Source organism: Erythranthe guttata, chromosome 11, assembly GCF_056151865.1.
Source record: "Erythranthe guttata isolate IM_541 chromosome 11, IM_541, whole genome shotgun sequence".
Taxonomy (NCBI): domain Eukaryota; kingdom Viridiplantae; phylum Streptophyta; class Magnoliopsida; order Lamiales; family Phrymaceae; genus Erythranthe; species Erythranthe guttata.
Window position 1 is genome coordinate 19200590 of NC_142543.1, and position 60948 is coordinate 19261537.

Genomic DNA, 60948 nt, shown 5'->3' on the forward strand with positions numbered 1-60948 from the left:
TATTATCAAAATTTTATTATGGTATTAGGATATATATATATATATATATATATATATATATATATATATATATATATATATATATATATATATATATGATGGACATATAATTATGTTTTAAATATATTTTTATATATGCTTTGAGTATTTATAAATAATATCTAGAAATATATTATATTAAGTTTTAAAAACTGATTTATTACCGCTTTATTGTCGATTAATCCCTGTCTCACCGATTAATCGTGAGTCGGTGCCTGACCGCCTCCGATCCGATTACCGTTTTTTACAACCTTGCCTTTAGATATGATATAAGCATGTTCACATATATATATATATATATATATATATATATATATATATATATATATATATATATATATATATATATATATTTATTTATTTCTGTGCATACTTTTATAAAGTTTAAAAATATTTATTTATTTATTTAATTATTCCAAGATGTCTAGAATCTCTAGTTGATCCACTGATGTTTTTTCACATTTATATATTTACTTATTTCTGTGCATACTTTTATAAAGTTTCAAAATATTTATTTCTTCCAAGATGTCTAGAATCTCTTGTTGTCACGTTGATTTTATTTATTATATGGTTATTTTGATCCACTTGATTTTATTTATTATATGGTTATGCCAGTAGCTCATTTATGAAAATAAGCATTATGATTTAGTCACTTGTTATGAGAAGCGAAATGCGACATTAAACACGGTCGATGAATTTCATTATGAATCCAACACGGCTCTGTTGTGGCGTTGTTGTAGGGAGATTGTACAATTCTATATACCAAAAGTAAACATCTCACATAAACTAGCAATAAGTGCAAAGTCACTATAGAAAAACCGAATCTTAAAAAATAACATTAAGGGCAATTCAAACTAAAGAAGTCCATCAACTATATACTGACTGATAAAGCAACAGCTTCATAGTTTCAACGAGAAACGCTCCCTTCTCCTCCAAATCCTTGATACACTCCCAGCACTCCTTTACACGAGGGAGTCACCTCTGCTTTTATTGCATCCCAATCCCGTTCACTTTCACTTGTATCTCCATCATCACTATCATTTATATCTCCATGAGAAAGAAGTTTTCTCACTATCATTTGTATCTTCATCAGTCTCATGTTTTTCCTGCATTGCAAAAAAAAAAAAAAAATATATCAACAAATGTTATTTTCTGTTAAAATAGAACAATACAAAGGCAAAATAATCGTACAATATGCTCCTCATGCCTTGAAGTGCTCCATCCAACTCTTTGTGGTAATTAGCATTTTCAGTATGACTAGAATCTCTGCCAAAGGGAAAGTGTTCATGCTCAAGTCTGATGCTAGGAGCTAACCCCACTTCATAGTTGCATTTTCCTTCGCCCACTAAGTGGATTTTAGGAAAAATCCACATTTGCATTATCAGTAAAAATCCACATTTATACTAATTCTACATTTGGTTCTCCGTGTTTAAAAAAATACATTTGTTCCCTCATCTTTCAAGAATTTAATAATTTTTAGTCATTTTCGTCAATTTACCGTTAGTACTACCGGAATCAAGCATGTTCATGTCACCGTCTTAACTGAAGGACTAACAGTAATTTGTCGAGGAAATGACCAAAAATGTTGAAGGGACCAAATACGTATTTTATAAATGTGGGGACCAAATATGAAATTGGCAAAAACTTGAAGGATGAAGACCGTGATATTCCCTTTTAAATCTCTTGCCAAAAAAACCTGAAAGTACTATTCATATTGCTCTTCAATGAGTAAACTGAAGTTAAAACACTGATTATTATTCAATAATGAACTTATTAGTGACCCAATCATTAGGTATTACAACAACACACAAACAAATCAGATCAAAATAAGACAATAAAATACTATTACAAGTTCATCAAAATCCATCGAACTTGTTTATTAATTAATTAGAAGGACTTTTGTGGTGTGGATTTTGAAATTTCTAAAGTGGTATTATTTATTTATCGAGTTTTTAATTAATTTATTATTTATATATATGTATCGGGGTGCTGAGTGATAAAGATGAGGTGAACGAGGAAGTTGACTGGGAGGAGTTGCTTAGCTCGGATGGTGAACTCGGTCTGCCACTGAGTTGATCTGGTGGGAGAACTGAGTCCAGTTCGTGATGAGAACTGAATTGATGGATTTGTTCATCATGAACGACTTCTCTCTCTGTTTAACTCTATGCAGATCAACTGTTTGACAAAATGTCTCTTAAGCGTTTTACAATAGCGATTGCACCATCTTTATCGCCCCGGAAGCTGGTTCGGTGACGGGGCCCACACATCGGCCCCAGCTGCCGATGCAACACAAATTGCAATGTGCAATGTACGTATATATCTCCCTTCAAATCTCTTTTGGTTATGTCAAAATGTGCTATGCATTATTTCGATGATCGTTTCTTTGGATATTTCGATTAGTTATTGCGCATTAGATAACGAAATTCAGGTGATCACAATTCACAAAGAAGATAAAACTATGAAGAATATAAATAAGATGAACACAATCTAGGAATTTCTACTCATAATTAATGATCTTATTAGTTGTCTTTTATTTCCACTAGTACATTAAGAAAAAAAACAATTGATTTATGAGAAAATGAATTAATTGACAGAAAAAAATTAAAGGGCATTTGGGCTTGCCGCCGGTGGTGGTCATGCCGGTGTAGCATTTGATTTATTTTAATTGTAAAATATGTCAGAGCTTCTAATTTTTTTATTTTAATTTAATTTCGTTCTTTTTTTTTTTTAATTTAGTTTCGTTCTTATTGTGAATTTCTTGTAATTCGAATACAGATACCATAAATCAATTCATTTTCCCTTGCATTTATTTGATACAATAATGATTGTCTTGTGTTTTTCTAAGTGAAATGTGGTTCTTGTTTGATACAGTCTCACTTCACTTCATACTTTCAAGTGGGCTACCCTTAACGTGTGGTTATTACTACAACTGTGGCTCATTTCTGAAAATACAAGCCTTTAAAAGAAGTCCATCCACCAAAACTAAAGAAGTCCATCCACCAATGACTCGTTAACTGTAGCTCATTTCTGAAAATACAAGCTTTTAAAAGAAGTCCATCCACCAAAACTAAAGAAGTCCATCCACCAAAGACTCGTTAAGCAACACGTTCATAGTATCAACGAGCACCGCTCCCTCCTCCTCCAAAAGTTTGATATGCTCGCGGCACTCCTTGATACGAGGATGCCTTCTCTGCGGCACCAGCTTCAAAGCACTCATTCCAGCTGCTAGCTTCTTCTTTTTCGTTTCCATATCTTTCTTATTGTTTTCAATGGCTACATAAACTCTTTCTTTAGCATCCGAAAAGGTCAAACCAGCCTTAATTAACTCATTTACCTTGATTATGGCATCGATCCTTTTTTTGAACCACCCGATTTTCACGTCCATGCAGTCGAAATGACACATAGTCGATCTGTAGCTTTTGAGTTTTTTAAGCGCTATTTTTATTGAATATTCTTTTAGACTCTCGTAAATTACACAAATATACTCCCAATCTTCCAAGTCTTCTTCTAGTGTAGAATTGCATCGTGCGAAAATGTCCCCGTATTTTTCAAAGATGGATTTAACAAGTGGGACTCTCTCTTTCTTCACTTTGTCGTATAACTCCTGCATGGCAAAGAAGAAATATCAGCATATTTTGTTCTATTAAAATTTATTTCAATAAGATACTACTCTAATAGTGCTATAAATTCACCTCTGCTTTTATCCCCAAATCAGGACTCTCCAAATCTCGTTCACTTTCACTTGTATCTCCACCATCACTTGTATCTCCATCAGAAGAAGTTTTCTCACATAGCTCCTGCATTGTTAAAAAAGAATATCTAACAAATGTTTTTTTCTATTAAAATCTAGTTCAATATAATACTACAACAAAAGGCTAAATATTTGTACACTAAATCTACCTCTATTTGGGAATCTTCCACTTGTTCTGTCGGGTTTCCACAAATTCCAACATCTGTCTTAAATTCCCATAATTTTTCAACTGGGAGATAAAATTCCATCTCATCTTTTCCCTGTTTCACAATCACATTGTGCTCGAGGGCATATGTGAGGGCCTCGTTGAAATTTATGTGAGGGTGTTTGTAGAGGAAATAGTCCAACAAATTCTGCTCGGTAGGTGCGATGAGATCTGACTTGAAAAATGATAATGCTTCTAACATGGAAGATGTTAACAAGTCAATATCATTTCCTCGAGAAATAAGCCGAATCAAAGTACTGGAATTAGCTTCTTTGTCTTGAAAAACCAATTTTCTTGTCGAAAAAGCTGATACGGATGGAACAGAATTGACCCGTCCATAATTTCTCAGGGATGACGATCCACCTTCAATGAGATCTCTAAACGACCAAATGCATATAGCTGAAGATAAGAGAGTCTGGAATTGTACTCGTTGATCTTGATTTTGGTGCGCCACCATAATATTGTACATTTTCGAGCTCAATCGATTAAGGGTAGTAGCAAAATCAATATCCTCAGATATCAATAAAATATTGGCAGGCGGATCATGTTCTAAAGCCCACAAGAGCATCTCAAGCATAATTGTTTTGTCCGCTAAGTCACAAAATGATAATTTATTATTGAGAAAAAACGAACAGTCGAAAACACATGAAATTAAATTTAAAAAAAAAAAAAAAAATCACATCAATAAAAACACATGAAATTAAATTAATAAAAAAACAAAATAAAATCACATCAATAAAAACACATGAAATTAAATAAAAAAAAAAACCAAAAAAAAAATCACATCAATGAAAGACATACCCCGAGAAAAAATGTGATTCATCTTTATCCCGCTACGGCCGAGAGTCTCACAAATTTCACTCTTCACTTTTTTCAGGTTTCCAAATCCTGAAATCGATACTTCACCAAAATAATTTGCACGTCTTAGGGCTGTTTTTATGTTTCCAAAAATACTTGCATAGTCGTCGAAACCCTTTGGAACGGGACAATTTTCGATATCCCACCACACGGACGTTAGAACTTGTGCAAACTCATCCTGAACACAATTATCTATAGACATGGCCGAAGAAGATTTAACTGCACCGAAAGTATGTAGGAAGAAAAGTTTTAACTGCACCGAAAGTATGTAGGAAGAAAAGTAGATGAAGGAACGAGGGCATAAGTTTAAGTCCAAATTTACTCCTAATCAACAAAATTTGCAAGCATTCATCTTTGTAAAATTCCAGATTTCCCACAAGAAAAACGACTCATACATAATAAACAAATAAACGGTTTTGACAGTTATTATACCTATGCTTGAGCCGTCGAACTCGTATTCCTATTCCGCTCGCCGTTGAACGTTATTGACCGTCGTGATTTGTGGTCGAGCCAACTCCTTTTATGAATAGCGACAATTGGACCCTAGCGAGAAACTTGTGTTAATAATTTTTAGGTTTAATTATTAAGAAAACAAATTGTAATATTTACCATGTTTATTGGGCAAGTGGGCTTGGTCCTTTGCACCCCTGCACTATGGTTATTGTTGCAAAGCCACCCCCAAATTATCAAATGAGACAAATTAGCCCTGCACTTCACTATCAACCCTTGTAATTTTAACTAGGTTAAACATGAATACACAATTACATATTTGCCCTTACTAGTATAAACCACTAAAAAAATAGTTTTATAATTTTCTAACTCAAGAATTTATATTTGAACATTTAAATAAATGACATTTAATTTTTTTTAAATAATTTTCCAACTCAAGAATTTAAATTGGAATCTAATTTTTTTTTAATTATTCAGATTTTACAGAATTCCCGTATTGTTTCCCATATTTATGAAGAAGTATTCAATTATTTTTAATTATTCGTATTTTTGGCAATAAAGAGGAAGCGAAGAAAATAAGAGTAAACTGCAAAAAGTACCCCTGTGTACTCTCTAAATAGCGAAAACTCCCTTATGAAAAATAAACTAGCAAAAATCCCCCTGTAAAATTATTTAAATAGCACACTCGGCCCATTTATCATTTGAGTATTGACTTCATATAAAAAGACACAAATACCCCGGGATTTTGCAATTAATAAATTCTTATATTTTTTAAATATTTTAATTATTTTATTTTTGTTATATCTTAATTATAGAGGTACAATGGGGTCTTTATTTATTTTTATTTTTATTATCACATAGTTTTTGTATATATTTTAAATTATCGCTACATCAAAAGAAAATTTAAATTCCGTTATTATATATTTAAAAATATCTATACTTAATTTGATTAACAAATTTTTAATAATTTTTAAATTTAATTATTTACTATTTTTTAACAATATTTTAATTTCTAAACAATCAAATTAAAAAGGAACATATATATACATATAATATATATACATATAAATACATTTTTAGGGACAATTTCGTGAGTTCACGTCCAAAAACCTACTACCAGTCGCGCAACCTGCGAGTGGCCACACTTAAGTCAACCGGGGGTTTTGCCTTTGACTAAATTTCACAGGGGAGTTTTTGCTAGTTTATTTATCATAGAAGGGTTTCTGCTATTTGGGGATTACACATGGGTACTTTTTGCAGTTTACTCAAGAAAATAATGGAGGTGATGAGTGATAAAGATGAGGAGAAGGATGAAGTTGACTGGGCGGAGTTGCTTAACTCGGATGGTGAACTAGCTAGGTCGGACACTGAGTTGATCTGGTGGGATAACTGAGTCCAACTCGTTTGCAGATCAACCGTTTGAGAAAATGTCTCTTAGAAGAAATGAACAAGACAAGTGTTTTACAATAGCAATTGCACCTTCCTTATCGCCCGGAAGCTGGCTCGCTGACGGGGCCCACACATCGGCCCCAGCTGCCGATGCAACACAAATTGCAATGTATAATGTATGTACATATATATCTCCCTTCAAATTAATCTCTTTTGGTTATGTCAAAATGTGCTATGTACCCTCAGCTATACACACACTTTTAGAAGGATTATTATTCCGATGCTCGTTTCTTTGGATTTTTCGATTAGTCATTGTGCGTTAGATAACGAAATTCAGGAAGCTAATGCTACCAAGAATATAAATCAGATTAATTAGCAGAATATAGGAATTTCTAGTACTCATAATTATATTAATGATCTTATTTGTTGTCTTTCATTTTCCCTCTAGTACATTAAAAAAAAAACAATTGATTTATGAGAAAATGAATTAATAGATTCAGAAAAATTCAAGGGCACTTGGGCCTGCCGCCGGTGGTGGTCATGCCGGTGTAGCATTTGCCGCATTTTTCCTTATTACCGTATTGCCCCGGAGGAACACATTTGCATCTGTCGCAGCATGTTAGGCAAACTCTCATGCACACATTCTTCCTCGAGTGGTTTTTGCACCTCACCACACATAGCGGTATGCACTCTGTTCATATTAAAAATAAATAAATAAATATTATTTAAATAAAAAGATTTGCAAGTTACTGTACGAGAGTGTAGATTTACCTAGTCTGTTTCTTGGTGGTCGTACTGCTGGTGGTGGTGGTGGAGGTGGTGTCTTGATCGCCGGAGGCGGTGTTGGTGTTGGTGGTATCTTGATAGCAGGAGGTGGTGTTGGTGGTGGTGCTTTGACTATCGGAGGCGGTGTTGGTGTTGGTGGTATCTTGATAGCAGGAGGCGGTGTTGGTGGTGGTGCTTTGACTATCGGAGGCGGTGTTGGTGGTTGCACTATCGGAGGCGGCGGCGGTGGAAAAACTGGCTTTCCGGGGTAGAATTCACTAAGGATCTCTTCTTCCCTTTGTGATGAAACCTACAAAAAACCAAAGGGATTAAAGATAAAGATTAAGACAAACTTAGTAATCTTGTTAAAGAAATTAAGAATATATAATAAATACTAGAAATTAGTAAAAATAAATAAAAATAGGGGCACTTATGTATACATTGGTGTTGATTAGGAGAAAACATGCTAGAACAATGAGCAAAGCTTTTGAAGCCATTTTTTTTTTCTAAGACAGAAAATTTGCAAGTGAAGTTACTTAGAGAGAGATAGATACAAGTGTAATATATATAAAGAGAGAGTTTGCAGTTTCCAAAGTCTTGAAATATCAAATAATTTGCCAGCTTCAAGTGGACCAATGGGGAGTGATTGTGTCTTAGTATGGGTCTTCTCTGTGATCTACTAATAACTTATAAGTATATATAAATATATTTATCAATGCACCCTATATATCTACCAATCTAGTTTGGCAAGCTATTTTGACAGCTTGCAAATTATACGAGAGACATAAACTATGTAAGGCTAACTATAAGATAAGTTTGGCCCAATAACTGTTGCAAGAAAATTCGAACTCGGATCAATTGATAAAAATTTACTTACTTCAACTGCTAGATGGTCGCTTGAACCCGGATATTATTTATTTGGGTCTATTTTCACCATAAAATGTGTAAGAAAACCACACAATTAAATTATTAAATATTTTGCCGTACACGAGGCTTTAATTTGTTCTTGAAACTTGTAATCACCCTTTACCGACCTATTTTTGCTTTATGAATTATTAACACGCACTTCACCTCTACTGTGTGAGAGAGACAGACTCAGTAGTAGTTCATATTGTAAATAAATATATAATATGAAAGTGTTAACTGAGATACTCTCTCGAGTCGAGCATCTCCCACTTGTAGTATGAAGTTAAATTTTACAATTTCTATTAAATAATTATTATTCCCATTAAATCCAGCTATAATGGGGTTGGCTTTTATCTCATCATTTACCAATTATTTTAATTCAGTAAATAAATAAATATAATAATAATAAATAAATAAATAAATAACGTCAGTATAGTACAAGTATAAAGTATAAACAACCAGTTTACTACTGTTTGCCTTTAAAAACTGAGTCCACGTGGTATCACATGTCACTGCCGGCATTAGTCAAACTAGTCAGTCTCACTATATTTTAAATCACTAAATAAATAAATAAAAACAAATTTAAATAGAGCAAAGTATGAAGGAGAAAATGGTAATTTTATAATAGTGTTATTTTTTATTTTATTTTAGAAATTATAGTGTTATTACTCGATCAGTTTAGATGGTAATTATGCGTGTGTTTCTTTTTATAAATAGACGTCTCCATTGGAGCCATTGAAACCATTGAAACTTGAAAATAGTATTCATATAGTTGTTCAAACTTAATCGGGAATTTAGATTCTACACCTGATTAATTATACTGGGTGAATTTGAACCATCGATTTAATTAAATAACTATTAATTAAGCACACATACACATGAGTGTGTGTAATTATATGTATATCTACTGTTCAAATTCAGTCAATATAAATAATCAGATGTATAAGTAGCATCTAATTTCCGCTATTCAGTGAATAAAAAACACAGATTGATAATTATTATTCCATAAAGAAGTTTATTAGTGACCCAATCACTAGGTCTTACAACAACACACAAACAAACCAGTTCAAAATAAGACAATAAAATACTATTACAAGTTCATCAAAATTAATTTACTTATTCATGGGCACTTGACAATATAGCCATGGATCATAACTTTGTCCCAGTTGCTGCATTTCTTGAATCCAGGCACAGGCACACATTTGCACTTATCGCAACATGCGGTACATGTTTTCATGCAGTGCCTTTTCGGGCTAACGAGCTTGCAGTAAGACGCGCACATTCCCACGCACCCTGCAATAATAACAAATCCATTGAATTTGTTTATATATTAATTAATAGACGGACTTTTGTGGTGGATTTGGAATTTTACAAGTGAATTACTTATAATATATATATATATATATATATATATATATATATACATGTACTTACCGTGTGGAGGAGAGGCCGGTGGATATGCATGACGTGCCTTCGGCGGAGGAGGAATCGGGGCGTGCAATGGTGCCTTCTTTGGAGCCTTTGATGGTGCATGAACCGGTGCTTTCGCGTGATGATGGTGGTGAGAATGATTATAGTGATGGTGCTGTAATAATAGTAATCATTTAATTCAAGAACATATATTGTAATAAACTTGTTAAATTTATTAATTGGAGTGAATAATTCAATATATAGTTATGAAAAAAGAATAAAGAAACTAATCAACTATACCCCAGTTTCGAGATTATCTACCTCTTCGACAGACGACGAACCCTACAACAACAAGAATCATCGATCATTTTTCGCGATGAAAAAAAAATTGAAATAATGTCTAGTTGCATTAAGTAATATAATTAAAAGGGAATTAATTATGTGCTAAGATTTGTACCATTGTTGTTGAAACGAAAAGTACGAGGGCCAACAGAAAGAGGGCCGATTTTGCAGCCATTTTCGGAGACGAAAGCTAAATTAAAACTTGAAATAGATGAGTAGAGAAGTGATGGATATATTATGTAAATGCATGCACATATATATAGAGCTCCAGAAAAAAAAGCATAAAAGGTGGGGGGAAATGTGAGGGTGCAAATCGCCAATAAAGATTAATTATGGGGTGCAAAACGCAATTTACCCGGGGAAATATGCATGAAAAGATGGTACTAGTGGAGTTGGTTTTCGGAATTTTTGCTACTCCAGATAATTAAATTTGAAAAATATAATATAAAGATTATTTATTTAATTTCAATACTATGGAAACTAAACCCTAAAGCTATTTTTATTCATTGGGCTCAATGTAATTGTCCATAACTTAAATTACTAATTTTTTTTTTTTAATTATTCCTCAAAGAATGTGTTTTATGACTTTATCATTAATTTAACAATCTTGTGTGAAAATCACAGTCTCAGCTCCATAAATCACTACAAGATTTCATTATTTGTTTATTTTTTATTATAGAAAATAAATAATTAATTAATTAATTTTTTTTTTTTTGGTTTGGCCGATTGGGTGAAGTATTTCTTGAGCCAATTAATTGGTGGATATTTCACGAAGGAAGTAGCCTTATCATGTAGAGATGATTAGCTGAATTCATTATTTTATCTAACATTTCACATTCTTTTTTAACCTTTGTTTAAAGTTGTGACATTGATTATTCAAAATTAACTAATGTAACGTTGTAGCATTAATTTGGTTGAAGCTACTTCTTCATTTATTTATGATACTTATATTGCTACAAATGAGTAAGTTTGTGTAGTAGCTTCATTCTATCTCGTTTTTTCTTTTCATTTATTTGTTTACTACTTGGACATAGTAATGAAAATAAAAAACATTTTTGCAATTAGGCCAGCTAATAGGTTAATAACATGTTACCTTTTTTTTTCTTTTCTTATTTGGTAAATTACATGTGCACCCTGAGGTATGCTAAAATAACTTTGAGGTCCCTATAGTATCGGTAATTACAATGAGCCCCCTAAAATATTGTTAGAAACCCTTACGAAATAATGCATTAGATAAGTTATTATATTAGATTCTAACAGACTATTAATTTTAGGAAGTGGTGGAGACAAAATAGAGTTAGGGAGTGAGATGGCTCGCCCATTATTTCTTAAATCCTTATTATTTTTATATAATATTTATAATTTTCTGTCTATGGTAGTATTAACGGTCCTGCGGAAAATAAATATAGTCCATTTGGTCCACAGGACATGAAATCTTTGCTCCGGTAATTTTTTCAAAGATATGGTTGTAATCAATATCACATGAACCTTAAAGTTATTCTAGCATACCTCAAGGATCTACTACGCGTAATTAAATCAATCTTATCAATATTTTCAAATGAGGACTTGGTAACTTTAATCAATTGCCACCACTTATTTATTTCGATTTCACCTTATAAATATTGGGTATATCAAATTATATATATGGATGAAGCTATATATATCTCATGAACACAGAAATGTATATAATTCTCTACTAGCATAGGTTTATTTATTCCCTTGGGTTGCAAAAGATACAACAATTACACAATAATTAGAGGGCCATCACGCAAATTACGATATTCCCGAAAAAATACAAAAAAAATTGCTAAAGGAGTGAATAAGGATGAATTTAATTAGCTGAAATCTTCTTCATCCTGAAAGCTCAAATTCAAAGTCTGCAACTTGAATCCAGAACCCTGTATTGTCTCCACCAAATTCGAAGCCACTCCGGTTGCTTGTACCGTTGTTTGCTTCGTTAACTACACAAATAAATAAACAATTAAATAAATAAAATGCCAACTTAAATAGTGTCTATATTAAGTATTAACAGTGTAACCAACAGGAAACAAGATTGATTATCCACACTTATAACTAGATAATATCTCTCGACCGAGTTGATATGTTCTTCGTCGAGTCGGTTAGATGTTGCACACAGTGAAGGTGTAATATCGTATATCAATTTACTTTAATAAGCACCGAATTTTATCTTTACTCCGATCAAATCTAGACTACGATTACATCATTATTTCTCCGAAGCTTTTACTTGCGATTTTTAATTTACTTTGCCCATAGAAACCGACATTGCGGGAAGAAAAAAAATTAAATAAAAAGGGTAAATTACAACTGCCACCCTGAAGTAAGGTCTATTTGCAAAAAAACCCCTCATTTTCCAATAATTACATCCATCCCCTTGAAATTTGTAAATGTCTTCGTTAACACCCTTTTGTAGGGGGATGAATGTAAGAAATTTTACAAATTGCAGGGGGTTGGATGTAATTTCTCAAACAAAAGGGTTTTTTGTAATGACATTTTACCTCAGGGAGGTGGTTGTAATTTACCCAATCAAAAATAACAATTCGACATTTATTCGCATTTTCATAGTCATGTGAATGTATAAACATAATGTAAGAGGCAACGAGTAGTGAAAAAATAACCTCCACGGTTGCTATTCCCTCGATAACCTGTACTTTGAGATCTGTAATTCCTTCGACTTCCTACAAAACATAACGTAAACAACGATCAAAATGCACGTAACAAAAAGTTATATCTACGCTAAAAATCATATTTTCTGATTCCTCAATCTGATAATCACACAAGGAAATCATATTTTAAGGTCAAGAGCCCGTGTATAATTTCACTAATATGAATTCAAGATTCGCTAATTCGAACGACCGCATTTAGGGATCGATTTCTTACCAGACGTACACTTCTATGCATTTTGCAGAGAGCCCATAATCAAATAGCTAGAAAAAAAATATCATAGTACGAAGCTAAAACATCATCGTTGTTTGTCAACAAGCAAAATTCGACCTCAAAATTGTGTCCCAATTGGTAACATTCATAAGCAAAAAACGAAGGAGGTAAAAAATAATATCAAAAAATAAATTCGCCACAGTCTCGATAAATATATAAACCTCACTTAAATAATAACTTCTCCCGGTCCCGGCTCGATGGAAACGTACTAAATTATTAGTTCAATAGTTTAATATATCGCTAAATTAATAGAATTTTGTTCGTCCGGACTGTATCAATTCATAGAGGTTTAAGAGTTTAACAGTACCTGCAAGGCCTTGGTAACTCCAGGAATAGCCAAGTCAGTCATTGTTCCTTCTGCCTGCACATTTTCAAACACAAGATATTCATTCAGACAATTCATCAAACAGTTGACATGCACACACAAAAAGGACAAAAAACAGCAATATAAAAAAAACCCACCTGAAAAAACATAGTGAGGACATCGGAAGGCGACACCGGCACGGAAACAGTCGGGTCCGGCACGGCGGCGGCGGCTGGCGGTGGCAGCGTATCTTCTTCAGAGACAAGGGTGCTTTCTTCCTCCGCCACAGCTTTCACCTTCAAAGACCTTAACAAAGAGTGCTTACTGAACTTCATCACCGATGAAGAACAAGAGACGGCGGAATTCTTGAAAAGGGTGTGGCATTTAATGCCGGAGAAGTGGAATTGAGGAAGGGTAGAAGAAAATGAAGAGTGAGAAGAGGGGAGAGGGTGGTAATTGGGTCGGGAAACAGAGCACAGAGATGAAGACGCCATTGTTGTGTAACAGTGAGCTTTTGGAATTGGAGCAGTGGGTTTTTCCAATTCTATCCACAAATGGAATTTGGAAGGGGATAGGATGATGTTCTGCAGTTCAATTTATTACATTTTATTTTTAATTTTTTTCTTCTTTTTTTTTTCAAGAGAAAAAATTGGAATATATACTAGTTGAGGTACGTCATTAAAAATTATATTTTATATTTATATTCAATTTATTTTGAAAAATATTAAATTTCCAATTTAATTAATTTATATAAAAATACATTTTTTCACTAATTTAATTATAAAATATTTCAAAAATGAAAAGATGTTTTTGTTATTAATTAAAAAAAATATTTCAAGAGAAACAAAAGCAAGATTTTCATTTGCCAACATTATATACCGAATTTCAAACTAAAATACACTATTATTTTATTCAAGTTTGATTTAATTTTTTACCGAAATTAAAATCGTTATTTGTGATTCGGATCAACTCTAATCATTTTTGTCCAGTGAGCAAGTTCGGTCCATGAAAGCCCATTAAAGAAACCAAGGCCCGCAGGATGGCATCGCACACAAGCGATTGAGCTCAAACGGCGAGAGACCAGTCGAGTGCAAGGGCGTTTAAGTCATGTGACAAAATTTAATGCTCGTCTTATCAACTGTCAAGTTAAACTAATTTGAAGAGGGACTTTGAACTCCAACTCTCCCATATCAAGTATTTGACGTCTTTCTATACAAGGTAAGAGCACGCATTATTATTACTTAATTCCTAACCATCATCGGAAAAATACTGACTTTGCCGTCGAAATGCTGACCCCAGCCTAAGTCCGGATTCACCTTTTTCTTGTATTACAGATCAAAGATTTTACTTGAACAATTAGTTGAAACATTCATGACTCTTCTACAATCGGAAATAATCTAACACGTAACGTTCATGACTCTTCTTGAAATAGGTATCTGGCCCGTGAATACGCGTCGCAATCCGGATCTGGATCCATGGATACAATCCGGATCCAAGAAGCGGGTTATACTAGTAGTAATATGTCTGATTAGCTTTAAAAAATCCACTTTCACCAAAGCAGTTTAATTCAGAAACAACACCCCCTCCTCATATAATTTATCTACATTCTAAAACATACATATTTGTACAGACAAAAGTAGTACCAAATCGATTCAACTGCAAAATCTCGTGAACTAATCCATTCTTCTTCGAGCACTTCATTCATTTCAAGTCACATTCAACTTGAATTTCACCACCTGCACCAAGATTGTATTATAATAAGGTTCGTTAAAAAAATGAAAATAAAGAAATACGAGCAGTAAGAATATGTATAGTGGAAAAGATCAAAACGGGGAATACTCTTTAGATGTACTCCTAGGTTCGCTTGGGCATCAGCTTCGGTGTTGAACTCCTGATAAACATTTAACATATGCACAATTACCAATATTTTACTAGAATACAAATACAAAAAAAATCCCGATCGATTTTTTTTTCACGAGCTGCATTAGTTTATTAGAGAGCAGTGAAAGATCGAGTGATAACATTTTCGACTTACTCGACCGATATGACAGATCTGGAATAAGATAAACTGTTCTTTGAGCTCTTTAGCCACTTTACACAACTCAGCCATATTCTGAGTTTTCGTTTTCCATATACCCTGAACCTGTTCGTTATTTAATAAAATGACAAGTTAGTGGAATAAGTTTTTTTATTTTATTTTTTGATTTCGTCCTATTGTATTTTGATGGTAACGAATAAAGTAGATACGAGAGACCAAAAATATATATATATATATATTACCTGCATGCAGACAAGTTTAGAATCGCCTTGAATACGTATATACTTGAACCCTTTTTGAAGAGCATAATTTAAGCCTAAAATTGCACCTCGATATTCCGCTACATTATTAGTTGCAAATCCCACACCTTCACGCAGTCGAAATACCTATCGTAATTTAAGGTGGAATAATACGTTAGGTAGTCTATTTTTTTTTTCCTAAGGATAATAAATCAAATTGGAAAAGAAAAATCGAGATAAATAGATACCACGCTTCCATCTCCAGCTCGTAGAATAGCCCCTGCACCAGATGGTCCAGGGTTTCCCTTTGAAGCACCATCAAATTCAATAATACACGAACTCTGTAAATCAAAGGTGAGAAAATACGAATCGAAATATTGTATGAATATTATTATTATTGGCGTGTGGATGAAACTTACGCGGTAAGAAGAAATTGGTAGGCCTTGTAGGAAATTATCTAATTTGGCATTTTTTAATTGAGGGTTTGCGGAAAACGAAGCTGATCCAACTACATCCTGTGGCCTCTTTTCTAAAGGACTTTTGCCAGATGATTTATTCGAGGAATTTGGTTGCTGCAAGAAAATAATTTTGTCAAATCACATCAAAAATTATGCCTAAAAACTTTTCCGACATGCTTATCATGGTTGCAGTTATAATCAACTTTGGCATAAAATTGAGAATCTAACCCGAAGAGGACAAACAATGAGCTGGCCAAAGAGATCGTCTTGCACGACTCGAGCATCAATTGAATAAATAGCATTTTTTAATCCGCGAGACGAAAGGTATTCCTCTGCTTCTTTACACAAACCGTAACCCTTAAAAACACTTACGGAAGGATCATTCACCTGAAATTTTTTTATATTTTTTTAAATTATATAACTATTACGTGAAAGTAATATTCGAAACAATTTAAAGGCTTATCAACAACCACTCGATATGACCTTATTGGATATTGCGATTCATACTAACTAACTAAACAAAACTTCGTACATGCGAACCGATTTTTTTAATTTTTTGTTCGAAACGGATAATTGGCCCCGACTTGTTGCTAAAGGAAAAACGAACCCAAAAAACGACATAGGAAAAGCTTATGCAATCTGCTAAATACATTTTTTTTAATTACGGACTTCCGAACCTAAAATTGACTATTTGACTATTTCGATAAGCTAAAGCATTTCCAAATTCCAGGTGAAATTAAAACAAAATAAAAAATCGCAGCCGATGAAAAATCGAAATGCATGTATACTGAAACGAAATCGAAGCGAGAAAAATTACGGAATCGCGAAGAAGAGATTGAAGATCATTTATGTTCTTATACACCCCAACATTATCCCCTTTCCGTACAATATAAAAAGCATCTTGTTCATCACCCATTCCTTTTTTTTTTCAATCGCTCCCCTGCAACAAAATTACAGTACCAGCATAAATAACCGCTAAATTCGGAAAAAAAAAAAACTTTAAATAATCTCTTACTTCAAACGTTACATTAACATGTGGGAGCTGATTCGAAACCCTAATTAACCTCAACGAAGAAATTTGGGGTTAATTTTATTTTATTTTATTTTTAATCAGTTCAAATGAGCTAGCTTACCTACCGCCACCGGATTATAATTCTTCATTAAAATAAATAAATTAAATAATTAAATTACCTCTAAATAATTACGAAAAAATAATTAAGGAATCGAAAAAAGAGATGAAATGGAGAGAAATTAAATGACCTTGTGATTCTCGGGATTCAGCGGAGTAATTCAACTTTCGAAGTCAAGAGTGAGCTGTTTTTGCGTGTAACAATAATAAAGAAGATGAGAAGATTTTATTACATTATTCAAAATTGAAATTTTAAAAAAAAAAAAGAAAAAAAGAAAAAGAAAAAGAATTACAGACAGTATTTTATGGTTGGGCCTATTGGCGGGAAAATAGAAACAAGAATGTGGGCTTATCTGAAAGTCCAGCCCATATGCTAGGATACCCCAAATATCTGCTCCAAATAATTAGAGGAAATTACGGTCAACCACCTGAAGTAAGATTAAATTACAAAAAATGTTTTGTTTGGGTAATTATAAATACCCCTTAACTATGAATTTGTTTACACGTTCATCCTTGCGGTGTCAAATATAGTGGAATCTTCTATATTATGTGGAATATTCTCCTGTTTGCACTCGTTTTTTTCCTGTTCGAGCCCCACATTTAGAAATAAGATGATCATAAGATGTGTTTATTGGTTTTTAAATATTAAATTTGTGGTGCCTTAGAGACTGCATTTTTCACAAAACGAGTACAAACTAGAGAGTATTCTACGGAATCTAAAAAATTTTGTTTAATTTGACACCATAAGTGTAGATGTGTAAGAAGATTCATAGTAATTACCCAAACAAGAGGGATTTTTTTTTAAATTCGACCTTATTTCAGGAGGGTGGCCGTAATTTACCCATTATGAATTATGAATTCCAATTTTCTCTTTTATTTTTTTGATATGTATGGAATATATTAGATTCCGATCCGAAAAAAATCCGATTTATTTTTTTTCAAAAAGATCATCATAATGTACACCAATTAAGATATTGAGCCAAAATGTATGCCAATTCATCATAATTTATTTATCATTTTTTTTGAAGAAAAAATCTCATAACTGAGCCAAAATGTAACCAATTTAAATATTGAGAAACCTGCATTTAAATACAAAAGGTACAAACAAATATACCAATATTCTTTACAAACAAAGTATTTAATTAATATTTTTTACATTAAAAAAAAGCTTTCAAAAGCCTCTAGTGGATGGAACTTGCTTAAGCAACTTAGCAAGATCATATGACTTGAATTCTTTTCCATAACACATGCTCAGATCAAGTGCTGTTTTCCCATCCTGTTACAATATACATACATATTATATATATATATATATATATATATATATATATATATATATATATATATATATATATATATATATGCTTTGTTCATTTTACTTTTTTTTTTAAATAAATGAAATAAAACAATCGAATTTCGTTTTATGAAAAAAAATACCTTATTCGCCCTCGTTCTGTCGGCCCCGTTCACTACCAAAATCTTCACTATGTCTCTGTTTCTTGTTTGCATGGCGACATGCAACGGTGTCCATCCTTCCTACACAAAATTAAATAAATCGAATACAAAATTACGATAGTATATGTGCATGAACTTGAAGAAAATTTAATAATACCTATATACATATATTAAAAAATAAATAAAATAGGTGCTCACGTTATCGGCAACGTTCACATCAACCTTGTATTTTATCAACAATTTAACCGATTGCATGGCTCCGACTTGAGCAGCGTAATGAAGTGGGGTAGCACCATCCTGTCATCACAACATAGGATTGATTAACCGGATATGAATTAATTAACCGGGATAATATAATCATGCATACAGTCAATCAATCACACCTGATCCTTTACTTCAGGATTAGCTCCTTTTCTTAAGAGATGACTAATCACAGCCTCTCTTTTACCAATAACCGCTATATGAAGCGCCGTCAACCCATCCTGCAACCAAATTTTACCCATATTTTTTTACCAAATATTGTTTAACGATATACACGAATCGAGCCAGACTATCCCATTTGCGCAAAAAAAATATTTAATAAATAAATAAATAAAAATATCCCACCTTATCGACAAGATTAATGTCATACCCTTTATCGAGCATCGCGTCCATGAATTTTATCTGTCCTGCTAGTGCAAAAGTATGTAGAGGCTTCCATTTTTCCTGAGAGAAATAAGTTAAGACAACTTAATCCCGAGATTGGAAAAAAAAGGGGAATGCCATTATTTACTCCCTTTGTTTCAAATTACGAAAGAACTTTTCTTGTGCCATATTATATGTCACTTTGGAATCCCATTTTTCTCAATTTTGCTTTTATTACTCATAATTAGTTAGAGATAATTAACGGAAACAAAATCAACGAGAAGGGTATTTTAGTCACACTATAAAAAAATTATCCCTAACATCCACGGATATTTACTAGTTTTCATAATACGTGCGCACATATGAGAATTCAAGACAATCATACTCGGATTGAGACATCAAATTCACTGATGTAATAAATACTTAAGCAACACTATACATATACATATACATATACACATATAGCTACATATACATATACATATACATATACATACATAGCTACAAAGCATTGAACTCACAGTAGTTAATTTCTCCAGATTAGGAGCTTCGTTCCGTTCGAGAATCGCCCTTTCTTCCGGTTCCAACATCCGTTCAACCTCTGCAATAAACAGCAGTTTTCCGTAAGTACTACTAAGCACAAGAAGTTAACACAAATCACATAATAACGGAGCCGAAAAACATTAGAAAAATATTAAAAAAACATTAGAGACCTCTAACAAGATCTTCCTCGTACTTTTGTACGGATAACGCATCAACACGACTAGTAGTAGTACTAAGAGCTTTATTTTCCCCTTTGGATTCCCAATCGCTTTCGTAATCCGAGTCACTTTCCTCTTCGTCGTCGTCGTCTTCGTAATCGCTCTCGTCGCTTACATCATCACTGAGGTCATCCAACATTGCTTCATAATTCGCCACAGAGGAAGCCCTTCTACTTGAAAACTCGTTCGAGAAACGAATAGGCGAAAAATGGTCCGTGCTATTCAAGAACCTATTTTTTGTCTTGTAATTGAGACGGCAGCTGAAAATTGGGAGTGGAGATGTGGGTACAACAATTAATTGTTGCTGTGGAGAAAATATTGCGCTGCTCAATGAAACTATCATTGTTGGAATTAATCCTCAAATCTTCACCTGCAGAAACAAAAATGAAAATCAGGGAATTAAAAAAGAAGAAAAATTGCGTTCTATGGTGCATTTCATCGAACAGTTGGTGTGCAAAAAGTTGAATGATATGAACTTTTCTTACCTTGTTATTTGAACTCCACAAAATTGGACTCTCGGAGAAATGAACAAGCAATTTTCTGGAGTGAAGTCTTCTTGCCGAAGATGTAATCCGTGGATTTTGGGCCTAATGATTAAAGGTTGTGTGAGTAGATGGGCCGAAGCCCAAATTTTTTTCTATCCAAACAATTTTAGGTATTAAAAAATTCATTTTCAACTTATCTATTTCTTAATCTAGGGCAAATTATCGACACCTCTAAGGTATGGCCAAATTACGAAAAAACATCTCTTGTTTGGGTAATTACAGTCACCCTTCCTTTTAAATATTTTTACATAAAATTTAGGGTAAATTACAAACACCCCCCTGAGGTATGGTCAATTTACAAAAAAAACTGTCTTGTTTGGATAATTACATCTACCCCCTCAACTATGAGTTTTTCTTACACCTCCACTCTTATGGTGTCAAGTTCAACATAATCATCTAGATTTCGTGGAATGTGCTCTAGATTGTACTCGTTTTGTGTAAAAATACAGTTTTTGATGCACCACAATCTTATATATACAAGTCAAAAAACACATATTATGATCATCAGCTTGCTTTAAAAAGTAGAGTTCGAATGGGATAAAACGGGTACAAAAGTGATAATATTCCATATAATCTCGAAGATTCCACTAAATTTGAGGAGTTGAGGGGTTGGTTGTAATTATCCAAACAAGAGGGGGGTTTCGTAAAATAATGTGTAGTTGAGGGAGGTGGCTGTAATTACCCAAATTAAAGAGGATTTCGTAATTTGACCATAACTCAGGGGTGGCCGTAATTTACCCTAAATTCTACTTCAAAAGAATGTTATACATAAAATAAAATAAAATAAAATAAATTTATAGTAGTTTTTGTATTTATTGAAGTAATTGTTTGTTACTTAATGAATTCATATAAAAAAAAATACATGTCAAAATGCTGTAGCATGAATCCATGTTTGGTTTCGTTTCGATTTCATTTTTACTCTTTCCCAAAACAAATTCGTAATTGTTTCGAAAATAATTCCTTCAACAATTTCAAAAGCTTCTTTCTCCTCCAAAATAATTTGACCGCTACAGTAAAAATTCACTGCGCTTATCACCACGTGTTTACTCTAACTATTAAGAAAAATCTGGGCGCGAAAATATCCCTATGATGCCGTTTATTAGACAATCCTCCTAATTTAGGGGGTCGTGTACTAAAAAAAATCGCATCATATATAAATTTTTGCTAATATTTATAACACAATTTTTTTCGCAATTTGATATTAATAATAGAGTACTACATGCAATAAAATCAAATGCAACAAAGTTTGGTGTACCCAAAAGCAAATGATTGTGACAATACAGAAATAAAACATTGTTGTCCTGTCTGGATAACAATGGAACAAACATGAAAAGTGAAATTACAGACATCAACTTTCATTATTTCATTTATCAAAAATGATAAGCAAATTATTAAAAAATGTCATCGAAATCTTACGGAATAATGTCGAACTTCAAGTTACACGGTGAATCGTTTAATGTCTACATCTCCAATATAAACATTTCGAGCACAAATATTGTTAGTCGTTTTGAAGTTACAATGTCTCGGAAGAAAACTTTATCACATCAAGAATCGCAGCTAAGCTAACTATAATACAAGTTTTAACGATTAATCGACAACTTTTATTTTTTAACTCGTAAATCATAATGTATTAAAGCTTGTAACAATTCCCATAACACCATACTAACAACGCGTAATAAGTACTAATTCGATATTATAACTACCATCCTCGCAATCTACAATCAATTCGTACAAACACATAACCGAAACCAAATTAAATTAATTTAAAAAAAAAAACTTAAACATCACTAATATGATTAAATGCACCCAAAGCAAAAGAAAAGATTTCACGAACCGGCGAATACTCGACCAAAGAAATCTCGACCGCATATCCACTCACGGGCATCTTCAAGTCATTCAACAAACTAAACGCCTCCGCCACGCGGGCGCTCGGCACTTCCTCCGCCACGGGGCAATGTGGGACCCACTTATCGGGGCGGGACCCATCACCAACCTCGACACCTTCTCTCCTCATAGCTTCACACAGTTGAGAGTGGAACTGGAGGAGAGAGAAAGTGGGAGTCGGACCGAGGAAGAGGACGTTGCTTTCGTTCGGGAGGCTCCCGATTGACGACATGGATAGAGATAGAGGCTCTTGCTTTTGGGCGAAGTTTCGTAGGATGTTTTCGATTTTGGGAATGTCGGTGAAATTGCATGGGAATAATAAGGTTAAGTGAGGCCTCGACTCGATTTCGATTAGGTGAGTTGTGATTTGCCTTCGGGCTAACACGTTCCACGCTTTTAGAACCTGGTTTTCGAGCGCCGGATCGAAGTAGAGCTCGATTGCGTAGCCTTGTGACATTATTATTGTCTCTGTCTCTATAATATATATATTTCAACACAAATTGAGTTAACATAATCACACACAAAAAAAAAACAAAAATATATTAAATAAATAAAATAAAGGGGTGTAAATTGATAAATGGAGCTCAATTGATGTGTGCAAATTGAAAAGACTAAGGCAATAATTAAGATCTAGTGCAGATTAATTGAGGAATTTAAAGGGATTTACATGAATTAAAGAGATACACCCAGAAAAATACAAACCCTAGAAAGCATTATTTATACAGAGGATGAATGAAAGCAGTAAAGATTTGAACTTTACACTAAAAGAAGGGAAATTGGCACATACCCAATTGAAATTAGAGACGACTGAGGCGGAAGGAACGAGAGAGAGAGAGAGAGAGAGAGAGAGAGTGGAATTTGAGAAGAGTGAATCGCCGGAAAGGAAGAAATAGTGATGAAAAAGAAATGGCATGTGAAGAAGAAATAAAAATAAATAAATAAATAAATACACTCTGTTTTGGATGTTGATGTTTCAAAATAGCGACAGAGGGAATAAAGAGTTTGAGGGAAAGAGGGAAAGAGATTCTTCTCTATTCAACTTTTAATTACATTTTTTTTTTAAATATAATAGAATCTCGATAAAACTAATAATCTTACTTAAATAAAATTAATTTCTTTGAGTTCTGACTCGATATAAAGTATAAACATATTAAATTATTAGTTCGATTATGTAATATTTTTGCTGAATTAACATCATTTATTGGTCCACATTGTATTAATTTATAAAAGTTGTTTAATTGTAATCAATAATCATGATTCATAGTTGTAATAAAAATTGGGACGAATTTCCCTTAAACATGGACCAATTAAAAGGGAGGCTGCAATTCAAGGCCCAGTGTGAGTGTGTTACCATGACTAGAAAAAAATGTTTTTTTAATATTAAGAATTACATAATGTTCAACAATTATTAAATTAAAAAAAAAAAAATCAATAATTTTGTAATAAGTTATGTACAAAGGAAGAAGTAAATATGAAAATGTAATAATCATATACCATATGATAAATTTATATTATGAAAAAATAAATCCTAATTTAGAAAGTATACACAATTTGTAGTTGCAAAAGAATTGTAAAAACTAAATGGATCAGCCGGCGCACGTTAGTCCAGCGCACTTCTCATACCTCTCACGTGAACGACGGCGGCGGCGGCGGGTCCTTCAACTGGCCGTTCTGGACCGGAATCGCGGCGTACCGCGACGAGAATGCCCGGAATATTCTGTCGTCCTCGATTTGACCGTTCTGCCCCGGGCCGTCGTCGAAGTTCAACGCGTAACTCATGGGGTCGTACTGGAATTTCCCCTGTTTGGGCCGGGCGGCGGTTTTGTTGAACCGGCGGATGAACGTCTTCCACTTCGGACCGGCCACGATCTCCGACCACTCCCTCACCTTCTTCAACGTCTTCACTCCCTCCCCCCACCAACCCCCTCCGCCGCTGCCGTCCTGCTGCTCCGATTCCGATGTCGAAATCCGCTCCCAGCTGTCCGAATTTCTCGAAGGATTGCACGGGAAATTCCAAAACGAACAGCATCCGTGGTCGGAGAACGCCGATTCCTGGAAATCGTCGGTCGAATCGTCGTCTTTCCGGGTGGATTCCGATGTGGCCGCTTCCATTTGCATCGCCATCTCCGGTAGAATCAATTACCGGAACTCCTTCTGCTCTCCTCTGAAAACCCTAGCTTTCTCTCTCTAGGGTCTCTCTCTCTCTCTTCTTCGCTGTGTTTCGAATCTAATATATATAACGGGAATATTGAGGAAGGGATGGGTACCGGGTACCGGGAGATGCCGGTAAAGTAGGCGGTGTTTATTAGTGTTAATTGTGTTTAACAACTGGGGAGTGTTAATTGCTGGATACCTAAGCAGTCGGTGGGCCAGGTGGAAACAATGCTTAACGGCCTTATTAGGTGTTGCTTACGTGGCAATGATTAATGGTTTTGCTCTATTATATATTAATCTTTATCCGGTAGTATTTAATATTTTTCGAGCAACGGTAGTATTTCTTTAATAAGTAATTACGCATATATTTAATTAATTATTTAATATTTATCCAATTTTTACACACACAACTACATATTTTGTACCTGATTAGGTAGGCTGAGATTAAATTATTTCAAAAAATAAAAACAATTCTAAAAAAGCTTAAAATTAAAGGAATATACTTTTCTAGAATCGGTGTAAGCAAATAGACACATTGCGGATGCCACGTTCGACATTCGAAATTTGGGAAAAAATTAAACCAAAAATTTTAAATTAATGACAACTCATAAACTAAAATTTATTTTAAAATATTCAAGCTTGATACTTGATACATTGTTATTCACGTTGTTCGTATTTCGATTGTCACTATTAAATTTAAATGACGAAATAGGAGTCGAAAACATATTTAGTTGATAACATACAAATATTGAAAGCCCGCTATAAAAGATAAAATTTGCAATTAAATACTACTATCTAGTAAAATTATCGACCCTGATGCAATTAATTTTGCTTCTAGCGACTAAACGGGAAAAGAATAATTTTATCCAGTAAAATATTTATTGTTAAATTAAAGATATTATTGAGAAATTACATTCAATACCAAAAGTTAACAATTTTAATATTATATCTATTACAAGAGACCTCATATCTTAATCACAAAATAATTAATTAGTTAGTGTACATATAAGAGCTTAATCAAGTCCAATAATTCAAATTGATCGTGTATATATGTAAACGCCACGGTTAAAAATATTCACCGAAGTAACAATGCCACAGTTTATACTATGTTGCATTATGTAAAATATATACAACGGTAGATATTAATAATTCATTCACACATAAATACACACATATCCATGTTGTTGTGTGTAAATCAATGACGATAAAAAAAAATCACGAGGAAAGGTATAAGGCCACATCTTTGTAAAATAAATTACGAGAAAGGGATTAAGTAACTTTAATTTGCACCCAACCCAATTATTCAACAATTTTATGATGATCTTGGTTTTCAATGTGTGACAAGATTTTATCATAATATATATCAAATGTACATGAAGAGCACGAATGTATTGACCATGAGCCATTTAATATTTAGAGAAAGATATTGTAGTAGTCACAACTATGGAGGAACATACAATAATTATATATGGACACCTAAGTTTTAGTTAATGATTCATATTAATTATGTAAATATCAATTAATGAGAGAATCTTGATGATTGATTCATAATTTATGTTGTTTTTTTATTTTATTTTTTGTTGGTATTAGCATATTACGTGTTGTTTAGAGTTGATTTAGTTTGTTGTTTACTCATTACTTTTATCAATAAATTAAACACTACCTAACATATTTTCTTAATTATTACTCCTCACAATTTCATTATATATAATAAGATGCTACAATTTATGATATGATTATAATTAAAATATAAATATTATTGGAAAATTATATTTAATACTGGATTTTCATAAATTTTGTAGTATGAATACTATACATCTTGTGAATTACATCGAATGGTTTTGGATAATATATTTACGTGAATAATCATTCAGTAAATACACATACATGTGTGTGTATGTGTGTTTTTATGTATGGCTCAGTAGCGCAAAATCAACTAGTATATTACACATGGTATAACATCAACGAGAATGGTATATTGGATACTGAGAACCAAAATAGGAAATTAATATAATCCAATCAAATTTAATTTATTTTGATTCATATAATCGAAAAACGCTTGATTTGAAGGCGATTTTTTTTTTCTTCCACCGAACTAACACTCAAAACACATTTTTTTCCATTTCATTTTTTTTTTTTTTTAGGATTTTTCCATTTCATTTTACATCTGCTCTAGCCCTACAAATTGGACAAAATGGACTCTTCAAAAGCCACAAATCCACACACTCCGCGTGGAAAACGTGCTCGCACGGAGGCAAAAGCCTACATTTTTCTCCCACATCGAAAATATCCAAACAAATGGCACAATCTGCACTACTGCTGTTACTATTACTATTGCTATTACTACTACTACTACTCCCTTTGATCATATCATTTTTCCTCTTGAAATCGAAATGTGGGAGCTTTTCAATGTCTTCATTCGACATTCCCATTTCGACCATGTTAATGTCATTGTTATTACTTAACAACCTTCTTTCGTAACTCCTCCAAGTCATACAATGGCGGATCATGCTTAAAAGACCCAACCCCGCAAATAGATAAATACAGAAAACCACTGTCTCCATCGGATATATTTTTTCTTTTTGATAAGTATTGGATTAATAGTATAATATATTATAATAAAAATATAAATATAAATATGAGTATCGACTCCTTCAAAAGCAACTCACGATGCGCTGAATAATGATCGATTTAGTGCCATTGTGATGTAAAATCGATCCACTACAAAAAAAAAAAATAGTATTAGTGACACTCCAACGGTGACAAACTGACAATATTAAAAGTTGTCACTACTTTTTTGCACTAAATCCAGTTTTAGTGTCACTATATAGAATTAGTGATACATCAATGGTGATAAGAAAAAAAAAAAAAAAGAAAACAAGCAAGAATCAGCCGAAAGAATGGAAATAGGACTGATTTAAATTGGAAGCATTGAGACTTTAAATCATTTATTTATATTTTTTGAAAATCTCAAGATCAGATGAAATATAAGACTGATTAAAGAATAAGCCACACACACAAAAAAAAAAATATTAAATCAAATTTAATTATATATATAGAACAAAATCATGAATACCTCTTTCTGATCAAACTCAACAACTCAGTTTTCTGCGGGAGTTTCGGATCATCGTAAAGAACTCAACGAGCTGAACCACACGAGCAAACTAGATAATGTAAATGTGGGTTTAATTACTTCTGTAAATTACGCCAACACTGTCGAATAATATCTCTAATTGATCTTTTAGAGTTTCGCAGGAGAGACGAAAACAAATCCAAAACAAAAATCAAGAGTGTGTGAGCGTGTGTTGTGTGTGTGTGTGTATGGGAGATGATTCAGTCTTCTAGTATGATAGAGATAGCCTAAACATACGTGAAATAGGGTACATTCAGTTGGGCTTTATTAGCTAAATTTTTATGCAAAACTATTGATTATTTATATAAAAATATAATTAAAAAAATATTTCAAATAATAAATTTATTAAATATCTTATTATTTATTTAATCGGACTTAATTTGCAATGAGCAATAGTAAACTCAAACACGAACACATAACTAATAAGAGACTCGGCTCGAACATAATTGGATCGAACCATCATACTTAGAGCATGTTCGACAGTTCGAGTCGATTCAATAAGCCAACCTGGCAACTCGTAAAGCAATTCCAGTCTTAAAAAAAGAAAAAAAAATAAAAGAGCACGCCACGAAGTAAAAATGTCATATATTTTTACTTTGCCACAAACTAGCAGCAAAAAATGGTCACATATTATCCTATACTGAAATGATTTACGCGGCAGCAAAATTACGAATGTCGTTCACAATAGTTTTCTCTTTCTCTCTCTAAAAACCCCCAAATCCATCCAAGCCCCAAAAACCCCAAAATTCACAAAAACCCTCAACCTCTCTCACAAATTCTTCCAAATCCGAAAATCTCGTCAATTTGAAAGGTAATTAATCATCTAATGTAGTTATATATATTGAATTTGTGGTTAATTATGCGAAAATTCCCAGAAAATCGCGATTTGGGGCTGTTTTTAGTGTTGGGTTTTCGAATTTTCCACGCCCAAAATGGGAGTGTGAAAGCAGTTTTCACGCCTAAAACAGGCGTGGAAACTGCTTTCACACGCCCATTTTGGGCGCGGAAAACTGGTTTGGACGTTCGGTCCGGACGCCGGTTCTGGACCGGTCGTCCGGTTATTTTTTTTTTTTTATCCCAGTATAAATGACATTCTATATTATATTTAAATAATTATTAGTTAATGAACTCGCTCTGACCTAGTTGGTCAGGCATTTAGTCTGTTACGCAATAGACCCGTGTTCGAGTCTTTCCAGCAGCGTGTATTTATTATTTTTTTGCCAAGTATAAAGAAATCTATAAATACAATTCAATAATAACTTATTATCAAAATGGCTGTGGCTTTGTTGGTTAGGTAAGTCTATGCTTCCACAGTAAAGTTCCGTGTTCGAATCCTTGAGGCAGCCCAGATATATAATTTTTTTTTATTAAATCTCAGTCACGAGCGCGCCCAAACCGGGCGCGGAACACAGCTTTTGCGCGCCCAAACGGGGCGTGAATCGGGCTTTTTAGCTCCCAGTTTGGTCGTGGGTCGCGTTTTCACGATTTAAAGAACAAAAACGAACAAATTTTATCTCATTGGATTCCGTATCTCGATCCTCATTCGATGCACTCATTTTTTTTTGCAAATGGCTACAATAACATGAGTTTTGGAATGATTTCTAATATAAAAGCTAAAATTGTAGAGAGAGAAAGAAAGATAGAGAGTGGATTTTTTAAAACGACATTCGTAATTTTGCTACCGCGAATATCACCTCCCTTATCCTATATTATAGGATCTATAGATCAATACCAGATTTAACCGTCTCCCCGAAAACCTCAAACTTTCATCGTATAACAATTATGTACTCTCAAATCTGACCTTGACAGGGGAAAAGATCAAAAGGAAAAATTAAAAAAAAAAAAATGAAAAAAAAATACCGCATTTATGCTACGAGTCTATAACAAGACCCTCTCGAGCAGTATTTGTAACACGAAGAACAGCTTGAGCACTTAACGGTGAAAGCTTCGATTGGCAGAAATGCTCCCAAGATGCTGTTATTACAGGTTCATCGGAAACAATATTTTGTTTTAGGACATGAGATTTTTCGTACACAGATTGCAAGTCCAGCAACAAAGTACGAGCCGAATCTCTCGACTCTGGAAGTTGGTCACTAAGCTGTGATGCTCCTATTTGAATCAGTTTTTCTATACCAAATGCTTCAATTCCTTCAACTCCCTGCCCGAAAAAAAAATAATAAAAAAATTAAAAATTAATGGCTATTTGAAGCAGAAAATAGGGAATATTGGGATTCGGGCGAAGGGTTCTTAGTTCTTACCATTCGTGGTACACACCTAGAAATGCACGAAGAAGCCTTGGCTCGAATTCGAGGATTCTTGTTTTTAATATGAGGTTGCAACTTTGGCAACAATAAAAGAGGAGAAACCGAGCTAGTCAGGGCTATTAATGCGCTCTCAGCTGCCTCGCGTACAAATTTCTTGTCTTGCGAAGATTTCAGGAGAAGTTGCACAAGCTAAAACAAGGAACGCAGTATTGTTAGTTAAAACGTGAAATATTCTATCGAAAAACGGAGAAACCGTATGAAGAGGTAAAGCATCGATCGATCAGTTATGAATATAATAAACACATTACCAGTGGATCGACTGAATCAATGGTGTCATCGTTATACGCTTTGAAAATGTCGGCACAAGTCATAATTGCAGTTTTACAGACAGCGCTTCTTGGATTCTTTAAGGATTTCACGATTAAGGAGATCACATCAGCCCTGGTCATTAGAAACTAGGGTGTCATAACTCATAAACGATGTAAAGAATATTCTGTGGAATATATAAAAATGAAAAAAAATTACGATACTTACATCATACTAATGATAGCTTCCTTGTGAAAGACGGACAATCTGCGTACATTGTTGAGTGCATCACACACTGAAATCCAGTCTTTGGAGCCCAGTCCCGATAAAAGCGTCTTGAACCAAAGTGAAAGAGATATTTCAGAAAGCCGCATACAACACAATAACTAGGACAAAAAATCATCATAAAACCTATATCAAATACATAGACAACATTTCACCACCTTCAGACAATCCTCAACGTGTTCTACATCCTCCAAATCCTCGGATTCAATGTACTCCACTTCTGAATTTGCCAGCACTTCTCCAGAATTTTCCATTTCATCCGTCTTAACGGGCCCACTAACCAGTGAGGTAGTTCCTTTCTTTTGGCCTTCTTCGGCGTTTGTAAATTTTCCATTACTGGAGCTCTCGTTCATCTTCTCAGACTCGGGTATTTTATTGACATCTCTCAGAGCTATCTCAGACATTATGAAACACTGAAGCAAGAATACAAGAACATAGTTAAAAGTTAATTGAGATTTTTGACAGAATTAATCTGTATAAGACTGGTCGTAATGTGAACGGTAAGCAAGCCAAAGCAAAGACAGAAATCGGAAAATCTGGTTCAAGTTTTACGAAGTGGTCCTACACAGTCAACTATCGTAATAATTCACAGCCTTAAATAACAGACTCTGTAGCAAAAATGTATCAGAAACGCAAAAATGTTTATTCAAATTCAAGAAGTAGGGGAAAACCGTACATGGATAAAGTCGTCCACTCGATAATAACTGAACACACAAAACCAAGTCTAGTTACCAGAATTTCACATCGACAAATTCTATCAGATCATTCTATAGTCTATATACACCACATACACCAACTCTAATATATATCTCATATTCCGATGGATAATAAACGATAATCAACATGTTATTAACGGCAACTTCACTAAATCAAGCAAGTAAATGGCCCACAAAGTAATGTCGAAAATCTCTCCACTAAAAATCGAGAACTAAACCCTAATTATCACCCAGATCTCCCCTAAACCCATCGTTTTGACAACAGGTTGAATAAAAAAAAAACCAGATCACTCACTTTGAACTTCACACATAAACAAAAATTGAAAAAAAATTCAAGAGCAAACTTCACGAAAATCGCTGACATTAGCAAAAATCATCTGCAAATAGCACAAAATCCAGCATCGCGATTCAATAAACAAAAGTCGAAAAAAATGAAAAAAAAAAAAATCAAGTACAGCAGCACGAACGTGACGGAGAAACAGTCGAAATGAAACAAACAAAGCAGCAGCAAACAAAAATACAAGTAAAATTAAATGCATTAGGATCTCATCATTTCACTGCCGTTTAACTTCAAACCGTCAGCCAAACAATCTCTCTGTATTTATTACGCAGAGACGAAGCTCTGCGCCGTGAAATTTTACTTCGTAAATTTGAATGCGCAAACTGAGGAGAGAAAAATTACCGCGGGAGGAGGAGTAGAAATACGGCCGCCGCCGCGACAACGGTGAAATGGTGGAAGTATTTGTTGCAGATCTTCTCAATTTACATATATCTCTATATATATGCGTGAGTGCGTGTATGTATATGTATGTATATGTAGGGAGAAAATTTGAAGAATGAAGAGAGAAGGTGTATTTGTGTAACCGGCGAAGGACGGGGAGGTAAAAAGAGACGGCGAACAAAGGCGGGCCCACACCTCGGATAAAATATCAAAACGTGATCGCCCGACATTTATCTCGAATCACGTAATTACCCCTAGGTTTTCTACCTAGAGTCTAATCGGTCAAAATTAGAGTCGTTATTGTATCTAATACGGCCAGGGCCGGGTCGAGTCCGGGTTCGACTTTTTTGGGATCCGAAACCGACTCGTGGAGAAGCGGGTTAGGGTTGGGTCCGGCTCCAAACAAACTTTCTAAAAATATTTTTTTTCAAATAATTACAAGAAAGAAAAAAAATCTTAAATTGAAACTTGAAAAAAAAAATTACGATTTAATTTTAAAGAAAAATTGAATTTTTTCAAGTTTCTTATATTGTATTTTTAATAATTTAATTAAAATTATTTAATCATAATTACTATGAAAATTAATAATTTATTTAATATATTTATTATTTTTTATCCGATCAGATTTAGCACGACCACTAAAGCAAGGCCCAATTGAATTGGCCCATGCCCAATCGAATTGGGCCCATGCACAAAGAGGAAATAAAGCTACATAGTATAGGTGACGAGCAAACGAGCAATGAGGAGACAAAAGGCGACGAGCAGACAAGCAAGGCGGCCAGCGAGCAAGGCAAGCGACGAGCAATAACTGATAAGTAGGAGGTGGCAAGTGCCACCTCATTACTTAATCACTAATGTTTGGACTTGAAATCACCTTATTAAGTAAAATGAATAAACTTGTTGAAGTCCACAAAATATTTTTACTATAAATAGAGACTCATATCATCTTCTTCGGAGAGACACAACAATCGGCAATAAAAACCAGAGATAACAGATTTAATACTCTCCCTCCCTCTTTAATTTTATCGAACATATTATGAATCTCAGAGGTGATCTAACTTAAGCTTTGGAGTGTTAACGCCGGGAGTACCTCTCCCGGTCCTTTTGCAGGTTAAACGATGAACATGCTCTATACAGAATAAACTCGATGATTCAAGGCAAATGAAGAAGTTGTTATCACCTTCGACCGAGCCAAGAATTGGCGACCGAGCCCGCTCGAAGCCGGGTCATTCTCCATATTACTGGTATCATCAGCCGTCCTCAGACAAAAACAAGCTCTACAGTCCAAACCCTCCAAAATATTTCAAACATATTTTGTATATAAAATTCATTCCGGTCGGATCAATTTTACACTTGCGTTTTATATTATATATATCTATTGTCTATTTTTAATCGAATATATTGATTGACCCAATGGTAAGATTTGCCCATTCTTCCCATTTCCCGAGTTCAAACCCCCGTCATTTCCAATTTTTGGACAAAAAAACCGGAAAATTCGGGTTGACCCGACGGGTCCTCGGATCCCCCAGCCGGGTAGACCCGTCGGGTCTCGGGTCCAAATAATCGGGACCCAAAACCGACCCATACTTGATCGGGTCTACGGTCAACAGGCGGGGTCAGGGCGGTCTCTAGGTCAAACCCAGCCCGTTGCCGTATCTAATTGTATCATATCAAAATTAGTATATAGAAAGAAAAAAACTAAATTTTATTTTAATATATTTGAAAAAAAAAATGAAATTAAACAAATATGGCTTAATCACACTTTGCACCTTTGAAATAGAGCATTTTTGCACTTTGCACCCTTGGAAACCAACCATAGCACTTTGCACCCACAAAACACAATAAATCATTTACAATGCAAAATGATTGAATAGTAAAGGCAATTTTAGTTTTTATTGGTTTTTTTTTGGGATGCAAAATAAAAAGTTAAATTGTTATTTTCTTCAACCTTCAACCTAATTTCGAGAGCACAAAGTGCATGCGAAAAATAAAAATCACATACATTGAAAAAAACTACATTTTCATACAAAATAAAATAAAATAATTTTTTATCACTAAATTATTCGATTGATGGATCTTTTGTTGTAATTGTTAGAAATATTAGGCAAAAATATGATTTTCAAAAAAAAAATATATATATATATATATATATATATATATATATATATATATATATATATATATATATATATATATATATATATATATATCGATACAAAATCATGATTTGTCAAATATAGTCGAACTTGTGTTCGAAAAGGTGACTTCCATCTTTTAAAAACAAATTATACAAAAATAAAAATTGCCAATGGTTGAACTCGTGGTAAACAACATGAACCTTACATAATAAGTCCACACCATTGATTCAACACTAAACAATGTGAGCACAATTTTATTTTTATTTTTTTAGGAGAGGAGAGAGGGGAAGAAATTATTTTTGAAAAAAAAATAATGAATCATCAGATCTTTTGATTATCATTGATGTTTTTTCAATAATATAGTCTAACTGTATAAACTTCAGCCATTTTTATAATTCTTTTTAAATAGTTCAAATATAATGTTGAAAATAAATAAGTACAACACTTTTTAAAACACTATAATCCCATAATTAATGTTTTCAACTCAAAATATTCATCATTTATACTTTTTGTTCATATACCCAAAAAATATAGCATATAACATACAAAGAAAGAAGAAAACAAACACGAGATACAAAAATCAATGGCTAATAAAGTGCTTGCTTTAGCATTCTGAAGAGACAAAAAACCCTCACACACATTCTTTCCTTGATTATGAAATCGACCCATTTACTTAGCACCCAATTTTCACGTTCCCGGGTTCGTAAGTTGAGTGTATCTTGGGTGGTTCAAGGTATAAAAGTCGTAGTTGTAGAATTTCAAAACAAATAGCATATTTTAAATGTTGCAGATATATTACAAAAGGCACAAGCCTTGTTTTGGTGAATAGAGGTTTTGCACGAAAATGTGCCCGTATTTTTCAAAGATGACTTTAATAAGTGGGGCTATATCTTTCTTCACTTTGTATACATCAACAAATGAGTTCACGGCGTGTGAGTGTTCCACTTATAACTTCTGATTCAATCCACTTGTAATTTCATCGGAACAAATTTTCTAATGTAGCCCATACATGCCACAAAAAAATTATCAACATAATTGTTTATATTAAAATCTAGTTCAATATAATATTAATTCAATAAAATCAGATAAATTGTGGAAATTTCATCTTTTATCTGTTTCACAATCACATTGAACTCAATGGCACATGTGAATGTCTCGTTGAAATTTACGTGAGGGTATTTGTAGAGGAAATAGTCGAACAAGTTCGACTTGGTAGGTGAGATAAGATGGACATGGCAATCAAAACGAAAGAAGTCCATCCACTATTAAAATATAATTCAATGTAATAGTACTTCAATAAAAGGCAAAATAATTGTACAATAAATCTGCTTCTGTTTGGGGTCTTCCAGATTTCCAAAAATTTCAACCCCTGTCTTAAATTTCCATAATTTTTCAATTGGGTGATAAAATTCCATCTCAACTTTTACCTGTTTCACAATCACATTGTGCTCAAGGGTACATGTGAGGGCCTCGTTGAAATTTATGTGAGGGTATTTGTAGAGGAAATAGTCCAACAAGTTCGGCTTGGTAGGTGCGATGAGGTCGGACTTGAAAAATGATAATGCTTCCAACATGGAAGATGTTAACAAGTCAACATCATTTCCTCGTAAGCTGAATCGAGGACTGGAATGAGCTTATGTATCTTGAAAAACCAATTTTCTTATCGAAACTGATACGGATGGAATAGAATCGATCCGTGATCCATCTTCTCTGAGATCTCTAAACACATATGGAGTACCTCGAATAAAAGATATTCATTCTGTGGAAGAGATGCAACTAACCCAATGATTCCATTGTTCGTCCCGAACAGGACAGTTGGAATCCCTCAAATTTTAATGACATGTGAACCAAACGAACCTTTTCTAAAACGATTCACATATTCACCAAGCTGGTATTTACCGACCACCTCGAGCTGTCCTTGAAGATGCGAGAGTCTAGAATTCTACTCGTTGATCTTGATTTTAGTGTGCCACCATAATATTATTGTACATTTTTTAACTCAATCGATTGAAGGTGGCAGCAAAATCAACATCCCCAGATATCAATAAAACATTGGCAATCGGGTCATGTTAGGACGTATGCAAACTCATCCGGGACATCATTATCTATAGACATGGCCGAAGATTTTGATTGTAACAAAAGTCTGTAGGAAGAAAAGAAGCTGAATGAACTATGTTAGGCAATTTAAAAAGAGTTGAAATATGATTCATAAATCATCTTCATTTCAACTTGTGTTGGACAACTTGTTGGATGATTTGTGGACCTCGTCTTTAATATAGGAACAAGAAGTATAAATGATGAATGTTTTGAGTTGAAGATATTCCAATTATGGGATTAAATTATTTAAAAAGTGTTGTGTTTTTTTCTGATAAAGTAAAATTGTTGTACCTAGTTATAATATGACCCATAGTTCATACCATTGATCTTGTCTTAAACAACATCAACTCAATCAATGAATTCAAGTTGCTTAACACAAGTTCATACCATCGATTTGACGTTGGACAACATGAACTCTATTTAAATTTATTTTTTCTATTGACCCTTGTATAGCACAAGTTCATACCATTAATCTCGCGTTGGACAAAGTGAGAGCTCTATTTATATTTGTTTTTTTCTATTTAATGAAATTCTTTTATCAATCTAATTGAGAGTCTATGTCTCTTATATACAATGATTTTTTTTTTAATAATATAATAAGATATTATAAAATGCTAACAATTGTTTTAATATTTTTTAAATAGTTAAAGCATAAAATTGAAAACAATTAAGTAGTACAACACTTTTTAAATCACCGTAATCCGGTACACTCGAATTTCTTCAAATGAACACATGCATCAACATATACTTCTTCTTCCTCAAAACTCTTTTAACAAAATATTAGCCGACTAACATTAGTAAATTTAATATATGACAAACATTTGTTCAAACATATCAGTTAACAAACATCCGCTGAAAATATTGGATCCACTCTCTTCCTCCATACATCTTCAGTGTAAACGATGTATTCCCCAATTAGAACCATAATCTTTATCTTCTCCTACTTGAAATTAACTAAATCTTTAAACGAAACCCCAAAAGCCGAAGCAACGATGTAGGTGAGGACACCAAAAGACAATATGCAAACAATCAAAATGAAAGTAATCAAGCCATCGGCTATGGCGATTGTCAATGGGTATGGGTATTTTGGGAACCCATTTTAGGGTGGTGGATTCATTTGAAATGAAAGAATAATAGTGGGCTGGATTGTAATAAAAGTTGTTTTGATGGGTCTTGGTCAAATTAACCTTTTATTTTGGGAATCCATTTTGAGGTGGTGGACTAATTTGAAATGAAAGAAAAATAGTGGGCATGGTTTGTAATAAAAGTTGATTTTATGGGTTTTGGTCAAATTGCCCTTTTATTTGTGAATTCATTTTGGAGTGGTGGACTAATTTGAAATGAAAGAAAAATAGCGGGACTGGTTTGTAATAAAAGTTGATTTTATGGGTCTTGGCCAAATTACCCTTTTCTTTTGGGACTTCATTTTGGGATGGTGGACTAATTTGAAATGAAAGAAAAATAGAGGGGCTAGTTTGTAATAATAGTTGATTTTACCGGTCTTGTTCAAATTACCCTCGTATTTTGGGAATCATGTTGGGGTTGTGGACTAATTTGAAATGAAAGAAAAATAGTGGGGCTAGCTTGTAATAAAAGTTTAATTTTATGGGTCTTGGTCAAGTTGCCCCTTTTATCTTTAACAACCAAACAATTCGAAGAAAATAATAGGTTTTTGGCACTTTGCACCCTTAAATTGTACCATTTTGGCACTTTGTACCCTTAAGTTGCAAAATTGGCAGATTGCACCCTTTAAACATAAATTGTTTGGCACTTTGCACCCCAAATCACTTTTGCAACTTGTTGAAAACCTGAAAGATGGGAAAATAATTTATGTTTAAAGGGTGCAATCTGCCAATTTTACAATTTGAGGATGCAAAGTGCCAAAATAGTGTAATTCAAGGGTGCAAAGTGCAAAAAACCCGAAAATAATACACCTATTAATTAGCATGAGATGACAATTTATTTCCTCAAATCTATTTTGGTGGTCTTAGCAAAAGCTTTTTTAGAATCATTCTCGGGGTCTTTTTTTTTTTTTTTTTTTTTCTTATAATCGAATTTTATGTGTTTAAAAAATAAAATTTTGCTTTTATTTTCTTCAAAACAATTTGTTTACGGTCACCCTACTGAGGTAAGATTACATTACGAAAAAAACTTTTCTTGTTTGCGTAATTACAACCACCCGTCAACTATGTCCTTACACGGTGTTCATCTGGTTGGTAAAACGAACGAAAATTCCATACATGCTCATAACTGAATTACCAAATTCGGTTCGATATTCAGTTATTTATTTATTTATATATATTTTTATATGAAATATTAGTATTTAAACTAAAATTAATTTAAAAAAACAAATTTTTAAATATTTTTAGTAAAATTTCGATAATTCGGTTATTTACCGAACCGTACAATAAATGATATGAAAATATGGCGTACCGTAATTTCGGTACGATTTTACCGAATGAACACCTCTAAATTTACCTATTGGAAGGATATTTTCGTAAGACAATACATAGTTGAGGGGTAGCTGTAATTATGCAAACAAAATAAGTTTTTTCGTAATTTGACCTTATCTCAGAGGTTGACGTAATTTATGCCAACATCCCCAGCTTTTAATAATTAGGTGGTGTTTGCAAATGTTTTTCCAAAGTGCTTACAATTTTTCTAATGTTTAAAAAAATACTCATAATCACTTAAAAAAAACATTTACAAGCACCACATAAGTACTTCAAAATCAACTTAACTCATAATATCACAAGTTTTAACCTCTACTTTTAAACAAATTTTTACAAACACCACCTTAAAAAAAAAAAGGATTAAATAGAAAATAAATAAACATTAAAAAGAAATAAAAAAAAATAGAAATCTTTCCCTACACCACCCCCTCCAAACGAGAGGCCAGAATTCAACCGCCCAACTTCTCAAAGGAGAGAAAGAAAAGAAAAAAAATGGCGGTCCTCTCCTCCTTCCAAACAAACCCCTATTCCTCCCACATCTACACCGCCACCAGCAAGCCCAGCCCACCGTCTCTACTCTACACGCGCCGCCTCCACAGAACTCGCCGGAGCCGCCGCAATGATCAGAACGGCGGATACCTTGTCGTCAGAGCTTACATGGAGGAATCGAACTCGATTTCCGGCTTCGTGAACAAAGTAATCGGCTCGCTACCGGTGGTGGGGCTATTCGCCAGAATTATCAGCGACGAAGGCGGCGTCGGCGGAGATATTATCGATTTTGCAGAGTTTAGGAGGAGAGTTGGGAATAAGTGCTCCGTTAATGATTCCAGGGCTTTGTTTGAGCTTCAAGATCGACGTGGCAAGGTATTCTTTTTTTTTTTTTCTCAATCACATATTTAACTATTATTATGATAAATTAGCAAATATAATTACCCTCAAATTTGAACTGATTTCATATTTAGTCCCATGTTTCAAAAATTCAATATTTTTAGATCACTTCCATCAATTTTCCTTTAGAACCAACGGAATCTCCCGCATTAACTGACGGACTAATGGTAAATTGATGGAAATGGCCTAAAATGTTAGATTATTGAAACTTGAGGGACCAAATGTGAAGTCGGTGCAAACTTGAGGGATGGAAACTGAAATGTTCTCGTATTTATCTAATGCAGCTTTTGCTTCTATTATTTGAGATTGGGTTTTTTTGTTTGTGAACAGGCAGGTGACCCGCTGTATGTGCTACTATGTTGTTGGGTAGCTGCTGTTGGTGCCGGTCTCCTCAAAACCGAGGAGATTTTGGAGGGAGTTTCGAGGCTTCGGATTTCCGATGATATTGAATTTGAGGAGGAAACCTTCATTGCAATGATGAATGAATCAAGAGAGGTTTGTGCTTTTTCTATACCGTTTCGTTATCGTAATTGAAATCGAGCTTAAAAAATAATCACGAAATTGAGTGCAAATGCGAATTATGAGTAAATTATATCGTAGTACAATCATAGTCGTGCTATAATAAGTACAATTTTAAAAAATGTATATACTTTAGGTAGATGCTAAACTCGATAAATCTACACAATTGTGTTTGTATATGTTATGTACTAAATGAAGACTAGGTAATATATACACCACGATACACACACCATTAGGTGTAGCTTATGAACTTGAACCTTATAATGTGGTGTTTGCACAACCTTTCGAAAATATAGAAATCGGTGATTTATGAGTAAAAATTGGAATAATTAGATATTCATAAAAGATGGGTGTGTTTGTTATTACCGTGAAAATTCGAGGTTAGGAGGTCGACTATAAGTCCACATTTTTGCAAACATAACTTTATCTCTAAGCCTATTAAATCACTTATAAATTGAACTTAGATAAAAATAGCAATGGCACAAATGTCCCAATGTAAAAGCAGCTTATTTAAAGATAAGCAAAAGCTAAAAATGAGAGCTTTCTTGAAACACCGCCTAATTACTATATGCATTTTTTGGTGTGTGCTTTTCGCTTTTTCAGAGGCGATCGAAATTGAGAACTCCTCCCCCTCCAATTCCAATGGAGATTCGAGCTGAGAAAGCTCTAGAAGCAATCTACGTATGTTGCTTCGGGAGGGATCTTATAGAAGAAGAAGACGAGGAATTACTATGCATCATCCTTAGTTCCGTTTTCCCCACGGTGGGAAAGAAAGAGATCGAAAGAATGGTGAAAGAGAAAGCAACGAGACTTTCTGAAGGAACCGATGAAATCAAGATTCAAGAGCCAAAGCCGTTGCCCAAAGAAGCTGTGCAGCTTCAGATGAAAGATCTGCAATTTCTCAGGGAAGGAAGTGATACACTGTAAAACATCCATCTTTTGTTCCGATCGAATGCAATTGAGATAATCAATTGCCGTGGTATGTTTTAGGCACTACGAACTAGAATATGAAGAACAGAAGAAAAGCCCGTGAAGTTTCCGATTTCTTTTACTGAGTTCATATTTGATGTATAAAATGTCTGCGCAAATATGTTACACGACGAGTATTGTTACCTATAATGAATTCATGCTTCATTATCTTCGAAGTTCAAACTCTCCAACATAAACAGATGACACAATATAAAGAAGAATATAACGAGTGATCTATTCAACCAACCAGCAATCGTATTTCCCGATATAGCACGGAAAGATTCTGCGATATCGTTAACAGAAATACGTGCGCTCAGAAAACGCAATATATCAAATCAAGGGGTAGGGACAAATCATGTTTTACCAAAAATATATATATCCATTTTGGCATTATATTTTGTTCGTCTTACAAAAAAAAAAAAGCAACGAGCATCTTTGGCCGACTTCACATCATCTCTTTGTTCGAAAATTTCGTAACGAAAGGTCCTGCTATAGTGGTGTCGCAAACCCTAATTGACCCCAGAAAAAAATTCAAAAAAATAAAATTAAAACTAAAATTGAAATTTTGTTTCGGAAGTCTGATTTCTACATAGATTTGATTTGATTTAAATTAAAATCAGTATTATTGTCAAATTCGCAACGATGAATTTCAGTAAAAGGCAAAATGAAGCTAAAATCAGAAAGAAAAATGGGGAAATTCAATCACGTACCTTCAGAAAGAGAACCCCATTGGCCAACCTTGGAAGACAGCATTGAATTCAGCAAAGCGGAAGCAGTAGCCGAATGTAGAGGCATCAACGATTCGCCGGCGCATCCCAGCTCAACCGGTAGCCTAAAAACAATGGCAAAACCGTAAATATAATTCTCAATTGACTCGGGAAGGAGGTGACGTCATTAGCTTTTTTAAGGTGAAAATCGACAAGCATTTTCAGGTGAAAACCTGGAGGAGAAGAATGGACGGCGGCGGGGGGCGGTGGCCGCGAATCCGTTGAGCTTCGATGGTCCCGACGCAACTGAAGGCTGCGATTGGATGCGAGATAACAAGGTTTTTGCTGAAGAAGTGGATCGACGGAGTAGATTTCTTGCACAATAGGACGCCATTGTTTTGCTGCTTCGATTCAGAAATCAGAAATCAGAAATCAGAAATCTCTCTGCTTGTTAAACCCTAGAAATGTTTTTTTTTACCCCCTTTTGGAATTGAGCAGCGCCTACTGGTTTGATACTGATGGGCCTATGGGCCTTTAAATTTGATATTAATAAATAATTGTTTTATAAAAATATTTATCAATTAACTAAATAATAGGGGTTAATAGTGTAAACTCATGCAATTAATTTCTATATAGGGATTTTTATTTTACACGGATAGTGACTAAACATATAAAAAAAATAACAATATCTTATATATAAAAGGAAGATATTTTGACCTATAACCCTAAACCTAACATAGGGGCATTTTAGTCATTTATCATTTTTTTAATGGTATTATTACTAATTATTATTATTATTATTGTTATTATTATTATTATTATTATTATTATTATTATTATTATTATTATTATTATTATTATTATTATTATTATTATTATTATTATTATTATTATTATTATTATTATTATTATTATTATTATTATTATTATTATTATTATTATTATTATTATTATTATTATTATTATTATTATTATTAATTCATTATTATTATTATTATTATTATTAATATTATTATTATTACTACTACTACTACTACTATTTTATTTTTTAATTCTTTTAATTTTTTTCTTATCAAATTTGTTGAAATATTTTTTTTTCCTTTATAATAAATCTTAACTTAGTTGCAAATAAAATTAAATTATACATCAATTCAGATTAATATTAAAATAAAAAATAAAGTTAGAAATAAAATTCAATATGTTTAAATTATCAGATAAAATTTAATTATGTGCTAATCCCACAAGGTCATTCCATTTTATTTAAAATAATAGTTGGAAAATGACAAAAAAAAAATCAATATAAGCATGACCAATAACAATAGTTAAATCAAATTTAATTAAAGAAAAGAATATAAAATTAAAATTAAAGAACACCGTAAAATCAAACGCACTCATATTCTCCCTCCCCACTAGGCCACTACTCCTAACGTTCAACATAGATTGTTAATCAATTCCTATTTTAAAGGAGGGTTACCATAATTATAGCATAAATAATAATTAACACGTGTCTTTTAACTAATCAAATCCGATTTATTCATTATAACGGATCATCCGTTTATAATTATCTATACATCCGATAACACTCAGAAAATATGGAGAAAAAAAAGAAAAAAAAAACCAAAATTGAATACACGATGCGTGTGAACTGCAACACACGATTTGTAATCTCTCAACAACTTCTCTCCTCAAACCTATATTTGCGTTAACCTCTGCAACAATAAAACAAAAATGGGATCTTCTTCTTTAACTTCTACACACAGAATATATAATCCACTCCCTTGCGATCTCACAGACCTTATTATTGCTGTGAGGTTTTTTAATATTTTTCTTTCAGAATAAAAGAAACGTGGGTTGTGCCGTGTTTTTGGCCACGTTTCATAAACAAAACAAGACTTTTTTTCCGATATCTACAGCCTTATATCTCATTCCACGTTTCCTGTGTTTTTTGTTTGAATTTTTATTTTTTATTTTTTATCAACTGCTCAAGTTTATATGTTGGTTTTGAATTGTATCCATATAAAGATTTCTCAAGGATTTAGTTTATGTTGGTTCATATCACTCAACTATTGTCTCTCTAATTTATATTTTGCTACCATTGGCTTCTCTTTGTATAGTCTTCACTGTGATTTTTATTGTATTCCGTTCCATGCACATTTGTTCATGTTGAGAGTTATCGTGTGTATTCTGATATGGCTATGTTGTTGTCATGTTCATGCAGAATGGCTCCAAATGTTACGAATATAGTTGATACTTCATATTTGTATCATTAATTATAATTTTATGTATTTTTTCAAGGTGGGATAGATAATACACGTTTCCATTAAAAATAATCATTATTCCACCACGCTTTAACCTGAAGCTTTTTGCCGATCAGAAGACCTATGAAAGAATTGATGTTCTAACAAGACTTCAAGCCACGAAAGCTCATCAATTGGCAATGGAATCATCCACAATTATGTGGCCTGCAATTATTTACTTAGATTTATTTACATCATATGTCTAAATTTCACATCACATAATAGTTGCTAGCGATTTTGATTTTTTTGTACAACTCAGGCATAGTTTTTGTTCACAGTGACTCACCGTATGTCAGCCATAAGAAGAAGAAGAACAAGGAGGAAGAAGAAGAAGAAGGAAAGGAAAAAAAGGCAGGAAGACGCATAAGAGAAAGACAAAGACGAGGAGGAGGACCAAGAGGGAGGAGAAAGAAGATGATCATGATGACTAAGAGGAGGAGAAAGAAGAGGAAGAGAAAGAGGATGAAGACAAAGAAGCGGGAGATGGAGAAGAACAAGATGAGGAAGAATAGGAGGAAGAATAGGAGGAAGAAAAGGAGGAGGAGAAGATGGAAGAAACATGAAGAAGAAGCGAGAAGAAGGAAAAAGAAGAAGAGGCACGAAGAAGAAGAAGTAAAATAAAAAAACAGAAAAATAAGAAGAAGAGGAAGAAGAAGAAAAAACTGGAGGAGGATGATGATGATGAGAAGAAGAAGAAGAAGAAGAAGGAGGAGGAGGAGAAGGAGTTGAAGGATGAGGAGGTGGATGAGGAGGAGTAAGAGGAGAAGGAGGAGCAGGAGGAGGAGGAGGCGAGAAGAAGCAGAAGAAGGGAGGAGAAGGATAAGGAGGAGTAGGAGGTGGAGCAAGAGAAACATAAGGATAACCAGAACAGAAGAAGGAGAAAGAGTAGGAGGATGAGGAGCAGGATGAGGAGAATGAGGAGAATGAGGAAAAGAAGAAGAAGGAGAAAAATAAGAAGAAGGAGAAGGAGGAGAAATAGAAGAAGGAGTAGAATGAGAAGAAGCTAAGAAGAAGAAGAAGAAGAAGAAGAAGAAGGAGAAGAAAGAGGAAAATGAGGAGAAGAAGAAGGAGGAGGAGGAGGAGGAGAAGAATGAGAAGAAGAAGGAGAAGAAAGAGGAAAATGTGGAGAAGAAGAAGGAGAATGAGAAGTAGAAGGAGGAGGAGGAGGAGGAGAAAGAGAAGAAGAAGAAGAAGAAGAAGAAGGAGGGGGAGGAGAAACATGAGTGGGTGGGAGGTTTGTGAAGAAGAAACATAAGGGTGTGAGGGGTTTGTCTGTGTGCTATTAAAGAAAGAAAAATGAAGTTTTTTATATGTTTGTGTGATATCGATTTTCATTAAAAGTATAAATGTCATTACCTATTTATTATTTAGGCTATATTTAAATGAGAAACATTTGATATTGGAAATAGCCATCCCATTTATTAAATTTGTATTAATTATTATCTAACATATATTTTTATATATTGACACTTGGTATATATATATTTATTGTAGGATGAAAAATATATGCAACTATAAAATAAGGTAATAGCAATGTAATTTGAATTTCACATATATATTTTAATATTATTAGATAGATTTTTTATTACAATTTTTACTATCATGTTTTTAAATAATTATTTTTTTCCTTTGTGGAATTCGAACCCGTGCAACGCACGGGCACGACTACTAGTTATACATAAAGCAATAAAAAATAGGTTATAATTATTGTGAAAATTAGAGAGATTATTGATAAATCATATTTACTATTTAGGTGGTGTTTGCAAAAGCTTATTTAAAAGCATAAGTTAGTGATTGTGAGTTAAGTTGATATTAAATGCCTAATTCTAAAAGTTGGGGGCGTTTGCAAAAAATCTGGAAAATCAATTTAAATCGAAAAAGCAGGTGCTTGGGTACTTTCAAAATTATAGCTTAAAGCAGCTTATTTTAAGAGAAGCAACAACAAAAATCGGTTTTGCAAACACCTAAAATCAGATTTTGTGTGATAAAAAAACTCATAATTTATAATTAAAAGCTTTTGATAACACTTGGTACCAAAGTTAAACAATTTTAACTTTAGACCTTGTTACTAAAACTAAATAAACGTGCATGATTTGTGATTTTGATTTAGTGCACGTTACATTACGAAAACTAATAAACGTGCATGATTTTTCAATAGTGATCGAACACATTATAACCATGACCATACTTTCACGACAAATTCTGCGTTGTAACGGTCGACAAATATTAAACATTGTATCACACATATTAAACCCTAATAAAGAGTAAATATAAACTGAATTGTCCTCAAGACTCCACAAGCTGCTACATATTTCTCACTGCATGAGATATTCATCACAGGTGAAAAACTTTATTACAACAGACAAAACAAAACCCATGTTTTCATCCTGCCTATATATATATATATATATATATATATATATATATATATATATATATATATATATATATATATATATATATATATATATATATATATCACCTTTGATAATCCTTTGCTTTTACCTTCAGCTGCAATTGCTCGTCATCGAGTATAAATATAAATCGAGCTTCTTCCATACCAAGACAACTTCAAGATTCATCTTCCTAAACGAGAACTTTGTTGTGAATAACGCAAACGAATAGGGACGTCATAAATGACAAATTTATCTCAGCTCGGGCAATCTCCTAAACAAACCCCACTTTCAGCTTCTTCATTCTTTTTTTATTATTTTGTTCGATATAATTTAGTCACGATGAGATAGAAGAGAATATTCGCAGCTTTATTCCTCGACAACATTGACCAGTTCATATTCAACGAGGGAGAGATTATTGTCTTCTTTGACAGTGAAATTAGCGGGTTCGGTCACTTCTACACGACCCCATTTGTCCACTGCAAGCCTCATTGATCCTTTGAACATGTCGATTTTCGCGTTTCTCAGAATCACAGTAGCATCGGCCTTCATCATTTCCACTGCATATTTAGAAATAAAATCACGATCAAAAGTACGTAAATTTTTAGACTTTTTTAGCAAAAGGGAGGCAACAATTTGGGATACGATACCTTATCACGTATCATGAAACCCCCATTTATAATGCCTAACTAATAGGACGTATGAATTCAAATGCAACTTCACGAAAAATATATTTACTCAGGAAAAAATTGGAAAACCGGGATTACATTCGGAAAATTCCGAACTATTTTCGGATCGGAATTCGGAAATTCCGAATATTATATATACAATTCCGATTCCGATCCAATTTTTTTCGGAAATTCGGAAATCGGACTACAAAAAATTGTTCCAAAATCGGAAATATTCGGATCGGGATCGCCGAATTCCACCCCTAGGAATGCGTATACATACGTACATGTGAGATTTGTCCAGTTACTTATTGATACCACACTATATTGTACATCGTAAAGAGTACTAAGTGCATAAAGTTTAAACCAGACGCTCCCGAAAAACACGAGGGTGCATCCATTGTAATATTCTATTGCATGCGAGCGTTATGAATATGCAACAAGCTGTTCGACCACAAACAGATGTAAATTATGTTCGATTCCCTGAACAGTAAACTAAACTATTACTCTGATAAAAAAAATGGGAGAAATTACACGAAAGAAGTAACACGAGAGAAAGTTTTGGTCAATACACATTTGTTCATGTTGCGTTACAATTCCTGTTATGACGATCTTTATTAGTATGGTAGCAATAATAACTTCTAAGCGAAAATACCTATTCGACATAATCAAAAACGAACAAATAAAGTCGAATTCAGTCTTATCCTCAATCCAACTTTCCATACAGCAATCTTTTTACATAAAACAAACGGTATATATATACACACACATATATCATACCTTGCTCGTTTCTTGCAGTGAACAAAATTGTCCCAGTTTCGTCTCCAACCAAACACTCGGCAATTCGCATTTGATTAACCTGCGGGGCATCCGGCCTTCCCTTACGCAGTACCGTTTTAGCGGTCACGACTTTCACCACGAGATTGTGTCCGTTTGTGCCCGGGCGTAGCTGATCAACCTTCGTGAAAACTGGCTTCCTCATAGCTGATTTTATTTCAGCCATTTAAACAAAAAAACCCTAAAATAAGAATATTCGATCACCCCCAAAATAAGAGATATAAGTATTTCTGCATTTAAAAAAAAAAAAAAAAAAAAAAAAAAAAACAATCTTTACACTGTTAAACCATCAAAATCACCACAGATAACATTTAGAAGCTAAAATTAAACTGAGTAATTATCCTAACAAAAAATGAACCCATCACCCACCACACACATAAACAAAAAAAAAAAAAAAAAAAGTAAAAACCCTAAATAATCAGATCGAAATCCGAAAATGAAAATGTTTTCAGACGATTCAAAATTCTACAATACAATTTCGGATCTGACAATTGAGAAATTCGAATTTACCTTTGGAACAGAGAAATCGGACAATCTGGGGCGAATCGCTTTGTTCTTTTTTTTTTTTTTTTTTTTTTTGTTTAATCAACTTGTGTTTGTTCTTTGCAGGTGGATACTTTCTGGTGGGGGGCGACCATCGGAATCGCTTTGGAATGACAGGTCATTAGGTTTTGACCGTTGATCTTCCAAATTTTCTAATCGAATCTCAGCCGTCTGCTTAATTTGTACTTAAAACGTCAAATTCGATTGAATTACCATACCAAAGTCGCGTCTACATCAACATAGATATGGTGTAAACTTAAAAATTCAACGTAAAATAAATCATATTCTAAATGGAGAATGGAAATTTTACTTTGCATCTATGAATTATGGGGTACGATGCAAACACATCTTTTAATTATTAAATGTATCGAATACCTTCTCACCGTTTGTGTTATGTTTAAATATGTTGACGTTAATTGTTGACTTTCTTATTATCAGTAGTTATTATAATAGTCTTCATTTTTTTCCGATGTTTTTACTCATCTGCTGGCTATAATATATTGTGCTACGGCTGAAAGTTTAAACTTGCCTCATTTTTACTTTTATTGTTCCTCCTTTTTGCTCATTTGTTTTTCTTATTAAATTTACCATAATGTTTGGGGGCAATTTCACTTAACATCATCATGTAGTCTCGGCTCAATTTCATATGGCAATTTAAATCAAACAAATTAGTAATCAAATACATAATTTCTTTAATCAAATGAAGTAAATAGAACATCAAATGAGGATTTATCTCAATATATTCAAACACCTAACATATTCAAACTCCATAAACATGTCTGATCAGGCTCATTCCTGCCCAACAGGCTCAATTAATTCCAAATGGTCATCAATGGCAATTCCAGCCCAAATGGTCCAATTAGGGTTAGAAGACCCCCGAAAGCCCACAAAGAAAGGAAGGCCCAAAAGGCTGACACCTTGCTAGGCGAGAGACTGAATGGGCCACTAAGAATGTGAAGTTCCCTCTCGCCAGGCCTTCCGCTTGGCTGTGTAGAGCCCACTCGCGGAGTCGACTGCTAACCACACGTGGAGGTATTTAATGCATGTCTAATCTACTGGCAGACACAGAGGAATGTCGTCCGTGTCCCTTACTTTTTGCAGGTGCAGCCACCAAACGAAAAGACGGATTAAATCGTATTGGAGGTAATTTGAAGTCCGTAATATTTTATTACAGCGATTGGACAGGTAAATCGGATTGGAGAAGTATTTGACGTCCGCCCCTTTTAGTATAAATAGGGGCATAAAATAAAATGAATAGCACCGATACAAAATCATTTTTTCAAGCACTTTATATTCACACACGATATCTTCTTCAGGAAGTTACTGACTTGGCCGTCGGAGTGCTAACTCCGGTCTAAGACTGGATTTCCTCTTTTTTGTAGGCTTGTCCACGGACTCAGGTCCAGCGTTCGATCAGCCCACCTGTAAAAGTAACCCACCTCAAATCTAGACTGATCAATGTCTCCATGATGAATGTATTTACAAAAAAAAATATGTAATTATTACCTAAAAAAATATGCTCAAGTTAATAAACTATTAAAATAAGTTAAACAATTACTTTAAAAATCATCCAATTACTATGTATTTGTTATTTTAGCAGAAATATTTCTAAGTACTAAAGTTCAAATATATTTCTCATAGACTAAAAGGTGGCGGTAAAATTGTAATTGAACAACAAAACATTACAAAACTAACAACTTTACATTTTTGTAAGTTTGACCATGAAACGTAGTACGTTTCATAATTCATAATTGAGGGGTGTATATGCGAGACATCCCATACTTTTGTGGTGCAAAGTGAACTTTGCAGTATACTAAATGTCCACAAATCCGAGGCCCAATTTCCTACAAATGGGCCATTATCCATATCGACCCGTACGCATTTAATGACAGCCCGCCCGCATTTAATTTCTGACCCGCTTCACCTCACCACAGAATAAAACACATCCACATAAAAAAATTAAAAAAATAATAAATAATATAATATAAATAATAAATGAAAGAAACTCTTTACAATTGGCCAATTAGTGCAAAATCTCACGGCACACAGTTTCACTTTCTCACTCCTCCCAAGCAGAGAGAGAGAGAGTAGAATGGCTGCACTCGCTTCCACATTCTTCTCCTCCACTCCAAAAGCATCGCGCTCTTTTGCCGCCAATTCAATCCCCAAATTCCCGCTCACTAAATCTCTGTCCCAATTAAACCGCACCAATTTCATAGCTCCGATCGTCGCCTCCGCTCTCCGCGACAAATTCGTTCGGAGCGATTCCGATTCGGAGCTCGAATCGCGCAGCGGATTGAAGAAAATCGTGGACTCGCTGTTCGTTCTCTGCGCTTCGGTCGCCTTGTCGGCGTCTCTGTTCGTCGCCGACGTTGACTCGGCGGCGGCTTTCGTAACTAGTCCGAGGAAACTCCAGTCCGATGAGCTTGCTACTGTTCGTCTCTTTCAGGAGAACACTCCCTCTGTTGTCTACATTACTAATCTCGCCTCTAGGTACTGACTATGTTTCATTTTTATGTTTTTGTGGGGGTGAAATTTGGAGATGTTGGCATAGTATTGTTATCAAACATGTTATGCATAAAATAACTAGTATTATAGCAGTCAGTGCCATAGTTGAGTTGATTTCAGTTACCTGAATTTAATTTAGGGGTTTAGTGGGTGATTTATGTAATTTAGACTGAGTTAGTGTAATTGGAACTAATATGTTATGCTTTTTGTTTTAGGCAGGATGCATTTACTTTGGATGTGTTGGAGGTGCCACAAGGATCAGGATCTGGATTTGTATGGGATACGCAGGGCCACATTGTTACAAATTTTCATGTGATTCGTGGTGCATCTGATCTCAAGTACTTTTAATCTTGTCTTATGTAATTATTTTGCAGTTACGTAATTATGTTTTTGTTATTTGTCTCTCCTTATATGCTGTATTTTCTTTGTTTGATGGTTTTGTTTTCGAAAGGTTCCTTATGTGCTTTTAGTTAATTTGTTCGTAATTGATTGTATTGCTACTAGAGTTTTATATGTTCATGAAAAAACAAAATGTGTTTGATCACTTAAAATCGTCTAAAATGTTGATATATTCGCATCTGCATGTAGATGCTCACGACTTCTGTGAAGTAAAAGGGTAAATGATTATGCTCATAAGGCTGCCTTTATTGGAAATAATCATGATCCAAAGTTTGATAAGCCTTCATGATAATGTAATCCCTATGCAGGAAGCTTTGTTAAATTATTATTTTATGTGGATTTGGGCAAGTGTTCATGACATGAGTAACTTTTTTTTTGTTTGGAGGTAAAATATCATAGGTGATAAATCGAAAGCACTAAAGTGGTGTGGAATTACGTAAGATAAAATTGGAAAAAACATCAATCAAATTAAACTAGCAAAGTTAACTTGTGCATGTTCACGATCAGCAACTCGTTGTATCCATCTGTCTTTTTATTTTGTCCACAAGTTTGAAGAATATATGTTGACTGAAAATAAATTATTCTAAATAATTCTGACTAGTTCAATGCTGACTGCTTTCAGGGTCACTCTAGCAGATCAGAGTACATATGATGCTAAAGTTGTTGGATTCGATCAGGATAAAGATGTTGCTGTTCTACGTATTGATGCACCAAAGGACAAGTTGAGACCATTACCAATTGGTGTGTCTGCAGACTTGCTTGTTGGTCAAAAGGTGTTTGCTATCGGAAATCCTGTAAGTTGAAGGAAGCCGATTTTCTTCTCTTCAAATAATCGTCTTTCCTTTTTGCAGACTTATTTCTTGTTACTTGTCAAATGTATTTTTCATGCCTAGACAATGGTGGAAAATTGTTGACAAATTCGTTTTATTGTGTAGAATGAATGGTGTGGCTTTGCACTCTCTAACTCATTCATGATCTCTTAGTTTGGAGAATCCTTCATTGTTCTCATTCCTAAATAAGACCAATTCCCTATTATGGCACTTTTCAACTGATAGGGAATTTTTCCGTAAACCTCATTATGTTAAAGATGATCCCAGACCCATGCAAAATTAAACCAAAATTAAAATCGATGATGCATTGCACCAATTTCTTTTGCCTAGACCAACTCTTTCTCTTCTATGGGGATCTGTTCTTCAATCTCATATAAATTCTTATGATAATCGGCCGAATATTGGCAACAATTTGCAATGACCTCTCTCAATCATTTCATGTTTCAACTGCATGTATGTGTGTGAACTTTTTTTATTTTGTCCGTGGAAATGGGTGGTTGATATGGTATTTGTGTGATCGCATGGACAAGCTTCATTTTGATTGGATGATATTTTTTTACTTTTGTTTGACAAATCTTATGTTTTGACTTATTATTCCCTGCAGTTTGGACTTGACCATACACTTACAACAGGTGTCATCAGGTATTGTTATATTTGATAATTCCGCAAGTTGAAACTGTCTGTACTGTTTCACTTTTTGTGGGTGACTATATTACTGTAGATCAGTGGTATATTCCAGTGAACAAGTTTCTCGATTTGGAAGAAATTGAACAATGCAGAAAGCATGTAGCATGCCGCTTATATTTACAAATTTCATTTCCTATGAATAGCTTTGTCTGGCTATTATGATACCTCTAATCAATCGAAAGCAATTGTCTCTTACTCACATAATTTTTTTTATGGATATTTGTATAATAAATAGTATTAATCAGTGTTTCACTAGCAGAAAAAATGAGTCAGCACCCTCATTAGGAGAGTTGGTATCTACTCTTGTTCATTAGGATCAAGATCCAGGTCTCGAATACTGCCCTTCCCCTAGTTCTCCATTTGTAACATGATTTGAATTTAATTAAAGAAAAAGGATAGAAGAAAATGAGTACTTGTTTCTATCAAGATGATTCATATAACAAATTCGATTTTACTTATTTTTTAATTATTTTGTTTTTTTTATAAATATTTTTAAGTGGGCTTCGGAGAGAAATTAGTTCGGCTGCAACTGGCCGACCAATTCAGGATGTAATCCAGACTGATGCTGCTATTAATCCAGGCAATAGTGGCGGACCACTTCTTGATAGTTCAGGGAGCCTTATTGGGATTAACACTGCCATATACTCTCCTTCTGGTGCCTCATCTGGTGTGGGCTTTTCTATTCCAGTCGACACTGTAAGGAACTGCATACAATATTTCGTAATTTGGACTTTTTTATTTGGGGTGATATAAATGTTTATAGCTGATGATTTTAAGCCTGTTAAGGTTTCTTACCACGTTTTTTCCTTCATGTACAGGTAAGTGGAATTGTTGATCAATTGGTTAAGTTCGGTAAAGTTACAAGACCTATTCTGGGAATTAAGTTTGCACCCGATCAGTCAGTAGAGCAACTTGGAGTTAGCGGGGTTCTTGTATTGGATGCTCCTGCTAATGGTCCAGCAGGCAAAGCAGTATGTCTCCTTTACTCTTTTTTTTTTATTATTTTTTTTATTTAATTAAATGCGCTTATGGATCGATATTTTTTAATCATGCAAATGCTGAAAATTAGCTGTGATATTTTATGTTGTCACAGGGTCTTCAATCCACCAAACGTGATGCCTATGGAAGACTTGTATTGGGTGATATAATTACATCTGTTAATGGAACCAAGGTCTCAAATGGTAGTGATTTGTACAGAATCCTTGATCAGTGCAAAGTAGGAGATAATGTAAGTGCTAATATCAACTTTGAAAAGAATATACGACATACTGAAAGTTAAAGTGATGAAAAAACATTGTTGTTCCTTCTAAACACGATCCAGAGTGCCCCTTTATGTTGTACTAATGCTCGATTTAACTGATGATTGTTCGTAAATGAAACAAACTAATGTTTATGAATATTCTGTTTTATTTGCAGGTCATCGTTGAAGTGCTGCGTGGTGATAAACTGGAAAAGATACCTGTACTCTTGGAGCCAAAGCCAGACGAATCTTAATTTAACAATTGTAAGTTGTAATATCTGTTCAAACTTAGTATTTGACATTGTACATAGTCTCATGAAGCAATTTCCTATGTACTGTACTATCTGTTCTTATACCGAGCTTGATAACTACGACTCAATTAATAATTAATAAAACTAGCTACTTAACAATCCAAAATTTAACGAATTTAACTCAAAACGACTTGCAACGCTCATCTCTGTAGACTCCAAACCCACCAATATTTAAGGTACATTAGTTATTTTGTATGTACGGGTTTATCTTTCATTTTCGCTGAATTAATTATTTACTGCGTAAATTCATTTGTGACTTGTGTGGGCATAAATTCATGTATTATCCACTCTGTGATGAGGAGGAAGCGCACGAGTAAGTGTCTCTTACATAGTTTATGGGATCCAATACAAATGATTAAATAGCATTTAATCACCTGTGGTTTGATCTTTGCACATGATTCCATTGTACTTTCAATATAAACATCTATTATCCACTTTATTAATATAAGCACAGAACACCCATGTACTTTCAAAAACTTCCTCTTCCTAGTGAACATAATTATTTGCCTAGTGGAATACCACAAGGGGTTATGTGCTTATGTTAAAAGTACAAAGAGGTCATATGCTCATATTAAAGGGTAAATTTCACCCACATCCCTGAGGTATGCTGAAATAACTTTAATGTCCCTGTGGTATCGGTAATTACACTCACCCCTAAACCATAGTTAGAAACTCTAATAAGATAATGCATTAGATGATTTGGATAATCACAAAAAGACAAATGAACGGTTTTCCAATATACAAACAAATTATGCAGAAAGTCTTAAGGCTCGTTTTCTATTCGAATTGCAGAGCTTAAACACTTCATCTTTCATGAAGTAACAAGAGACACAACTTTGTGAGCTGCTCCTCCAGTCAAATATTATGTGGATAAGACTACAACATATAGAACGAGATTATCTCACAGAATACATGATGATTATACACATTATAATAAATTACAAAATGCATTAAAATATAATGTAAAATGGATTCTATCTTGAAAACCAAGTCAAGAGCCACAATTAGGTCAATAACGCCGATGCTGGGACGAAGATGACCACAGCTTTTGAAGGCATTGAAAATTAAAATAGATCGTAGTTCATCGGCAAGTTGTTTGAGTCCCTGTATATACATTCATTATTAATGCAGACAAACAATGGAAATTTATGAAATTATACCTCTATAGATAATAGATAGTTGATTGAATTGGATAGTTGATAGTGTCCAGAAGGCGAATTGGAGTTTTCTTGGTAGAAATATTCCTTGCTCTCCAATAATGGTGCACAAACTCCAGTGGAACTTCTCCTTACCGTGAGAAAATAAGTCGTGTCAATCAGTTATTATAATCCTAAACTTACAACGGAAGATAAAATGCAAATGGTATTATATAGTTCAGAATGAAGAGGGATTAGCAACTACACCGGAGCACTTCCAAAGCGGTTTTTAGCACATAGATCATTAGAAATCTGATGCGTTTTCTTCCAATTTTAGTCGAAAAAAATTGTTTCATACCATCCTCATTGTACGAAATTAATCTTACTAATTGATAGTTCGTGAGGTTTGAAATTTGAATTTATGACAGGGAGCCAGAGGTCGCCTGGTATGGAAAATTATTTTGTTGACTCGATGGCATAGTTGGTTTGTTTAAAAAAAAATCTAATGCAGGTGGCAACATGAAGAAAGGAGAGAGAACGAATGAATACCTTAAGTTCTGAAGACGAGTGTAACAATCGGATACCTCGTGGAACTCAAATACAAATCTCGTGTATGTGGCTGCCTCATCAGATTCATATGAAATTGAACCACACTTGCCGTAAAATCAAATGTTGAGGCAGAAAAAAAACTTATGAGTAAAATGAAAATAGAAATCATACCATCGCTTGGGGAAAGAGCCTGACTCTATTATTCTTGATTTCAAGAATCTCCAAACTCCCCATGAGAATCGATTCCAACTCTATCTGTATAAATAGTAAACATTAAACATCATACATAGAAAGTAGACATTCTCAGTCTTTTTCAGGCAATATATGTGCAATTAAATGTGAAAAGGCTCGTACCATTGCATATTTTTTTGGAGTCCTTTTGCCTAAACATCTCTCTGATGTTCCATAAGCTGCAAAAGAAACTTGCACTCGATTTTTCCTATGTTCAAACAACTCTTTTTATCCGCGTAGTAAGTTTGACTTATGCTGGTCACTTTATCCCACATTATTTCATAAAATGTAAGCAGGGTTTTCAAAATTCGAGAAATCCATAAATACTTTGAATATTTTTTCAGAAAAATACAAAAGCAAACCATGGTAGTTTGACATCCTGCCACCACGAATAAAGAGCAAAAGAAACATATACAAGTAAAACTAAACGGTCAAAATATAAACAAAAGAAGATACAAGCTACACCTGTGGGCTAAGCAGATTATAATCAATCAAGAATCGATTTACAATATTATCAAATCATTGTTGTAAAATAAATTCTCATAAAATAACCATCTTTGATTCTGAAAATGGGAATGGGAGCGAGAACATAAATAGCCTCAGTACCGAGTACATCTGTCGGCTTTATTTTCACAATCACAATACCGAAGGGTAAGAAGCAGTAAAACATATATACACCAAGTAAATAAGTTCTCCAAAAACAGCCGTCAATACAACAAACTACTGTTTGAGAGCACTATTGGAACTCAACAAGATCTAGTTAACAAGAAGAGAGGGAGGGTAGTTATAAAAAGTAAGGGATCATCAGACCATCAAATTAACTTAGAAAGAGAGCAAATTCAGACCATATTTTCAAGAATCAAACCATATCACCAAATGAGAAAGCTAAAGAAATAACGAAAGACAAAAAAGTTAAAAGAAACAGAGTAATCTGTAACTCCATCAATGTATAAAAGCCTCAGTAAACAGACCAATGCCAAAAATAAGTATGCCACATACATTCAAGAGCAAAACCCATAAAGAAGAATTTGAGTCATACCATTCAAATAACCAAAGGAAAGTCGCGCCTAACACCCTGATGAAGTCCATTTCGACCTCCTCAACATATTGACATTTTTTTTCCCTTAAGGTTGATTCCGACGTTGTTTTTAGCCCGTGCGTTCGATACCGACCGCATTCTTCCATTTTCGTGCGAGGTCGATTTCTGACCTCGGCTTGAGCCCGTGCGATCGCCTATTTCGGATGCGAGATACCTCGTCTTACTCCAGTGCGATCGATACCGGCGGTCAACGCCAGAATCTGGCCGGAAAAAAAACATTTCAGAAAAAAAATTATTTTCTAAAAAAAAAAAGTTTTGGTGGTTAATGTGATATATTTGTTTAAATTCGGGTTCAATGTGTAATATTAAGGAACTTAGAGCATAATGGGTAGAATTGATAAGAATTATATTATTGAGGGTATTTTAGACTAAAGACATGGGGATGGGCTTAATTGAGAGACTGTTTTTTTTGTGGACTAAAATGCAATTAAGTCCCATGTGATGGACCTTTTTGCTATTTGCCCATATATATATATATATATATATATATATATATATATATATATATATATATATATATATATATATATATATATATATATAATGTAATAAAATATACTTATTAATATATAGATTAGGGAAACTTTAATTAGCCGCTAAATTATTTCCACAAGTCCCTTCTCGACTCCGTCGTATCTTCTCTGCTGCTGGGGTCGTTTTTCTCTTGGGAAATCCGGAATTGTTCAAAGGTTCTTGCCAAGCCAATTTTGTTGATTATAAGTAAATTTGGACTTTTTTTTTTTCTTTTCTTTTTGGTCTGTGATGAATTCGATTATGATTTTTGTTGAGAAACAGTATGCATGATTTATGATTTATGGATCTTATTTTAACTCCGCGAATTTGGACTTTAACTTTTCTTTTCCGTCTGTGATGAATGCGATGATTATGTTTTTTAGAAACAGATGATTGGTGATTTTTTTATTTATGGATCTTATTTTAACTTCATCTTATTAAATTCTTGATTAGAGTAAATTTGGACTTTAATTTTTCTTTTCTTTTTCTTTGATAATTGATTTTTTATTATGAAAAACAGTTGATCTTATATCGTCCCTTATTTCCTCTGATAGAGCCAAAGCCGCCATGTCTACCCTAACGTCTGTGTGGTGGGACATCGAAAATTGTTCCATTCCAGAAGATTTCAACAACTATGCCAGTATTGTTGGAAACATAAAAGCAGCCCTCAGACGTGCAAATTGTTTTGGTGAAGTATCCATTTCAGCCTATGGAAATCTGAAAAATATGAAGCCTATAATCGGTGACATTCTCAGCCGCAGCGGGGTAAAGTTGTATCAAATTTTTCGTCGGAGTACGTCTTTTATTGATGTGGTTTTAATTTTTTTTAGTTCATGTTTGTTCGCTTTTTTTTTCAATAATAAATTTATTGCTTTGTGCTTTCAACAGACAACGACTCACACTCATCCGTCATACGAATCTTGCATGAGATGTTCTTTTGGGCCTTAGAACATGATCCGCCTGCCAATATTTTATTGATATGTGAAGATGTTGTTGATTTTGCTGGCACACTCAATCAATTGTGCTTGAAAAGGTACAATATTATGGTGGCCCAAACTTCCCTATCTTCAACTCACCTATCAATCATATACGACGTTTGGTTATTTAGAGATCTCATCGAAGGTAGATCACCATCTATAATAAATTATGAGGAGCAACATGAGAAAAGTTCTTCTGATGAGAACACTTCTTCTAATGGAGATACAAGTGATAGTGATAGTGATGATGATAGTGATGATGGAGATATAAGTGAAAGAGAACTGGATTCGGAGGGAATAAAAGCAGAGGTGGATTTAAAGCACTATTAGAGTAGTATTTTATTAAACTAAATTTTTATTAAACTAAATTTTAATAGTACAAAATATGCTGATATTGTTTCTTTGCCATGCAGGAGTTATATAACAAAGTGGAGAAAGAGAGAGTCCCACTTGTTAAATCCATCTTTGAAAAATACGGAGACATTTTCGCACGAAGAAAAAATTATACACTAGAAACAGACTTGGAAGATTGGGAGTATGTTTGCGAAATTTACGAGACTCTAAAAGATTTCTCGATGGTGGATATAACGCTGAACGAACTCAAAAGATACAGATCGACTATGCATACTTTCGATTATATGGATGTGAAAATCGAGTGGTTCAAAAAAAGGATCGATGCTATAATCACGGTAAAGGAGTTGATTGAGGCTGGTTTGACTTTATCGGATGTTAAAGAAAGAGTTTCTGTAGACATTGAAAACAATAAGAAAGATACGGAAACGAATAAGAAGAAGTTAGCAAAAGGCATGAATGCTTTGGAACTGGTGCCGCGGAGAAGACTTCCTCGTATCAAGCAGTGCTGGGAGCGTATCAAGGATTTGGAGGAGAAGGGAGCGTTGCTAGTTGAAACTATGAACGTGTTGTTTTATCAGTCCTTGGTGGATGAACTTCTTTAGTTTTGATTGAACTTCTTTAGTTTTGATTGTCTGTTATTTTGACTTTGCACTTATTGCTAGTTTATATGAAATCTTTACTTTAGTTATATGCACTTGATATGTATTTTGTCGAATAATCATATTGAGCTTAAGTTCGAGCTATAGGGAGATTGATGGGTATTTCCGAAGATAGTTTATGTGAAATCTTTACTTTAGCTATATGCACTTGATATGTATTTTGTCGAATAATCATATTGAGCTTAAGTTCGAGCTACAGGGAGATTGATGGGTATTTCCGAAGAAGCATTGTACGATCTCTTTAGAGTTGGTGAATTTAGTTAGTTCGAGATTCATTTTGCTTCTCAAAACAAGGAATTAAAAAAACGCAAAATAATAATGCCTCGAAACAATTGTAAGCTGTTTTCTTTACAAGCTTGTATTTTCAGAAATGAGCCGGTGATATTAAATTGGAAACCAAATAAAATATCCAGTCGGAGTACCCATACGGTGAAAAATCCTATCAGGTCTTGGCTCTACGGCAAATACGATTTCTTCTTATCCCCTTCCTTCCTCCACCGCTCTGTTCCGTACGTAAAAAGCCTCGTGCGCCGACGGCGATCCCGGTGCGCCGCCGGGGAGGAGCTGGATCCCTCCTTTTGGATTTGTTTTTTCCGAAGTTAGGTTGGTTAATTTGTACAATTTGTCCTCCTGGTGCTTCGGATGTAGAAAGACGAAACTGTCCTCCCCGTCGCTTTTGCTCCGGTGAAGCAAATCTCGGAGGAATTATAGTTTTAACTTTTAACTTCAAATACACTAAAATTCGTTATGCACGAGAATTGTTGAACTTCTAACAAATAAGAATCATTGAGAAATGAGAACCCAAAAATTAATTAAATCTTAATTAGATGTATCGGCCCAATATAAATTAAAGTTGAGGC

At 33.9% G+C, this 60948-nt stretch overlaps 15 protein-coding genes across 19 annotated transcripts; 3 read left to right on the top strand and 12 right to left on the bottom strand.

The window, feature by feature from the left end:
- Positions 1 to 3106: 3106 nt before the first annotated feature.
- Positions 3107 to 4660, bottom strand: LOC148767173 (uncharacterized). The gene is made up of 3 exons (XM_088825364.1): positions 3940 to 4660; positions 3732 to 3836; positions 3107 to 3643 (listed from the first exon to the last, which is right to left on the bottom strand). Exons 1-3 carry the CDS (start codon positions 4570 to 4572, stop codon positions 3107 to 3109), a joined length of 1275 nt encoding a protein of 424 aa, XP_088681490.1. The 5' UTR covers positions 4573 to 4660.
- A 2404-nt stretch (positions 4661 to 7064) lies between these two features.
- On the bottom strand, positions 7065 to 8124 carry LOC105960864 (Gibberellin-regulated family protein). 2 transcript variants are annotated; one of them, XM_088825664.1, is made up of 4 exons: positions 7898 to 8124; positions 7601 to 7767; positions 7464 to 7543; positions 7065 to 7383 (listed from the first exon to the last, which is right to left on the bottom strand). In XM_088825664.1, exons 1-4 carry the CDS (start codon positions 7952 to 7954, stop codon positions 7199 to 7201), a joined length of 489 nt encoding a protein of 162 aa, XP_088681790.1. In that variant the 5' UTR covers positions 7955 to 8124; the 3' UTR covers positions 7065 to 7198. The 2 variants fall into 2 exon arrangements, with proteins under 2 accessions (XP_088681790.1, XP_012840528.2); XM_012985074.2 differs by having other exon boundaries at positions 7464 to 7767; positions 7898 to 8123.
- A 1227-nt stretch (positions 8125 to 9351) lies between these two features.
- On the bottom strand, positions 9352 to 10381 carry LOC105960865 (uncharacterized). 2 transcript variants are annotated; one of them, XM_088825683.1, is made up of 4 exons: positions 10231 to 10381; positions 10095 to 10115; positions 9798 to 9948; positions 9352 to 9656 (listed from the first exon to the last, which is right to left on the bottom strand). In XM_088825683.1, exons 1-4 carry the CDS (start codon positions 10288 to 10290, stop codon positions 9484 to 9486), a joined length of 405 nt encoding a protein of 134 aa, XP_088681809.1. In that variant the 5' UTR covers positions 10291 to 10381; the 3' UTR covers positions 9352 to 9483. The 2 variants fall into 2 exon arrangements, with proteins under 2 accessions (XP_088681809.1, XP_012840530.2); XM_012985076.2 differs by having other exon boundaries at positions 10074 to 10115; positions 10231 to 10379.
- Positions 10382 to 11797: 1416 nt separating this feature from the next.
- LOC105960983 (Heavy metal transport/detoxification superfamily protein) lies at positions 11798 to 14051 on the bottom strand. The gene is made up of 4 exons (XM_012985205.2): positions 13533 to 14051; positions 13378 to 13431; positions 12752 to 12811; positions 11798 to 12076 (listed from the first exon to the last, which is right to left on the bottom strand). Exons 1-4 carry the CDS (start codon positions 13866 to 13868, stop codon positions 11951 to 11953), a joined length of 576 nt encoding a protein of 191 aa, XP_012840659.2. The 5' UTR covers positions 13869 to 14051; the 3' UTR covers positions 11798 to 11950.
- An 851-nt stretch (positions 14052 to 14902) lies between these two features.
- Positions 14903 to 17501, bottom strand: LOC105960866 (uncharacterized). The gene is made up of 9 exons (XM_012985077.2): positions 17370 to 17501; positions 16927 to 17049; positions 16338 to 16496; positions 16071 to 16223; positions 15900 to 15992; positions 15655 to 15798; positions 15410 to 15517; positions 15214 to 15265; positions 14903 to 15110 (listed from the first exon to the last, which is right to left on the bottom strand). The coding sequence occupies exons 2-9, from the start codon at positions 17023 to 17025 to the stop codon at positions 15076 to 15078; spliced, it is 843 nt and encodes a 280-aa protein (XP_012840531.2). The 5' UTR covers positions 17026 to 17049; positions 17370 to 17501; the 3' UTR covers positions 14903 to 15075.
- Positions 17502 to 18309: 808 nt separating this feature from the next.
- EMB506 (Ankyrin repeat family protein) lies at positions 18310 to 20731 on the bottom strand. The gene is made up of 8 exons (XM_012985078.2): positions 20564 to 20731; positions 20031 to 20448; positions 19839 to 19918; positions 19300 to 19398; positions 19077 to 19175; positions 18892 to 18990; positions 18676 to 18774; positions 18310 to 18514 (listed from the first exon to the last, which is right to left on the bottom strand). Exons 2-8 carry the CDS (start codon positions 20419 to 20421, stop codon positions 18410 to 18412), a joined length of 972 nt encoding a protein of 323 aa, XP_012840532.2. The 5' UTR covers positions 20422 to 20448; positions 20564 to 20731; the 3' UTR covers positions 18310 to 18409.
- Positions 20732 to 22222: 1491 nt separating this feature from the next.
- LOC105960868 (uncharacterized) lies at positions 22223 to 23364 on the bottom strand. Its single transcript, XM_012985079.2, has 2 exons — positions 23295 to 23364; positions 22223 to 22981 (listed from the first exon to the last, which is right to left on the bottom strand). The coding sequence occupies exon 2, from the start codon at positions 22962 to 22964 to the stop codon at positions 22401 to 22403; it is 564 nt and encodes a 187-aa protein (XP_012840533.1). The 5' UTR covers positions 22965 to 22981; positions 23295 to 23364; the 3' UTR covers positions 22223 to 22400.
- Positions 23365 to 23776: 412 nt separating this feature from the next.
- LOC105960819 (uncharacterized) lies at positions 23777 to 24734 on the bottom strand. Its single transcript, XM_012985031.2, has one exon. The coding sequence runs from the start codon at positions 24629 to 24631 to the stop codon at positions 24134 to 24136; it is 498 nt and encodes a 165-aa protein (XP_012840485.2). The 5' UTR covers positions 24632 to 24734; the 3' UTR covers positions 23777 to 24133.
- Positions 24735 to 26817: 2083 nt separating this feature from the next.
- LOC105960820 (RING-H2 finger protein ATL56) lies at positions 26818 to 27225 on the bottom strand. Its single transcript, XM_012985032.1, has one exon. The coding sequence runs from the start codon at positions 27223 to 27225 to the stop codon at positions 26818 to 26820; it is 408 nt and encodes a 135-aa protein (XP_012840486.1).
- A 2305-nt stretch (positions 27226 to 29530) lies between these two features.
- Positions 29531 to 32218, bottom strand: LOC105960984 (ARM repeat superfamily protein). The gene is made up of 6 exons (XM_012985206.2): positions 32048 to 32218; positions 30808 to 31062; positions 30593 to 30699; positions 30367 to 30499; positions 30053 to 30247; positions 29531 to 29952 (listed from the first exon to the last, which is right to left on the bottom strand). Exons 2-6 carry the CDS (start codon positions 31051 to 31053, stop codon positions 29665 to 29667), a joined length of 969 nt encoding a protein of 322 aa, XP_012840660.1. The 5' UTR covers positions 31054 to 31062; positions 32048 to 32218; the 3' UTR covers positions 29531 to 29664.
- Positions 32219 to 39183: 6965 nt separating this feature from the next.
- PDE329 (calcium homeostasis regulator) lies at positions 39184 to 41323 on the top strand. The gene is made up of 3 exons (XM_012985207.2): positions 39184 to 39638; positions 39993 to 40157; positions 40785 to 41323. The coding sequence occupies exons 1-3, from the start codon at positions 39267 to 39269 to the stop codon at positions 41106 to 41108; spliced, it is 861 nt and encodes a 286-aa protein (XP_012840661.2). The 5' UTR covers positions 39184 to 39266; the 3' UTR covers positions 41109 to 41323.
- A 40-nt stretch (positions 41324 to 41363) lies between these two features.
- On the bottom strand, positions 41364 to 42399 carry LOC105960986 (protein NUCLEAR FUSION DEFECTIVE 6, mitochondrial). The gene is made up of 3 exons (XM_012985209.2): positions 42091 to 42399; positions 41861 to 41982; positions 41364 to 41659 (listed from the first exon to the last, which is right to left on the bottom strand). The coding sequence occupies exons 1-3, from the start codon at positions 42249 to 42251 to the stop codon at positions 41640 to 41642; spliced, it is 303 nt and encodes a 100-aa protein (XP_012840663.2). The 5' UTR covers positions 42252 to 42399; the 3' UTR covers positions 41364 to 41639.
- Positions 42400 to 46686: 4287 nt separating this feature from the next.
- LOC105960987 (hypothetical protein) lies at positions 46687 to 48700 on the bottom strand. Of its 3 annotated transcripts, none has more exons than XM_088825993.1 (3): positions 48563 to 48700; positions 47996 to 48199; positions 46687 to 47107 (listed from the first exon to the last, which is right to left on the bottom strand). In XM_088825993.1, exons 2-3 carry the CDS (start codon positions 48195 to 48197, stop codon positions 46917 to 46919), a joined length of 393 nt encoding a protein of 130 aa, XP_088682119.1. In that variant the 5' UTR covers positions 48198 to 48199; positions 48563 to 48700; the 3' UTR covers positions 46687 to 46916. The 3 variants fall into 3 exon arrangements, with proteins under 3 accessions (XP_088682119.1, XP_012840664.1, XP_088682118.1); XM_012985210.2 differs by having other exon boundaries at positions 47996 to 48233; positions 48563 to 48685; XM_088825992.1 differs by having other exon boundaries at positions 47996 to 48282; positions 48563 to 48610.
- A 1904-nt stretch (positions 48701 to 50604) lies between these two features.
- DEG1 (DegP protease 1) lies at positions 50605 to 54676 on the top strand. The gene is made up of 8 exons (XM_012985211.2): positions 50605 to 51088; positions 51319 to 51441; positions 52125 to 52296; positions 52937 to 52974; positions 53517 to 53715; positions 53838 to 53990; positions 54113 to 54247; positions 54436 to 54676. The coding sequence occupies exons 1-8, from the start codon at positions 50688 to 50690 to the stop codon at positions 54511 to 54513; spliced, it is 1299 nt and encodes a 432-aa protein (XP_012840665.2). The 5' UTR covers positions 50605 to 50687; the 3' UTR covers positions 54514 to 54676.
- A 3521-nt stretch (positions 54677 to 58197) lies between these two features.
- On the top strand, positions 58198 to 60259 carry LOC148767174 (uncharacterized). The gene is made up of 4 exons (XM_088825670.1): positions 58198 to 58274; positions 58653 to 58891; positions 58987 to 59384; positions 59489 to 60259. The coding sequence occupies exons 2-4, from the start codon at positions 58666 to 58668 to the stop codon at positions 60029 to 60031; spliced, it is 1167 nt and encodes a 388-aa protein (XP_088681796.1). The 5' UTR covers positions 58198 to 58274; positions 58653 to 58665; the 3' UTR covers positions 60032 to 60259.
- The last annotated feature ends 689 nt before the right edge of the window (positions 60260 to 60948 follow it).

Bases quoted from the DNA above. Each gene is read 5' to 3' on its own strand.
- LOC105960864 (XM_012985074.2), bottom strand. From the start codon at position 7,954: ATGGCTTCAAAAGCTTTGCTCATTGTTCTAGCATGTTTTCTCCTAATC. The intron at 7,768-7,897 runs GTATACATAAGT...GGTTTTTTGTAG, and splicing joins TTCTCCTAATCAACACCAAT to GTTTCATCACAAAGGGAAGA. The intron at 7,384-7,463 runs GTAAATCTACAC...TAATATGAACAG, and splicing joins ACCACCAAGAAACAGACTAG to AGTGCATACCGCTATGTGTG.
- LOC105960866 (XM_012985077.2), bottom strand. From the start codon at position 17,025: ATGGGTGATGAACAAGATGCTTTTTATATTGTACGGAAAGGGGATAAT. The intron at 16,497-16,926 runs GTAATTTTTCTC...AAAAAATTTCAG, and splicing joins AATCTCTTCTTCGCGATTCC to GTGAATGATCCTTCCGTAAG. The intron at 15,993-16,070 runs GTAAGTTTCATC...TTTGATTTACAG, and splicing joins TACCAATTTCTTCTTACCGC to AGTTCGTGTATTATTGAATT.
- PDE329 (XM_012985207.2), top strand. From the start codon at position 39,267: ATGGCGGTCCTCTCCTCCTTCCAAACAAACCCCTATTCCTCCCACATC. The intron at 39,639-39,992 runs GTATTCTTTTTT...GTTTGTGAACAG, and splicing joins TTCAAGATCGACGTGGCAAG to GCAGGTGACCCGCTGTATGT. The intron at 40,158-40,784 runs GTTTGTGCTTTT...TCGCTTTTTCAG, and splicing joins TGATGAATGAATCAAGAGAG to AGGCGATCGAAATTGAGAAC.
- LOC105960984 (XM_012985206.2), bottom strand. From the start codon at position 31,053: ATGTCTGAGATAGCTCTGAGAGATGTCAATAAAATACCCGAGTCTGAG. The intron at 30,500-30,592 runs GTAAGTATCGTA...TCTAATGACCAG, and splicing joins GAAGCTATCATTAGTATGAT to GGCTGATGTGATCTCCTTAA. The intron at 29,953-30,052 runs GTAAGAACTAAG...TTTTTCGGGCAG, and splicing joins CTAGGTGTGTACCACGAATG to GGAGTTGAAGGAATTGAAGC.
- LOC105960986 (XM_012985209.2), bottom strand. From the start codon at position 42,251: ATGGCGTCCTATTGTGCAAGAAATCTACTCCGTCGATCCACTTCTTCA. The intron at 41,983-42,090 runs GTTTTCACCTGA...CATTGTTTTTAG, and splicing joins CGTCCATTCTTCTCCTCCAG to GCTACCGGTTGAGCTGGGAT. The intron at 41,660-41,860 runs GTACGTGATTGA...GGGGTCAATTAG, and splicing joins ATGGGGTTCTCTTTCTGAAG to GGTTTGCGACACCACTATAG.
- LOC105960819 (XM_012985031.2), bottom strand. From the start codon at position 24,631: ATGGCGATGCAAATGGAAGCGGCCACATCGGAATCCACCCGGAAAGAC.
- LOC148767174 (XM_088825670.1), top strand. From the start codon at position 58,666: ATGTCTACCCTAACGTCTGTGTGGTGGGACATCGAAAATTGTTCCATT. The intron at 58,892-58,986 runs GTACGTCTTTTA...TGCTTTCAACAG, and splicing joins GTATCAAATTTTTCGTCGGA to ACAACGACTCACACTCATCC. The intron at 59,385-59,488 runs GTGGATTTAAAG...TTTGCCATGCAG, and splicing joins CGGAGGGAATAAAAGCAGAG to GAGTTATATAACAAAGTGGA.
- LOC105960865 (XM_012985076.2), bottom strand. From the start codon at position 10,290: ATGGCTGCAAAATCGGCCCTCTTTCTGTTGGCCCTCGTACTTTTCGTT. The intron at 10,116-10,230 runs GTACAAATCTTA...TTGTTGTTGTAG, and splicing joins TTTTCGTTTCAACAACAATG to GGTTCGTCGTCTGTCGAAGA. The intron at 9,949-10,073 runs GTATAGTTGATT...CTATTATTACAG, and splicing joins TAGATAATCTCGAAACTGGG to CACCATCACTATAATCATTC.
- LOC105960868 (XM_012985079.2), bottom strand. From the start codon at position 22,964: ATGTCACAAGGCTACGCAATCGAGCTCTACTTCGATCCGGCGCTCGAA.
- LOC105960983 (XM_012985205.2), bottom strand. From the start codon at position 13,868: ATGGCGTCTTCATCTCTGTGCTCTGTTTCCCGACCCAATTACCACCCT. The intron at 12,812-13,377 runs GTACTGTTAAAC...TATGTTTTGTAG, and splicing joins GAGTTACCAAGGCCTTGCAG to GAAGTCGAAGGAATTACAGA. The intron at 12,077-12,751 runs GTTATTTTTTCA...TTATTTGTGTAG, and splicing joins AGGGAATAGCAACCGTGGAG to TTAACGAAGCAAACAACGGT.
- EMB506 (XM_012985078.2), bottom strand. From the start codon at position 20,421: ATGATAGTTTCATTGAGCAGCGCAATATTTTCTCCACAGCAACAATTA. The intron at 18,775-18,891 runs GTGAGCACCTAT...AATTTTGTGTAG, and splicing joins ATGTGAACGTTGCCGATAAC to GAAGGATGGACACCGTTGCA. The intron at 18,515-18,675 runs GTATTTTTTTTC...ATATTGTAACAG, and splicing joins ACAGAACGAGGGCGAATAAG to GATGGGAAAACAGCACTTGA.
- LOC105960987 (XM_012985210.2), bottom strand. From the start codon at position 48,218: ATGGCTGAAATAAAATCAGCTATGAGGAAGCCAGTTTTCACGAAGGTT. The intron at 47,108-47,995 runs GTATGATATATG...CTAAATATGCAG, and splicing joins CACTGCAAGAAACGAGCAAG to TGGAAATGATGAAGGCCGAT.
- LOC148767173 (XM_088825364.1), bottom strand. From the start codon at position 4,572: ATGCTTGAGATGCTCTTGTGGGCTTTAGAACATGATCCGCCTGCCAAT. The intron at 3,837-3,939 runs GTAGATTTAGTG...TTAACAATGCAG, and splicing joins TGGAAGATTCCCAAATAGAG to GAGCTATGTGAGAAAACTTC. The intron at 3,644-3,731 runs GTGAATTTATAG...TTTGCCATGCAG, and splicing joins ATTTGGGGATAAAAGCAGAG to GAGTTATACGACAAAGTGAA.
- DEG1 (XM_012985211.2), top strand. From the start codon at position 50,688: ATGGCTGCACTCGCTTCCACATTCTTCTCCTCCACTCCAAAAGCATCG. The intron at 52,297-52,936 runs GTAAGTTGAAGG...TATTCCCTGCAG, and splicing joins TGTTTGCTATCGGAAATCCT to TTTGGACTTGACCATACACT. The intron at 53,991-54,112 runs GTATGTCTCCTT...ATGTTGTCACAG, and splicing joins ATGGTCCAGCAGGCAAAGCA to GGTCTTCAATCCACCAAACG.
- LOC105960820 (XM_012985032.1), bottom strand. From the start codon at position 27,225: ATGGAGACAGTGGTTTTCTGTATTTATCTATTTGCGGGGTTGGGTCTT.